Below are 72,089 nucleotides of genomic sequence, written 5' to 3' on the forward strand. Positions count from 1 at the left end.
AAAAGGCAATAAATATTTAGTAAATTGCTAAGACAGTTTTGATACCACAGTGTCATGACCGTATATTTGAATGCCTCACTAGCATGACTAGTGGGAGGAATTAGTTTTAAATTTTGATTCCCTCTCTGGCTGAAGTGTTGAGGTGTGTGCTAGTAGAGGAAGAAATTGAATGGGTACCCATAGTTTGAGCTAGCTAGCCTTGTGATTTCTCATAAGCCTTCGGCTATTGAGATGAATATTGTTCTGAATGGCATGATATAACTGTGTGTTTTTATGAAATCGTTTTGAGACTTCCTAAATGAGATTGTTTGGACTAAAAATTTATAAATCATGTTTTGTATCTGTTTTTCATGTTCAGTACCATATTTGAATAAATGTGATTTGAATTATACATAAAATGTTATTTTTAGTATGTTGTGCACCACTGAGTCATAGTACTCAGCGATGGGTGTTGTTGCTATCGCAGATAGAGAGACTAGAGGAGCAGCAGAGTGAGTTGCTGAGGATCTTGGAGCTACATCCTTGACATTTTGTCGGGTATAATTTTATATCCTGATTGTAATATTTATATTTGTGTTTGTAACCATATGTACATGTATAAACTAGTCTTGAGCAGTTGTATAGATTTTGTAATAATATTATTTTGGATTTTCTATTGTAAATTTTGGGATGATGAATGTAAATTGATTTTACTTTAATGATGAATGAAGTTATCTAGTATTATTTTTGAAGACAATTGAGTTGTGAAATATTGTTTTGAATTATGGAATTGGGAGAAATGATGTTGATTTTGTTGTGATAGTAGTTGATTTTGATGAAAAAAATTATTGGAAGTTTTTTTATAGGTATTTGAAGAACTATTTTTCCCAAATATAGACGGCACTCTGTCGAAATTTTTCCAAAATTTGCGTAAAAATAAAATGGAAAAAATTTTGAACTAGTTTTTAAACTTCAAGTAAATGTTTTTATCACCTGCTATAAAAGCTCACCACTTTCAAAAAGTAAGATAATTGTTTTAAAATCATTTGTAGTGTATTTAATGGGTTATCGATAGACGGAGTAGGTAATTCATTAGGTATACTATGAGATCATATTATGCCTTACAGAGGAGTAAGGTGTGACAATTAGTGTCACCTCGACTCCTAAATAAGGGCTCATGCATGTTATGCACACTATATCTTTCTGTCTACCTATGCCGAGGAACGCCTAAGCCTTTGCTCTTATACCAATAAATGTAACACCCTTCTCTCATTTATAGTGTAGCCGAGTAAGGTGTGCTACATTTGGTGCCGGAGCACCCTATCCTGTCTTATCGTTTACAATATTAATTTAATATCCATTTAATTTTATTATCTCACTTGTAGAAATTTTTTTTTATCCCATTTCATTTTTATGGAGACCCAGACAGAGTCCCCTCTGTTCTATTAGTGCATGGTGCGTTTCATGTTACCTGTTAAAATAATTTATATCCATTTCATCTATTCATTCATCATATCACTTCTCATGCTCATATCAATTTCAAGAAAATAAATTACATTTCATTCATATAAAGTTTACATATACAATAATTTATAATTTATATACAATCCAAAATTATTTATATAATTTAATTACATACAATACTAAAATGCAAAATTTAAGATCTACATGAGCCCTACCAAAATGACTGATGAGGTGACAACCTACACTGTAGCAGATCTGGTCCAAGTCCAGTCTAACTGTCATTGCTCTCTAGTACCTATGCGTAGTTAGAACCAACGCGCTAAGCATAACGCTTAGTGGTGCATAAATAAGGAAAAATAACTAAAAAATTTAAAATAATTATTTCACGTATAACCTTATAAATAAATATCAATTTTCATCTATTTAAAATCTTTTACATGTTTTCTAGAACTTTGGAAGTAAATAAGCTAATAGGGATCTTTTCTGTGCATATACCTTATATTCAGTCATATAAAATTCATATTAATGATTTTCTCATGTACTTATTTATATTTAAAGCTTATTGCTTTTATCTGCGCCCAAGTAACCTATGACAGACTATAAAGACTAGATACACGGGAGTATACTAGTTAGACATCTGTATGTCTACCCAGTATACAACAGTCATATCAGGCACAAGGCTAGCGGGCAGGCATAAGCCAGTAATAATAAAAATTGGCACTATGGCTATTGGGCATGCATAAAGCCAATATAACAATCATCTTAGACATGTTGTCTGTCAATAATTATCCCTGTGGGCAGTACTACAATATCTAGTCCCTAATTGGTATACTAATCGATCCAAGCTATATAAATGAGTTTAGGTATACTTTAGACAAAATAATGTTATTTCATACCTATAGTTTCATTAATTCATGTCATTTTTATGCTTAACAAAGTATTCTATTTTATTTCATATCATATGCTAAGTTATTTTATGAACATTTCTCAAGGTCCAGAATTTGGCAATTTCTAGAGTCTTTATTTGTCGAATTAATTGGTCATGTTATAGTCATTTTTAGGCCTAAGGTTCTTCATAGAAGTTGTTACCCTATGTCTTATAGTTACTTGAAAATTTTTATTGCAATTTTTCAAGTTTTGTAGAATTAATTATGGTCAAATCACTAGCCTGGACTCATGTACCCTATTCTACCAGGATTCATGTTCAGGTCAAAAACTTTGACTCCCATTTTAGGGGTTCTTATGTTCATAATTTGAGGACCAATCTAAAACAAAGTTGGAGCCCTATTTCTTAGGGTTCTAGATCAGTATGGCTTATCCTAATTAGAGGTTTCTAGAGGGAGATATGACTTAAAGTCTATTCTGGAGTCAAGTGTAGTTTGGTCAAACTCTAGGTTTTGATGTGCTAAATTTTTCTAACCATTTGACCTAGTTTCTTTGGGTTCTGGGTTTTGGTCAAAAGACCAATATTGTAGACTTATGTCTTATAAAATTTTTTCCATTGGTTTCATTGCATTTGGATTTTTATAAGCCAAGTTATGGCCATTTTGCCAAAATTGGTCGAGTGGTCTATGTCCAAGAAATTCTGGGCAGAATTGATTCTGGTCAATTTGGTGACCTAATTTGTGTCAGTAATTTTATTTGGTTAGATACATTTTTGGGCTTGGTGTTCTCAATGAAAGTTGTAGTCCTATGTGTGATCTTTCCAATGGTATAAATTTCAGGTCATTTGGACCTGTCTAGAGGGAGTTATAACCTGTTCATTTGGTCATTTTTTTGGGTTTAGTGTTTGGATACCCGGATTGGGACAGTAAATTGACTAAGATTTTGACAGTATTTGGGCAGGGTTTCTTCATGAAAAATGGGGTATTTGGAGTTTAGTTTCACCTCCAATTGGCCTCACACCAATTGGAGTCACACAACTTAAGTTATAACTCAAACAATTCACTGGACTCATAGGTATGAATTTCCTGCATAAGAGAAGCACTCCCAATATTCCATCCTCCTTACTCCCAACTACAATTTATCATTTACAACACTTTCAATGATCAACAAACAGTCTCAACAAGATAAATCTCAAACTATAACACTAAGGTACCAAAATTAATTTAAACCCTAACTCAAAATTTCTCAAATATTCAAATCCTACTTCACACACATCAATTTATGTTCAAAGTCTCATAATCACCATCAAAGCCACCCATAAACATTTTTAATTACATCAAAACTCATCAAACGCTTTCATAATTCATGACTGCCAAAAATGGAAGTGGCTCATACATGGATATTTTCTTTCAATTCTTTCAAATTCTAAGTCAATTCATGCTTCCAACATGAAATCTAAAGAGAAATTAAAGAATAGTAGCACTAACCTTTTTGAGCAGAATTTTCCTGATACACTTGAATTGTATAGATGTTTTTAAGCACTTTTGTGTACTATCTCATAGCATTTAGGTGAGTAATCTCATGCATGGTAGTTGATTTCATTAATTTTTTGTAATTTCTATTGTCAAGCCCTTAATTCCATGTTTTCTGCATCATTTCAGGTGTTTGGGTGAAGCCCCAGAGTGTAGGAGTGCAAAAAAAAGCTTGGAGAGGTCAAGAGTATGAGAATTGCTGCTGATACAAAGTACATGGGTTGTGTAAGCAAAGCTACAGACCCGTGTAACTCTCTACCAAAAGAAAGCCATGAGAATTAATGGAGAAATACAAGTACATGGGTTGTGTAATTGGACCCGTGTAATCTACAGGGACTCGTGTAAGTCTCTGCTAGGCACAAGCTTGAAGAACTTTCTGTGAACAAAAGTACACGGCCCATGTAACTAGGCTTGTGTAGCTAGCACAGACCCGTGTAAGTCTTTGTGCCAATGCAAGACTCCGCAATTCCACTCCAGTAAGTTACACGGCCCGGGTTCGTGTAGTTACACACGGGCCGTGTACCATGCGGTATCCAGTTTTTAAACTCAAGTTTCTGTTCTTGTTTACACATTCAAATCAGACTCCTATGGCTTTTTGGACTCAAAATGACCTAACCCTAGAACAGCTATTATAAATAAAAGCAGAAAACATCAAATCGAAGGAGGGATCCTTTGACAGCACTTTTTAGGAGTTTTAAAGAAACTCACATTCTGCACTCTCTCCAACCGTCTTGAGGAGAAGAATATTAGTATCAAGAGGAGTTTTCCAGCTGAAGTTCCACAAGATCAAAGCTGCAAACTCTCTTTGGTTCCTTCATTCCATCTCCTTAAACAGATTTTTATTGTTTTATTTCTTCTATATGATTTCTTTTTATTGTCTTTACCTTTTTATCATGATGTTTGTTGAACTCATGCGTGAGTAGTTTTCATATTCTGGAATTGGGAGAGTAATGCTTGTAATCATTGTTATGGATAAACATTAAGTTTATTTATTGGATTTGAGATTTGTTCCTTGATTTAATTTCTTGTGAACTTAATGCATGCTATGTGCTGGTACCCACTTAGTATTGATTGTAGATATTAATTGAAGGACTGAAAGGTGAAGATTACTCTTAGAAAATCAAGATCTTGAACCTAGGAATTTTGACCTAGACATAGGCTGATACCCTTGTGGAATTTCAAAACTGGTCAAAGACCTTAAAGGATTTTAATTAATTTGATTGCCACGAAAGTCGGGTTTAAGTTAATTAGAATACACCCTAGGTGCCTTGAGAGAGGACTTAGGATACGTTAGGATCGATTTCCATCAAGGTAAACGATTCTTAATCCAGTAAATAAATAAGATAACATCCATAGTAAGATTCAAGTGTGAAATCTTAATTCCAGAATTGTTCCAAAATAGATTACTTCATTTTAAGTTTATCATTTTAGTGTTTAAAATAGATAACTTTCATTCCCTCATTGTTTGATAGCTTAAATAGTCAAAATTACTGTGTAGTTGGTACTTACTTGTAATACCCCTATTTGCATAGCCTGGTATATTTCACTATTCCGGTGACCGATGTCAGTCTGAAGAATTAAGGGAATTAGAATCACACTTAAGACAACTAGATAAGCCCTGAACAAAAATAATTAGTAATTGTCAATTAGTTAAGTATAAATAAGAAAAACAGAACATAAGAAGTTAAACGAGCCGAGAGTCACAGCGATGGGTGACTTTCTCGGGAAGGGCTGTGAAGTCGATTTAAACTCAAATTTCGAACAGTAAAATGTAACGCTGGGGTCCTTAGGACTATTGCGAACATAGTGGAAAAGAGAAAATCACAAAAAAAGAATTGTTAAGCCAGTCAAATAATTAGGTCAAAGATCCAAAAGAAATATTGAATTATTTGCAACCGGGTCGAACCGGCGAGGGGCAATTTGGTCAATTGAACCCTAGAGCTGACTCCTAACCTAACTGTCAAATAAAATCGGAGAAAAGAAAATTTCAGAATTGGGAATTGAGTTTAAATTCAGATTGGTTAGGGGCATTCTGTAGGCAGTATGACCAAGGTCTTTTTTAGGGACTAAAACTGAAAATTTACAAGGGTAATTGGTGTGAGGCCAATTGGGAATAAAACTAGACACAAAATGACACATTTTTCATTTAGGAATCATGCCCAAAAAGTGACTAAAACCTAGTGAACAAATTGACCAAATCCGGATTAGGCAATCTGACCTGTACAAAAATGACCAAATGAATTCATTTGGCCATAACTTGGGCTAGGCAGGTCTAAATGACCTGAAATTTTACCAGTAGAAATCTGAGATATAGACCTAAAACTTTCATGGAGAACACAAACCCAAATTATTCTCTTAACTAAGTCATTTAGTCACCCAAAGTTGGTGACCTAAAACTGCCTGAACCCAGAATTTGCCCAGAAATCTGGGTAAGTCCAATCCGGCAGCTATGATTCAAATGGATATAACTTGAGCTACAAAACTCCAAATGGAGTGATCCAAAAAGGAGAATAAAGTTAAGACAATAAGAAACAATTTCTATGAAGAAAACTTAGCCAAATTCTAGCAGCAAAATGACTAATGGAACAGTGCAACATAAGACACAAAAACTGAAAATTTGCAAAATTGCCTAAAAGACTTAAAATTTGAGTAAACAACCAAAACCAACAAATTTAGTAACCAAAATGTGGTATGTGAGTGAAATTGGAATTCCCATACTTATTAAGCATTAGAAAGTCAACAAATTGACTTGAATAGTGTAGTGAATAGTAACCCCGAAACATAAATTTTAAAGAACGCCAAGTTTAGCGTATTAAAGCTAGGTAAAAATAAATTCGAAATTGTTTTTGGATTTATGATAAGTTATGATACTGAAACACTGTAAAATTGTGTGTTTTAGTGGAAAAGAATACAGGGAAAGAACCCGAGGGATCGAGTCAAGGACAAGAGGCGACTTGTATAAGGTTTGTGCACAATATAGAATTTCTGTAAATTTTCTTCTGCACATCGTTTTGAATGAATTGAAATATTGAATTGTGATATCATTGTCTTGAAATATTTATTATGCTTTTAATTTAAATTGTTGAAAATTTAATTGTATATATTTGAAATGGCATCAAATGTTTAGTAAATTATTAAGATAGTTTTGAAACCACAGTGTCATGACCATATATTTGAATACCTCACTAGCATGACTAGTGGGGGAAATCAGTTTCGAATTTTGATTCCTTCTCTGTCTGAAGTGTTGAGGTGTGTGCTAGTAGAAGAAGAAAAAGAATGGGTTCCCATATATTTGAGCTAGCTAGCCTTGTGTTGTGACTTCTCCTTAGCCTCTGGCTATTAAGATGATATTTGTTTCAAATGGCATGATATAACTGTGTGTTTTTATGAAATTTGTTTTGAGGCTTTCGAAATGAAATTGTTGGATTAAAATCTTGTAAATCATGTTTGAAATTTATATCTCATGTTCAGTTTAATTTTTGAATAAATATAATTTAAATTCTGCATAAAGATTATTTTAGTATGTTGTGCACCACTGAGTCCTAATACTCAGCGATGGCTGTTATTGCTGTTGCAGATATAGAGACTAGAGGAGTAGCAGAGTGTGTTCCTAAGGATTGAGGAGCTACCTACCCTGAAGTTCATCGGGTATATTTTATACCTTAATTGTAAAAATTATTTTGATGTATGTAATATATGTAAATGTAGGAAAATGGTCATGAACAGTTGTATAGAGTTGTATAAAACTTGTAATAAATTTTAGTTTGGATTTTTCTTAATGTAAATTTTTGTAATGATGTATATAAATTACTTTATCTTTATTGAGATATGAATGGAAATATTTTGTTTTAATTTGAATGAAATTGAATTATATTATTTGTTGATGTTGAATTTTGGAAATTAAGAAATGATGTTGAAATTGGTTGGGATGGATGTTGAATTGATGAAGTTGTTGAGATAAATCTTTGAAAGTGCTTTTTACAGATATTTGAAGAACTTTTTTCTCTAAATACAGATGGCACTCTGCCGAAATTTTTATAAAATTTACGAAAAAATAAAATGGGAGAAAAATTTTAACTAGTTTTCAAACTCTAATTAAATGTTTTAATACCTATTAGAAAATGCTCACCACTTATAAAAGTAAGAAAATTGTTTTAAAATCCCTTGTAGGGTACTTAATGAGTTATCGGTAGGTGAAGTTCGGTAGTTCATTAGGTATTCTACGGGATCATGTTATGCATTACAGAGGGGTAAGGTGTGACATATTTTAGTAGTATCAGAGCAAATTTTTAAAGTATATTTTAACTTGTGAATTTGTGTCTTTCCTTGTTAAGTACAACTGCTTAATGTCCTTATTTGTTACATACAGTGCATTACATCATAAATATGAACTAACAGAGAGAAATCTTCTTGTGTTATTTGTTCAAGAGATATCCTACTCCAGACTGTTATGGAAGAAGGGGATCGCTCTGTTGAGCAATCTATTGAATCTGAGGCACAAGGGGAAGCCCCAGCTCTATAGAATGTTAGTGGGTTAGTAGCACTAGCCCCACAAATGCCGCAGTTCCCTGCACAATTTGCTTAGCAGATGGCTGCGATGTTCCAACAAATGGCTGGGGCTATGCCTTCTCAAGCTCCACCCCAGACTACTGTGGTGCAACCATAGCCTCTAGTCAGATAGTATGATAACCTGTTGAAGTATGGGGCTACGGATTTTAAGGGTACAGTAGACCATTTAGAGGCAGAGCAGTGGCTAGAGAGGATGGATCGAGTATTTATGAAGCTACACTGCTCAAATGAGTTGAAATTTGAATACTCAGTATCGCTACTGCAAGGGGATGAGTATGATTGGTGGAAGACCATCTCCCACAGCTTGGCTGAACCACTAGTACTGACCTGGGATGACTTCATCAGAGAGTTCAGACAAAAATACGTCCTAGATGCATATGTTGACCAGAAACTACAAGAATTTCTGAGTTTGAAGCAAGGCAACAGAACAGTGGCAGAATATGAGAGGGAGTTCTCCCGCTTAAGCCACTTTGCTGGGAGTCTCCTTTCTACCAGCAAGGAAAGGTGCAAGAGATTTGAGATGGGTTTGAAGCCCAGCCTACGGATGCAAGTAGTGGGATTCAGACACAGTAATTTCTCAGAGCTCATTTCTCAAGCACTTGAGTTGGAAAGAATTGAATCAAAAGCGACCCCAGCAAAAGAAAAATCAGAGAAAGCTGAAAAATCAAAGAAAGACAAGGGGGAAAAGTCAGTAGAGCAAAGTCCTAGTGGTACCTCAGGAAAGAGGAAGAAATTTGGGGGACCTAGCAGAGGTTGAGGTGGAAGGTTTGGAAGGGGCAGATTCTCTGGACAGAGACCCCCTAGATCTGGTCAGCAGTCGAGCAGGGGTTCACAACCTCCCCGGCCCTGTGAGACTTATGGCAAGGTTTATAGAGGAGAATGCTATTGGGCAACAGGAGCCTATTTTAACTGTGAAGGCAAGGGCCATCTTGCTAAAGACTACACTAGTGCTCCTAGATTTGGTCCAGCTCCTACTACTGCAGAAGGATCTATTCAGAGTCCTGCTCCTAGAGGTTCACAACCGGTTGGCAGAGGAAGAGGCAGAGGTAGAGGCAATGCTTCGGGCAGTCAGGGTACTGTTGGTCAGTCAGCACAAGGAAGTGCTTCAGCTAGGGTTTATTCAATGAGACAGCAGAAGAGGCTGAGACTTCCGATGTTGTAGCTGGTACATTCTCTATCTCTATCAAGATGTATTTGTACTGTTTGATTCGGGTTCAACCACTCATATGTTAGTGCTAGCATCGTCAGTTCACTTGCTGTTCTATATGTCAAAATGGGTTTTGAAGAGCTAGTAACTAGTCCGTTAGGACAAGAGGTTCGGGTCAATAGAATCTATAGAGACTATCCTTTGGTGATCCAAGGACATGTTTTTCTGTCAGATTTAATTGAAATGCCCTTCAGAGATTATGATATTATTTTGGGCATGGATTGGTTAGCCATGCATCACACCATGATTGACTGTAGACTAAAGATAGTCACTTTTTGGTCTCCCTCTGTACGGTGATGTGGTAATACATGGGGAGAGGCAGTTACTGCCATCAAACATCATTTCGGCTACACTAGCCAGAAGGATGATCAGAAAGGGGTGTGAAGCATACTTGGCACATGTGACAGACACCCAAGTGGGGAGTCTAGCACTGATAGACATCCCTAATATATGTGACTTTCCAGATGTGTTTCCTAATGAATTGCCAGGATTACCTCCAGAAAGAGAGGTGTAGTTTGAGATTGATGTTATGCCTGGTATGGACCCAATCTCTATAACACCATATAGAATGGCACCTGCAGAATTGAAAGAGTTGAAAATGTAGTTACAAGAGCTGCTTGACAAAGGCTTTATCCGCCCTAATGTGTCACCTTAGGGAGCGCCAGTGTTGTTTGTCAAGAAGAAAGATAGCACTCTCCGCTTATGTATCGACTATCGGTAGTTGAATAAAGTGGCAATAAAGAACAGATACCCATTGCCCCGTATTGATGACTTATTTGATCAGCTGAGGGGTGCAGCTGTGTTCTCCAAGATTGACCTGAGATCAAGTTATTATCAGCTAAAAGTACAAGAGCAGAGTATTCCTAAAACTGCCTTTAGAACCCGTTATGGCCATTATGAGTTCTTAGTCATGCCATTCGGGTTAACCAATGCTTGGGCTACTTTTATGGATATGATGAACACTATCTTCAGACCATACCTCGATTAGTTTGTGGTGGTATTCATTTATGATATATTGGTTTATTCGAGGAGTGCAGAAGAGCATGATAGACATCTGCAAATTGTACTGCAGACTTTGAGGGAGAAACAGCTATACGCCAAATTGTCGAAGTGTGAATTTTGGCTGAAGGAAATATCCTTCTTAGGGCATGTAGTATCAGTAGAGGGCATCAAGGTAGATCCAAGTAAGATAGAAGCTGTCCTTAATTGGAGGCCACCCAGAAATATCACAGAGATTCACAGTTTTTTGGGTTTAGCTGGATACTACCGTCATTTGGTGAAGGGATTTTCTATGTTGGCATCTCCATTGACTAAGCTACTTCGAAAAGATGTGAAATTTCAGTGGACGGATAAATGTCAACAGAGTTTTGATGAATTGAAGAGGTGTTTGATTAAGGCTCCAGTCCTAACTTTACCTACTCCGGGTAAAGAATACACAGTTTACAGTGATGCTTCTCACAATGGGTTAGGCTGTGTATTAATGCAAGATCAAAATGTCATTGCCTATGCATCACGCCAGCTAAAACTGCATGAGAGGAATTATTCGACACATGATTTAGAACTAGCAGCTATAGTGTTCGCTCTTGAGATCTGGAGACACTATTTGTATGAGGAGAAGTGCTACATCTACACTAATCATAAGGTTTGAAGTATTTGGGCACCCAGAAAGAGTTGAATTTGAGACAGAGGAGATGGTTAGAGTTAATAAAAGACTATGATTGTCTGATAGACTATCAGCCAGGGAAAGCTAATGTGGTGGCTGACGGCTTAAGTCGCAAGACTATGGCAAGTCTATTGGTTACTCCTTTGTTTATGGTACATGAGTTGAGATCATTATATACCAGCTTAGAGATTAATGATGAGGGGCAGATAGCAGTTGCATGGCATGTACAGCCAGTGTTGATTGATAAGATAAGAATGGCTGCTCAGAATGATCAAAAGTATAAGAAGCTATTGGAAGAAGTCTGACAGGGTAAGAAACCAGAATTCTCAATAAGAGATGATGGTCTACTGCTACACCAGGGCAGAATGTGTTTTCCTAATGATGTTACTTTGAGGCAGATCATTTTAAAGGAAGCACATGAGTCTCCTTTTGCCATGCACCCTGGTGGCACAAAAATGTATAGAGGGCTAAAGGAGCATTACTAGTGGATGGGTATGAAAGAGATGTGGCAGAGTTTGTTTCCAAATGCCTAACTTGTCAGCAAGTGAAGGCAGAGCATCAAGTACCCGCTGGGTTGTTACATCCACTACCAGTACCAAAATAGAAATGGGAGAGAATAACAATGGATTTTGTGATGGGACTTCTAAGGACACAGAAGAGTCATGATGCAGTTTGGGTCATTATTGACAGACTAACCAAGTCTGATCATTTTCTGTCAGTTCAGATGGACTACAGTTTAGAAAGATTGGCCAAGTTATACATTGATGAGATAGTAAGACTGCATGGAGTGCCAGTATCCATTGTATTTGACCGAGATCCTAGGTTCACTTCTAGATTCTGGGATAGTCTTCAGAGAGCCCTAGGAACTAGATTGAACTTTAGTATGGCATTCCACCCACAGACAGATGGATAGTCTGATAGGGTAATTCAGATCTTGGAGGACATGCTACGGGCTTGTGTGATTGAATTTGAGGGCAGTTGGACATACACTTGCCTTTGATTGAGTTTGCTTACAACAATAGCTACCAATCAAGCATTGGGATGCCTCCATATGAAGCTTTGTATGGCAGAAAGTGCAAAACTCCCCTATGTTGGGATGAAGTAGGCGAAAGAAAGATGATTGGGCCCAAAATTCTTCAGCAGACCGAGGAGAAGATCAGGGTGATCAGAGATTGACTTAAGACTGCATCAGACCGTCAGAAGTCCTATATTGATTTAAAGAGAAGGGATATTGAGTATGCAGTGGGTGAGAAAGTATTCCTCAAGGTTTCCCCTTGGAAGAGGATTATGAGATTCGGCAGAAAGGGGAAACTAAGTCCTCGTTTTATTGGGCCATATGAGGTTCTGGAAAGAGTGGGTCCTTTGTCATATAGTTTGGCACTACCTCCAGAGTTAGAGAAGATACATAATGTCTTCCATGTGTCTATGTTGAGGAGGTATCGATTATACCCATCTCATGTCCTACCAATAGAAGAGATTGAGGTGAATCGAAACCTCACATATGAGGAAGAACCCATAGAGATTCTGGCTTATGAGGTGAAGTAGCTATGGAACAAGCAGATACCGTTAGTGAAAGTGCTGTGGAACTATCATTCAAGCCAAGAAGCTACTTGGAAACGAGAGGAGGACATGAGGAGACAACACCCACAGCTATTTAGAGACTGATACCAGTTAAAATTTCGAGACGAAATTTATTTTAAGGGGGGTAGAATTGTAATACCCCTATTTGCATAGCCTGATATATTTCACTATTCCAGTGATCGGTGTCGGTCCAGATAATTAAGGGGATTAGAATCACACTTAAGACAAATAGATAAGCCCTGAACACAAATAATTAGTAATTTTCAATTAGTTGAGTATAAATAAGAAAAATAGAACATAAGAAGATAAACGAGTTGAGAGTCACAGCAATGGGTGACCTTCTTGGGAAGGACTGCAAAGTTAATTTAAACTCAAATTTCAAACCGTAAAATGTGACACTACAGTCCTTAGGACTATTGCGAACACAGTGGAAAAGAGAAAATCACAAAAAAGAATTGTTAAGCCAGTTAAGTAATTAGGTCAATGATCCAAAAGAAATATTAAATTATTTGTAAATTAGGTCGAACCGGAGAGGGGCAATTTAGTCAATTGACCCCTAGAGCTGACTCCTGACCTAACTGTCAAATAAAATCGGAGAAAAGAAAATTTCAGAATCGGGAATTGAGTTTAAATTCGGATTGGTTATGGGCATTCTGCAGGCAGCATGACCAAGGTCCCTTTTAGGGACCAAAAATAAAAATTTATAAGCCCAATTAGTGTGAGGCCAATTGGCAATGAAACTAGACACAAAATGACACATTTTTTGTATAGAAGTCATGCCCATAAAGTGACTTAAACCTAGTGAACAAATTGACCAAATCCAGATTAGGCAATCTGACCTGTACAAAAATGACCAAATGAACAGTGTTTGTTCATTTGGTCATAACTTGGGATAGGCAGGTCTAAATGACCTGAAATTTTACCAGTAGAAAGCTGAGATATAGACCTAAAACTTTCATGAAGAACACAAACCCAAATTATTCCCTTAACCAAGTCATTTAGTCACCCAAATTTGGTGACCTAAAACTGCCTGAACCCAGATTTTGCCCAAAAATCTGGGTAAATCCAATCCGGCAACCATGATTCAAATGGCTATAACTTGAGCTAAAAAACTCCAAATGGAGTGATCCAAAAAGGAGAATAAATTTAAGGCAATAAGAAACAATTTCTATGAAGAAAACTTAGCCAAATTGTAGCAGCAAAATGACCAATAGAATAGTGCAACATAAAACACAAAAACTGAAAATTTGCAAAATTGTCTAAAAGATTTAAAACTTGAGTAAACAACCAAAACTAACAAATTTATTAACCAAAATGTGGTATGTAGGTGAATTTAGAATTCCCATACCTATTAAGCATTAGAAAGTCAACAAATTGACTTGAATAGTATAGTGAATAGTAACCCCGAAACACAAATTTTAAAGAACGCCAAGTTTAGCGTATTAAAGCTAGGTAAAAGTAAATTTGAAATTATTTTTGGGTTTATGATAAGTTATGCTACTGAAACATTGTGAAATTGTGTGTTTCAGTGGAAAAGAATACCGGGAAAGGACCCGAGGGATCGAGTCAAGGCCAAGAGGTGACTCATATAAGGTTTGTGTACAACATAGAATTTCTATAAATTTTCTTCTGCACATCGTTTTGAATGAATTGAAATATTGAATTGTGATATCATTGTCTTGAAATGTTTATTATGCTTTTAATTTAAATTGTTGAAAGTTTAATTGTATATATTTGAAATGGCATCAAATGTTTAGTAAATTATTAAGATAGTTTTGAAACCACAGTGTCATGACCATATTTTTGAATACCTCACTAGCATGACTAGTAGGGGAAATCAGTTTCGAATTTTGATTCCTTCTCTGGCTGAAGTGTTGAGGTGTGTGCCAGTAGAAGAAGAAAAAGAATGGGTTCTCATATATTTGAGCTAGCTAGCCTTGTGTTGTGACTTCTCCTTAGCCTCTGGCTATTGAGATGATATTTGTTTCGAATGCTATGATATAATTGTGTGTTTTTATGAAATTTATTTTGAGGCTTTCGAAATGAAATTGTTGGATTAAAATCTTATAAATCATGTTTGAAATTTATATCTCATGTTCAGTTTAATTTTTGAATAAATATGATTTAAATTCTGCATAAAGATTATTTTAGTATGTTGTGCACCACTGAGTCCTAGTACCCAGTGATGGCTGTTATTGCTGTCACAGATATAGAGACTAGAGAAGCAGCAGAGTGAGCTGCTGAGGATTGAGGAGCTACCTACCCTAAAGTTTATCGGGTATATTCTATACCTTGATTGTAAAAATTATTTTGATGTATGTAATGTATGTAAATGTAGGAAAATGGTCATGAGCAGTTGTATAGAGTTGTATAACACTTGTAATAAATTTTAATTTGGATGGATTTTTCTTAATGTGAATTTTTGTAATGATGTATATAAATTGCTTTATCTTTATTGAAATATGAATGGAAATATTTTGTTTTAATTTGAATGAAATTGAATTATATTTTTTGATGATGTTGAATTTTGGAAATTGAGAAATGATGTTGAAATTGATTAGGATGGATGTTAAATTGATGAAGTTGTTAAGATTAATCTTTGAAAGTGATTTTTACAGGTATTTAATGAACTATTTGTTAGTAGTATGCCCTAGAGCATATCATTTAGTAAGTATCTTGTACATATTTTTATTAATAAAAGGCATTTCCACTTTTCCGTTTACATAATATATTTATGTGTAATAGAAAATGTCCATTGATATTTTGTTAGAAATATTATACTTAAGTTGTTAAGAATATGAGTGACAGTATTTCTAGTACAAAGTATCATAAATAGGTTCACAATCGAGGATACTTCATAATAAGGACATGACTTTTCCAGAAAGATTTTATTCATGTTTGTTACCAAGTTATTTATATGAGATATAAATAAGATGGAATGTTGAGTCTCATGCCATATAGCAAACATGACAGGCACTTATAAATGATAAGTAGGCCGAACCAGTGACACTTATAACAAGCACATGGAGTTTACTCTTGTCAATGTTTTGTCATAAATCATATTAGTGCATATAATCTTTAGACCTGAGATAGCACAGTTATCTTGTATATAGGTAGTTTGAGTTTGATACTGCTTTCATACTTGTACTGTGTATGGGTATATGGGCATGTGTTGGCTCCTACTAGTTATATATGGAGGTAGGTGTTGATCAAGATGGAATCTGTTCCTCTAAGTAAATAGAGATAAAATCCTATGTTCATTTAATTGTTCTTGATGTTTCAAGTTCTTGGCCAGGACAGATAGATTTAATCAGAAAAGAGTTTCTGATGAGAAAATCTTTTTAATCAAGAACTGGAATTAAAAGAGAACATAATATTCATAGCAAATGGAGTTTGACATAAACCATGACTCCAGCTTGAGTTGGGATTTTGTAACGGAGAGATTCCAGTGCATGGTAACATATGATTATAGGTTCATTTAAGGTAAACCTTATTACTAATTGGGTGGCCATGGCATGCTATGCTAGGTGTTAACCATGGTCTATGAGGTGCATAAAATGATTTAAAGAAATCATTTATGGTAAGAAAGAGTTCTGATGATATTAAGAGTTGATATCATATCTCATTGCCAATTAGTGATGAGCCTAGTAAGTCACACACATACACAAGTTATCACCTAATTAAATATGATTTAATTAATTAATTAAAGAGTTTAATTGATTAATTAAATAGGTTTGGTTTGCAATTAGATTGCAAAGTCCCTGGCATGACTTGAAACCAAATCTAGATTATTGGATGTATAGTATGAGTTAAATTTATATTTAAAGTGTTTAAATATGAATTTAATTAATGAGAAATTAATTAATAGAGATTAATTAATTAATTTATATTTGATATAAATTGATTAGAAGAAGAGAAATAATTATTTTGGGTTAAGAACTCAAAATTAAGACACAGTGGCATTTTGGTCATTTCGCAGTGTGACACGTGGCACCATGAGATGGTGACACATGGCATTACACATAAGCTTGCCAAATGTCTTTTAATCATGTAAGATGATTAAAATTAAGATTAAATATAGGTTTGACACTGGGCACAATGTGATTGGTTCACTTAAATCTAGAGCTAATCAAAGGGTGACATGTGGCAAGGGTTTAATGTGTTAACCTAGCTATATAAGTGTTGTTATGAGAAAAATAAAATACAACCAGCAGCCACACTCCTTTGTCATGCCATTTTGAAGCTCTCCCTCTCTTCCTCTTTATCTCTCATCAATTCAAAGAGATTAGCCATCAATCTCTTGAATTAAAAATACTAGAAATTGTTTATAGTGTCCTGTTTACATCTCTAATCTCTTAAAAGGAAGAACTTGAATTTCTAATTAATAGAAAAAGCTTTAGAAGTTGTTCAAGGGCTGTCATAGGTGTTCTTAGTGTGGACAAGCTAGAGGGACAACATTTGGTGTCCTGAAGACGAATCTCAAAGGCGCAAATATGCTGCAGCGCATCAAGAGGTTAGTGTAATCGTTCTTGATTTAATCTAGGGTTCTAAAATTAATCTGATTAATTTTAAAATCTTAAATGGCAAATACAGATCCAAAAAACATATTAAAAGAGTTTTAATATGTTGTTTATCATTGAAATCAAATAGATAAAAATAAATCTTGCATGATGCATGTGACCCTAGGTGAAAATTTTTGAATTCAATGGTATAAACTTGTGCTTTTCATGCTTCTGTTCCTTCACTATTTTCTCAAAATACAAAAGGCACTCTGTTGAAATTTTTATAAAATTTGCAGAAAAATAAAATGGGATAAAAATTTTAATTAGTTTTCAAACTCTAATTAAATGTTTTAATACCTATTAGAAAATGCTCACCACTTATAAAAGTAAGAAAATTGTTTTAAAATCCCTTGTAGGGTACTTAATGAGTTATCGGTAGGTGAAGTTCGGTAGTTCATTAGGTATCCTACGGGATCATGTTATGCCTTACAAAGGGGTAAGGTGTGACATTACTAATCAAATTCCTCGTGGGAACGATACTTTACTCATCACTTTATTATTTGTTAACGATCCGTGCACTTGCAGTGGTTGTAAAACTAGCATAACAAGTTTTTGGCGCCGTTGCTGGGGATTTTGGATTTAGTAATATCGAGCGATAGGCAATTTAGCTGATTTAGACAATTATATTTATTATTTAATTTTATTTGATTTGTTTTATTTCTTTTCTCTCAGGTGCCCGATCTGGTATATGACCAGAACAAGGCCAGAAGAAGAAATTTTGAACTGTGATCCGAAGATAGATAGAACTCTGAGAGCCATTAGGAGGGAAAGGAAACATCAAGAGCAAGATCAAGAAGATCCTGAAATTCCAACCATGGCCGATAATAATGACAGACTAATACTCTTAAGAGACTATAGAGCTCCATCTATCCAAGGATTTCAGCCCAGTGTCACTAGATCCACAGTAGAAGCCAACAACTTTGAGTTAAAACCAGTGTGGCTTCAAATGATTCAATAAATCCAGTTTGGAGGTTCACCAACAGAAGATTAAACACTATCACCTCCAGTGCTTTCTCGCCCTATGTGACACATTCAAGATGAATGGAGTTTTTGATTAAGCCATAAGACTCAAGGCATTCCCATTCTCCCTTCGAGACAGAGCAAGGAAGTGGTTACTCTCTCAACTAGTTGGAACATTCACCACATGGGAAAACCTCTCGCAAGCTTTTCTAGCAAGATACTTCCCACCTACAAAGACTGTAAGACTGAGACTTGAGCTCAACACCTTCAGACAAAAGGAAGGTGAATCACTCTATGATGCATGAGAAAGATATAAAGACCTACAGAGGGAATGTCCAAACCATGGCATAGAGGATTGGCTACTAGTGCAAAACTTCTATAATGGGTTACTACCCTCTATAAGAAGCATAGTTGATTCAGCTGCAGAAGGTGACCTAATGGAGAAAACAGCGACACAAGCACTTAAACTTTTAGAGAGGGTTGCATACCATAATTATGAGTGGTCAAATGAAAGAGGAAATGCAAGGAGAACAACAGGGGTCCTAGAAGTAGACGCCCTAAGCATGATAAATGCCCAATTTGATCAGCTCACAAGGAGGCTTGATAAAATGCAAGCCAATGCAATAGGAATAAATAGTCAACAAGAGGAAACTACGAGGACAATGTCTGGTTTGAGTTTGAGGGGGGGGGGGGTACAAGTGCATTTTATTTCTTGCATATCAAATATCATTACATGCATAATCATTACACTGTTTAAATTCAGCTATGTTATTCTTGTGTATCAAAATTTCAGAAAATTTTTGAAAATTTTAAACTTTGAACTGTGAAACTTAGCATTATAACCAATTTCTAGTAAGCTAATAATTGGACTCCATGGGATAGAGGAATGAATGTATCTGGATAGGCAAAAAGGGATTCTAACATGTTATCTGTGAAAAACCTAATCTCTTTAGTGGAACTAGACTAGTTAAACCTCTTCATAGCCATTAATCTATCACATTGAACTTGTAAAATTAGGAGAAAATTTTTTGAAATACAAGCAAACCTAAAAATTTCTTAGCAGCTCTAGAACATATCTCTTAGACCTATCAAGGTGAAATCCTAGCATATGCTTGATGAAGAAATGATTAAGGCATTTTTTCCTATAGCCTCACTAAGTCTTAGCCACCCCTAATTAAAATGTATATCCCTTGTAGCTAACTTGAAGCCTATATTTATCCCTTAGATTTTCCTTGCTTACCCATATTATTTACCTAGCCCCTAGCCTAAACACATACCTACCCTTTTGAGGAAGCTAAATGCATAAGTAAAAAGTGTATTAAAGTGCAAAAAGAAAATGGAGAGAGGATGAAGAACTTGAGAAAGAGTGCAAGTGTGAAATTAAAACCAAAGAAAAGTTTGCCTTCCTAACCCAACAAAAGCAATGAGTTTGGGAGAGAAGACAAAAGGGACTTAAATAAATTAAAAAAAAAAAAAAGAAAAGAGAAAAAGGAAGTCTCAAGAATCATGGAAGCATGCTTGGCCCTATAAAAACTAAAAGCCCCTCCTCTCCAGACAAAATCAATAGAATAAACTTAGTATACTTGGTATTTTATGCATAAAATGCTATCCTCATATTTGCATTCCCTATAAACCTTTCATTGGCAACCAAGTCATTATCCCTTTAGCCCTATTACAACCATTTTAAAGACCTTTTGATCATTTGAAAAGTGTATGCTACATTAGTGGAGATAGAAAATTGAGATATACCTATGGAGTTGAAATTGAGTCACTTCATCATAATTATCCAAAATAGAGGCAAAGTTGGGGGAGTAAGTGTTTCTCAAGTCTATCCTAATAAAATAGGCTATTTGTGACTTATTAATGGCCTTATATAGAGAAATAATTAGTTGAAACACCATGAAAGGAGGTGAAGTTCCAAATAGGCAGCTATTAGAACCCTTATGCCTTGAAAGAGGGTAATCCGTATGAAGGTTAGAGGAGTTTAATTTTGTGCTTATTAAATTGTTGGTTATATTCTTAAGTTATCCCCTGAAATGTGTTTTAAAATAGAGTTTTGTTTTGCTTGAGGGCAAGTAAAAGTTTAAGTTTGGGGGGTATTTGATACTCTTGAATTGTATAGATTTTTTTAAGCACATTTATGTACTATCTCATAGCATTTAGGTGAGTAATCTCATGCATAGTAGTTGATTTCATTAGTTTTTTATAATTTCTATTGTTAAGCCCTTAATTCCACATTTTCTGCATCATTTCAGGTGTTTGGGTGAAGCCCTAGAGTATAGGAATGCAAAGGAAAGCTTAGAGAGGTCAAGAGATTGAGAATTACTGCTGATACAAAGTACAAGGGTCATGTAAGCAAAGCCACAGACCCGTATAACTCTCTGCCAGAAGAAAGCCAAGAGAATCAATGGAGAAAAACAAGTACATGGGTCATGTAATTGGACCCGTGTAATCTGCAGGGACCCGTGTAAGTCTCTATCAGGCACAAGCTTGAAGAACTTTATGAGAACAAAAGTACACGGCCTTTGTAACCAGGCCCGTGTAGCCAACGCAGACCCGTGTAAGTCTCTGTGCCAATGCAAGACTCCGCAATTCCACTCTAGTAAGTTACATGGCCCGGGTCCGTGTAGTGACACACGGGCTGTGTACCATGTGGCAGCCAGTTTTTAAACCCAAGTTCCCACTCTTGTTTACACATTCAAATCAGACTCCTAAGGCTTTTTGGACTCAAATTGACCAAACCCTAGAACAGCTATTATAAATAGAAGCAGAAAACATCAAATCGAAGGGGGGGATCCTTTGACAGCACTTTTTAGGAGTTTTAAAGAAACTCGCATTTTGCACTCTCTCCAACCGTCTTAAGGAGAAGAATATTAGTATCAAGACAAGTTTTCTAGCTGAAGTTTCACAAGATCAAAGCTACAAACTCTCTTCGGTTCCTTCATTCCATCTCCTTAAATGGATTTTTATTGTATTATTTCTTCCATATGATTTCTTTTTACTGTCTTTACCTTTCTATCATGATGTTTGTTGAACTCATGAGTGAGCAGTTTTCATATTCTAGAATTGGGAGAGTAATGCTTGTAATCATTGTTATGGATAAACATTAAGTTTTATTTATTGGATTTGAGATTTGTTCCTTGTTTTATTTTCTTGTGATCTTAATGCATAGCAATTTCTTGTGATCTTAATGCATGCTATGTGCCGGTACCCACTTAGTATTGATTGTAGATATTAATTGAAGGACTGAAAGGTGAAGATTAATTTAAAAAATCAAGATCTTGTACCTAGGAATTTTGACCTTAAAGGATTTCAAAATTGGTCAAAGACCTTAAAGGATTTTAATTAATTTGATCACCACGAAAGTCGGGTTTAAGTTAATTAGAATACACGCTAGGTGCCTTGAGAGAGGACTTAGGATACATTAGGATCGATTTCCATCAAGGCACACGATTCTCAATCCAGTAAATAAACAAGATAACATCCATAGTAAGATTCAAGTGTGAAATCTTAATTCTGAAATTATTCCAAAATAGATTACTTCATTTTAAGTTTATTATTTTAGTGTTTAATATAGACAACTTTCATTCCCTCATTATTCGATAGCCCAAACAGTCAAAATTACTGTGTAGATTGGTACTTACTAATCAAATTCCTCGTGGGAATGATACTTTGCTCATCACTTTATTACCTGTTAGCGATCCGTGCATTTGCGGTGGTTGTAAAACCAACATAATATTTCCCAAGCTTAAACTTCACTTTCTTTCTTTTTCTAGGCTGCCAAACACTTTTCCAAGAGGAATTGACAAGGTTTAATGAAGGAAACTTAGGGTTTAGTGGTAAGAATTCAAGGTTATGGAGAGAGAAATGAAAGAAATTGTAATAGAGGTAGAGAGAGGGAAGAAGTCAGCTAGAATTTGGGGAAGAAGAAGAGAGATTAGCTTTTCATTTTTAACCTATTTTATCTCTTTTTAATTTGGTTATAAAGGGTGTGTTGTAATATGATTGGTGGAGGGCATTATAATGACATCATTATGACATCATAATTAAGGATTTAAGTTATTTTCTTTTTCTTTCTTTTCTATTCATTTTCAATTAAATTTTTAGCAATATTTATTCATATTTTATGTCATAATAATTATTTATTTAACTGGAAAAGTTGGTCAAAAATCATCTTTGAAGATGAAATGACCAAAATACCATTTGTTTTACTTAACAGACTAAAATTGTCTGTACTGATCTAAAAATTTTTATTTAATTTTTTTTGGCATTATAATGCCATTGAAACCTCAATGACTCTTTTTTGGAGTCTCAAAAATTATTTCACTGGGTTTTCATCTGGTTTAGGGCTACTAGCTATCTTTACAGCAACTTCCCGTTAGGTTATCTATTACCAGGGCACCGACTCATTTAACTCATTTGTAATTCACTTCTTTTATTTTTTTTCTTAATTTTACTTAGTCTTTATTCAATCAATTTATGCCTCCTCACTCTAATTGGAGTATAGTTCCAGTTATCCTGACTGTCCGGACAGACATTAGTAGTCGGAACAGTAGAATGTGCGGACTACCTAAAGTGAAGGCGTTACAAAATAATTTTATCACAATTGAAAGCAATGGACTAATTATAAAAAAATAGATTTGTAAAATATTTTTTCACAAAAACTGTTATCGCTTCACATAAATTTATTATATAAAATATAAAAATTTCATAAAAAATAAAATATAAAATAAATATATAATATATGTATATCATTATTTCTATTAATCTAATAAATTATATATATATATCCATTATGTATCCATTGTATATAGCTAAATAAAGAAATTATATTTTTCTTTGAATCTATATAATTAAAACTTTTAATCAACAAATTGTTATTAATCATTGAGCTAACAAGTGTTATTAATTTCTTAGGAAAAAAACTCAAAAATTTGTAAAAACACTTTTACTATTAAACTACAAATATTTTTATGACTTGAATTTATTAATTACATAAATTAATATATTTATTTTTTAATTATTATTTTTAATTAAATTTGTACTTAAAAAATACAAGTACTATAATAAATACAATAAAATTTGATTATATAATATAATAAGTTTTTAATTCTTTATTATAGTAAAATATTTATATGATGAATTAAAAATTTAAATTCTGAACTATAGTAAAATAATTTTTGATCCACAAGATATGTCTATAAAATGGCAAGTGAAGAGCATAAGCCTTAAATAAAACTTTTGATAATTTTATTGAAATAATTGTCTGATACAAATAGTAAACTTATAACGGCGAGAAAGCTTTTTGGATTATAAAGAGAATTCTCAAAATAGCTCCTGCCTTACACTCAAAACTAAAAGTTATTTACAGATTAGTGACGTTCAAACTTAACAAGCAATGGAGTCTGCATAGTACGAACTTAATAATATAGATTCAATGGTTATAAATGATGAAGACAGCTGCCTGATTAAAGCATATGACTGACAGCTTTGGAAAAGTGAAATTAGAAGACAAACTTTAATAAAGACACTTTTGACTTTAATATTAATAATACAGATGCCGACACAAAATGAGAAAAGTCTTTTGAACTAGCTGAAGATATTGATTATAATGAGAAAAATAATGATACTGGAGCTGTAAAAAGATGAGACAAATGCTTTAAGTTCAGCTTCTAAAGAAACCGTAGCAATCATCCTTATTTTGCTATATAAATCCACTAGGTTTGTAATGTCCTAGACTTCTGCGCTCTGAATAGTGCCACATTCAGTTAGTGAACAGTATTATTCAAAGCCAATTTGAGGACCAAAATTAAAATGAAAATAAAATGAAATAAGCAGTATAAAAAAATCAAAGTGACCATTGGGTTATGGACTTAATCGGTATTATAAAAAAAGATTGACTATGACCCGATGAGGGGCATTTTGGTCATTTGACATCTAGAGTTGACTTTTGACCTAAATTTTTATTAAAATGTGAGTGATTAAAATTTTGAAAATGGATTAAAAATATGAAGAAGTATGGAAATTTGTAAAGGGACATAGAAGGAATTAATGTAAAAGTTAAAAAAATTAAATAATTATAATTAATAATTAAAAATTAACACATGGATAAATACTTAGTATAAGACAAAAACATTTAAAGAAAAACATTATCTTCTTCCTATTTCTTCTCCTTGGCCGAATCTTATCTTCCATGGCCATCCACCATTGATTCTTCTTCTAGCTTCAAATTTCCTATGATTTCTACCATAAAACCCCATAGCCCCTTCACTAAAACTTAATCTTTCATCTTGGTAAAGAGACTAGTTGCAACAAGAAGGGAAGAAATTGAAGCTTAGGCAAGGTCAAACTTGGGTCAAACAAGGTTAGCGCAAGATTCTAACTACCTTTCTTCCTTAATCATTTATAGCATGTAGAAATGAGTTGAAATTGTATGAAATTGAAAGAATATGATGAGTATATGGAGAACCTATACTTCAGTAACCATGGGGAAAGTTAGAGTTTGATGGTTTTAATTATCTTAAAGTTGCTTAGTGATGGTATGTGATGAGTATATATGAACTATAACTTGAATTACATGTTTAGTGTGAATTTAAGAAATTGAAAGTTGGGGTTTTGAACCAAATTTGGAGATTTTGTGTTGTGGTATGAAATTTACATTGCTGAAGTTAATTATGGACCATTTGAAGTGTATTGAATGTAATTTGAAGTTTGTAGTTGGGAGGAATTAAAGATTTGGAAGTGAAATTTTTGTGTAGGAAATTCTAGACCTATGAGTCTAGTGTATTTAAATGAGCATAAGTAGAGCCACATTACTCCAATTGGTGTGAGACTAATTGAAGATGAAACTTAGGACATAATACCACATTTTTAATGAAGAGACCCTGCCCAAAAACTGTTATTAGAATGCCCTAAAATTGGCTTGAATTCGAATACCAAATGCTGGACCTGGAAAAATGACCATGTAAACAGTAAATGTTCATATGGCATAACTTATTGTAGGAAGCTCCAAATGAGTTGATTCTTGAACCAATGGAAAGATAAGACATAGGAGAACATTTCTTAGGAAGAACTCAGAGCCTAGTTTTAAAGGAGTGGAAGCGTGAATAAAGGGCATTAGAACCTTGAATTTTAAAAATTATTTCTAAGGTTACATGCACCATACCAAGTGTCTTATGATCCTAATCAATTTCCAATGCTCAATTGCATACCAAAATATATTTTAGCATGCATTAAAATTTCATTTGTCATTAAAGATTATGAATTAACATTTAATTTAATTAAACCCTAACTAAAAGAGGGATTGTTAGGTACTAACCTCTTGATGCACAATTGAAGCCTCTTAGGATGTACTTAGGACCTCAAATGTTGTCCCTCTAGTTTGTCCACCACAAACACACACCAAAGTTGCAATGGCAGTCCCTAGATTGGCTTCTCAAGCCTTGTCAACTAATTTTGAGATGGAGTTTATGCTTTGTGAAGGTTGTATGAATGTATTGGGTGTTAGAAATACTTTCTAATAATTTAATTCAAGAGGAAATCTAAGTTTTTCCCTTTAAATCAATTGAGAAATTGAAGAGGAGAGGGAGGCACCATGTTGCCATCCCATTTGAGAGAAAAAGAGAGAGTGGCTGATTTTTCTTTATAATCGTTCTTTATATACTTAGGTTAAATCCTAACTCCCTTGCCACATGTCATCACAAGATCTCATCTTATTATTATTTGATTTAATCCTATGAAGCCAAGTGTCAAGCTCCATTTAAATTATGACATGTGGTGTTCCATCAGAGGAAGACAAGTGGCAAGATCATATGGGGCCATGTGTCACCATCTCATGGTGCCACATGTCTCCATGTGAAAAGACCAATTTGCCCTTACTTTTTAATTTGAGTTCTCAACCCAAAATTATAATTTCCCCTCTTTAAATCAATTTATATCAAATATAAATAAATAAATAAATTAATTTATATTAATTAATTTCTCATAATTAAATTCATATTTAATCAAATTAAATATAAATTTAATTTATACTATACATCCAATAACCTAGATTTGGTTTCAAGTCATGCTAGGGACTTTGCAATCTTATTGCAAACCAAACCTCTTTAATTAATTAATTAAACTCTTTAATTAATCAATTTAATCACATTTTAAATGGTGATTAGCTTGCGTAGATGTCTGACTTATTAGGCTCATTACTTACTGGCAATGAGAAATGATATTAACTTTTAATATCATTAGAACTCTTTCTTACCATAAATGATTTCTCTAAATCATTTCAGGCATCTCATAGACCATGGTTAACACCTAGCATAGTATGCCATAGCCACCCAATCAATTATAAGGAATACCTTAAATGAACCTTTAATCATATGTTACCATGCATTAAAATCTCTCCGTTACAAAATCCCAATTCGAGTTGGATTCATGGTTAATGTCAAACCCCATTTGCTAAGAACATTATGTTCTCTTTTAATTCCAGTTATTGATTAATTAGATTTTCTTGTCAGAAACTCTTTTCTGACTAAATCTATCTATCTTGGCTAGGAACTTGAAACATCAAAAACAATTAAATGAACATAGGATTTTGTCCCTATTTACTTAGGGTAACAGATTCTATCTTGATCAATACCTATCTCCATATATAACTAGGGGGAGCCAACACATGCCTATATACCCATACACAGTACAAGTATGAAAGCAGTATCAGACTCAAACCACCTATATACAAGATAACTATGTTATCACTAGTATAAAGATTTTATACACTGATGTGATATATGACAATGCATTGACAAGAGTAAACTCCATGTGCTTGTCATATGTGTCACTGATTCGGCCTACTTATCATGTATAAGTGCCTATCATGTTTGTTATGTCGCATGCGACTCACCACTCTATTTTATTTATATCTCATATAAATACCTTGGGAATAAACATGATTACAATCTTTCTGGATAAGTCATGTCCTTTGTGAAGTATCCTCGATTATGAACCAATTTATGATATTTTGTGCTAGAAATACTGTCACTCATATTCTTAACAACTTAAGAATAGAATTTGTAACAAAATATCAATGGACCTTTGCTATTACACATAAATATATTATGTAAATGAAAAAGTAAAATTGTCTTTTATTAATAAAATATGTACAAGATACATACAAAATGATATGCTCTAGGACATACTACTAACAATCTCCCACTAGCACTAGAGCCATTCATTACAATATCTTAGACCCATCTTCTCAAGATATCGGTCTAACTGAGTTTGTGACATAGGCTTTGTGAATAGATCAATTGGATTTTCGACTGATGCTATTTTCTGCATGGCTACATCGTCTCGCCCAACTATCTCTCTGATAATGTGCTAGCGCCTTTCTGTGTTTAGATTTTTAGTGAGACCAGGGTTCCTTAGCCTGTATGACCGCTCCATTGTTGTCATAGTAGAGAGGAACTGCTAACTCAATGTAAGGAACTACTGCAAGTTCTATCACGAACTTCTTTATCCAAACAGCCTCTTTTACAGCATCTGATGCAGCAATGTACTCGTCCTCTGTAGTGGAATTAGCAGTTGTACTCTGTTTGGAACTCTTCTAACTAATTGCAACTCCATTACAAATGAACACCCAGAGGTAGACTTTCTATCATCGATGTCTGATTGAAAATCAGAATCAGTATAACCATCCAACTGCAAGTCACCACCTCCATAAATCAAGAATAAATCCTTAGTTTTCCTCAAGTACTTAAGGATATTCTTGACAGCTATCCAGTGTTCCAAATCTGGATTGGATTGAAACCTATTAGTCAAACTAAAAGCATATGCAATATCCGGCCTAGTACACAATATTACATACATTAAACTTCTAATAGCCAAAGCATATGGAATCCTGGCCATTTTATCTCTTTCTTCTAGTATCTTTGGAGACATCTCTTTAGAAAAATGGATACCATGTCTCACTGGTAACAATCCTCTCTTGGAATCAAGCATGTTAAACCTCTTTAACACCTTTTCCAAGTATAGACTTTGGGATAAACCAATTTTTTTTTTCGCTCTATCTCTATAGATGCGAATTCTAAGAATATGGGTTGCCTCCCCTAAGTCTTTTATGGAGAATGTATTTGACAACCATACCTTGATAGTTGTCAATATACCTATGTCATTACCTTTCAACAGAATGTCATCCATATATAAGACAAGGAAAGTGATAGTACTATAACTAACCTTCTTATATACACATGGTTCATCCTCATTTTTTATAAAACCAAATGACTTAATGGCTTCATCAAAACGGATGTTCCAACTCCTCGAAGCTTGTTTTAACCCATAAATGGATCACTTTAGCTTGCACACCTTGGAACTATCTTGGGATTCAAAACCCCTAGGTTGTTCCATGAAAATGTTTTCATCAATGTATCCATTGAGAAAAGCTATTTTGACATCCATCTGCCAAATCTCATAATCATAGTATGCAGCTATTGCTAATAGAATCCTAATTGATTTAATCATAGCAACAGGCGAGAAAGTCTCCTCATAGTCGATTCCTTGCCTTTGATTAAACCCTTTCACTACTAGCTTTACTTTATAGGTCTCTACCTTTCCATTAGAACTAGTTTTCTTCTTGAAAACCCATTTATTCCCTATAGGTACAATACCTTCAGGTGGGTCAATAAGGTCCCAAACTTGGTTCTTATGCATGGAATCATTTTCGGATTTCATAGCTTCAATCCATTTTGAAGAATCTATATCTGATATAGCTTCTTCATAGATAAGAGGATCATCTCCATGATCTATTTCTTCATGAGTAAACAACTCTTATTAATGTTCATGAAGAAAACCATATCTCATAGGTGGGTGAGATATCCTAGTCGATCTGCAGGAATTACTGTAGCTGTTTCTTCAATAGGTGTAGGTTAACTAGATGGATCTATATCCATTTGATCTATTGGTTGGTCAAAATTTTCCAATTCTAACTCTATTTTCCTTCCTTTGCCACCTTCTTGAATAAACTGTTGTTCAAGAAATATAGCATCTCTACTTACCATAACTTTTTGTGATGTAGGCAAATAAAAATAATATCCAAAACTCTCTTTTAGATATCCAACAAATCGACCTTTTTTCTGATCTGGTTTTCAATTTATCAGTGTTCAGCTTTTTAATTGTGACACCCCGTACCCGTGTACAGTATACCCGAGTAAGTAATGTCACACGGTGTACCGGCACACTCTAATATACCCTAATTAATTTTCATCATAATTTTGAATATAACTTGTAAAATATAACTCATTTAAGTCATTTATTGAAATCATAATTTATTTGAGGTTCTGTAAAGTTTAAAGAAAATCCGGCAGAGTACCGGCTAAAAATGGAGAGAACAGTTCTTCGGAACCTGTGAAAAACACTTCCAATAAACAAATTCATTCATTCTCAACTCCAATATCATCACAAAACTCAATATCAAGATCTCACATTTCAATTTCAATTCTCAACCATCCACCACATGTGATGATCACATATAATTCATAAATAACCATTTACTTTTCCATTCACAAATACAATTTTCATAATTTACATAAACCTCAATATACATTACATAAGTTTAATTACATATGAGAAAATCAAAATTAAGTTACAAAATGTCAAAATGACACCTAGTGTCCTACCAATGCACTGCAAAAGTTGAGGTGACACGGACACTGTGCAGAGCTGCAGGATGGACTCACCCAGTCTGTGGTCTACTGGACACACGATCTGTATCTCCAGTACCTACGCGTGGCAAAAGCAACGCGCTAAGCAATAATGCTTAGTGGTGCAATAATATAATAAAAGAAAATAGCAAGAAATTAAATGTGTAGTGAATGTGTACGTTTTATTTATTTGGTATTTGTATATCATTTACTTTGTTCACTTTTATTCATTGGGTTGCCCCAAGTAACCTACACTAGACGACTGGACTGAATAACGGGTAAACTGGCACTGGGTATCTAGTACCTCGGGCCGTCACACCATCGGTCACATATGCATCTCCCGATGTGCAACAGAACAGCTACCAAGCTGTAAATAATCTCAGGCACAAGGCCAATTCTCAATGCAAAGTCAGAATGGCTAAAAGCCATGAAATCACAGAATTGCATATTGCCATGTGCAGTACTGCTAACCGAACCCTATTGGCATGCCAAACTATTCAAACCAATCATGTTAGGTATACTAGGGCATTTGAAACTTTTAAATTCTTCAATTTGTGCATTTCAAGTTTTGGTGTCACTATTCACCTCATTGGTCAACAAAAATGTTGACTTTTGGATAGAAAATATGTACATTGACTTTGGCACTCTCAACATACCACATTTTACATTTAAAACTTGTTAGAATTGGTCACCATTACCATTTCTAACTTAAGACCAAGAGGGTAGAAAATTTCAGTTTTTGAGTCTAAGTTCACTGTTCCATTAAACACTGTTACAGTGGAAATTTGAAGAAATGGAAAACATGAAAGTTGTTCCTTATTTTGTCTAGTTAAATTTCCTTTTTTGAATCACTCCATTTGGAGTTTTGTAGCTCCAGATATGGTCCAAAACCCACAGCTGGCCGGATTTCCATTCTGCAGAAATTACCATATCTACAGTAACATGAACAGTGACTGCCACTGCCATTTGGGTTAGGTTCTGGCCATAATTTGGGGGAGATTCCTTCATGAAAGTTGTTTGTCTATGTCTTAACTTGTTGCTGTAAAAATTTCAGGTCAATTGACCATATCTACAGTGAGTTATGGCCAAATGAACAGTTATTGTTCATTTGGTCAATTCTGCAGAATCAGTTGCAGGGTATCCGGATTGGGGCCAAGTTTTGGTCCTCTTGATTTGGTCTTTTGGGCATAGTTTCTTCAGAAAAAATGTGCCATTGTAAGCCTAGTTTCATGTCCAATTGGCCAAACACCAATTGGACTAACACAACCAAAGTTATGGCTGTGTAATTGGACTGAAATTTCAGTCCATTGCTGCTGTCCTAGGGCAGATTACACCTTTACTTTGCCATACTATTTTTCAGTCAAATTTATGGTCAACATACCTCAAATGGTCACTTATTGACCATTAGAGTGTTCTTTAACAGTTTGATAAGCCAATTCAATTTTTTACTTCTCAAAACCCTAATGTCCAATTCAATTTACCCATAAACCTCAATTAGCACACTAGTTCAACATCCATGCATATTCATACCTTAAACATCATTTCTATCCACTCTAAATTCATTTAAACAATCAAACTCATCCTTCCTTAGGGCTGCCGAAAATTTGAAGATGCCCTAACATATATAATTTACTTCATTTTCTTACAATTTCTTAACTTAAAATGATGCTCTAACAAGGATTAAAGGAGTGAGAGTGAAAGTATAGCACTAACCTCTTGGCTCAACTTATTGAGCTTGTGAAAACTCTAGAATTCCTCTTCTTTGTGGCTGCCTAGAGCTTGCTTAGGGTGTGTAGATTAATTTTTGTGAAGATAACTTAGGGTTTTGGGGTGAGGCTTGAGAGATCTTAAAGCTTGAGTGAGGAAGAAAAATGGAGGTTTGCTTCTTGGCTATGGTGTGGCTGAAATGGAGAAGGAGATGGCTGCCCACATTTTTTTATTTTCCTTTGGTCTTTATTTACCTCTTTTATTAGTTAGATAAATGATAGTTTAAATGTGATTTGTGGCCAATTTTAAATGACATCACATTGATGTCATAATTTGCATATATTGTATTTTTCTTTTCTTTTCATCACTACTAACTTTCAATTCATTTTTCATCAATATTAATTCATATTTTAGTTCATAATAATTATTTACTTAACTGGACAAGTCGGTCAAAAATCACCTCCAAAGGCGAAATGACCAAAATGCCCTCCATTTGGCTTAACGGGTCAAAATTGGCTGTACCGATTGAAAAAATTTTCTAGGTATTTTCTTGGCATTCTAATGCCATGGGAACCTCAATAACCCTTTTCTGGAGTCCCAAAAATTATTTTATAATTTTTCCCCCGGGTCTAAGGCTCCTCGTTGCGAGAACCGCAACTTCCCTCTGATTACCCTTCGCTTGGGCACCGGCTCATTTAACTTGGTTGTATTTTATTTCTAAAATTTTTAGTAAATTTTTATTATTAATATTTGAGTTAATTATGGTTCCTGAATTTAGTTTAAATATTTTTCCGGACGTTCTAGCTGTCCGGACCGACACCGGTCACCGAAACAGTAGAATGTACGGAGTTGCTACCGGGAGGGTGTTACATTAATATAAGCTGGACAACCCCAAATCTTAACATGCTTAAGACTCGATTTTCTTCCATGCCATATCTCATAAGGTGTGGAAGAGACTGATTTTGATGAAATCCTATTCAGAATATGCAAAGCTAATTCTAATGCAAATCCCCAAAAGGGGGCATATCAGTATAGCTCATCATACTATGTACCATATCTAATAGGGTACGATTTCTCCTTTCAGATACACCATTCAGTTGTGGCATTCCTGAAGGAGTCAGTTGGGAGACAATGCCATGCTCTTTCAAATATTCATCAAATTCAGTACTTAAGTATTCACCTCCACGATTTGATCGAAGAGTTTTAATACTTTTTCTTATTTGATTTTCTACTTCACATTTAAATTCTTTGAACTTTTTAAAGGATTCATGTTTGTATTTCATTAAATACAAATACCCAAACCTTGATTTATCATCAGCAAAGGTAATAAAGTAATGAAAACCGCCTCTAGCCATTTCCTAAAATGGACCACATACATCACTATCTATCAATTCCAAAATATTTTCAGCTCTTAACCCTTGTCCAACAAAAGGTGATCTAGTCATTTTACCTTGAAAGCAGGATTCACAAGTTGGAGTAGGTTCAGAACCCAATGAAGATAAAATCCCCATTTTTTCTAGCTTTGCAATCCTATCTTCTGCAACATGACCTAATCTTAAGTGCCAAATATATTTTGACCTTGAGTTGATTTTCATCATGGCATTACATTCATTTAGATTGCTTGCATTAGATTTGTATTTAACATTATTATCTAAATAATAAATCCCATCATGCATATAACCCGAGCCAACATATTTATTTCCAAAATAAATATTGCAAACATCATTTGTGAATTGAAATTCATAGTCATTTCTAGTTAAACTAGATATAGAAATGATGTGCTTAAAAGCATCAGGTACATGCAAAACATTATTTAAATACAAAACATGTCCATTTATGTATAAAGATTTAAATCCCATGGCTAAAGCTTCAACAGTTGAGCCATTGCCAACCCGGAGTCTAATATCTCGTGACTGCAAGTTGCTACTACTTACTAGTTCCTACGTATCAAAAGTAATATGAAAACTAGCACCAGTATCTAAAACCCAAGCTGTAGACGAACTATGAGTATCATCAAAATCTAAATAACAAGACACAAACATACTTTCTGAAGGTCTATCCTTCTTGTCCTTTAGAGAAGTAAGATACTCTGGGCAGTTCCTTTTCCAGTGCTCATCCTTCTGGCAGTGGAAACAATGTCCCTTACCTTTGTCAGCTTCGGTTTTGCCCTTCTGTTTAGCTATCTTCTTGGAAGGTCTAGGAATTTGAGGTTTCTTATTCTTATTACCCTTATTCTTTTTGGACTTTTCAGCAGAAGAAGAAGATAAAATCAAAGCCACCTCTTTTCCTTTATTGTCCAGCATATTCTTTTAGGCAATAATTAGTATGTTAAGTAACCCAACCAAAGTATACTCTTGCTTTGTCATATGGAAACTTGTCACAAAATTCCCAAATGACTCGGGCAGGGACTGAAGGATTAGATCCGTCTACAGTTGGAAATTCATGTGAAAATCAAGATGTTCTAGCTGCTCAATAAGCCGAATCATCTTGTGGACATGATCTCCTACATTTTGTCCCTCAGACATCCTCATGTAGAATAGTTGTCTAGATATCTTATACCTAGCATTCCTACTGTGCTCACCATACAACTCTTGTAAGTGAAGAAGGATCTCACTTGCATTCTGCATATTTTCATGCTGCTTTTGTAACTCATTAGTCATAGAAGCAAGCATGTAATATTTGGCTCTCATATCATGCTCCTTCCACTTGTCCAAAGCGTCTAGTTCCTCTTAAGTGGCCTCTAGAGGTAAGGGACCAGGAACCTTTGAGTCTAAAACATATCTAATACATTCTAGGTTCAGGACAAGTTTTAAATTTCTGAGCCAATCAGAAAGATTATGTCCTGTCAACCTATTGTGATCAAGTATGCTCGCAAGGATATTGGATGGTGGTGGTTGTTGTGTGCTCTTTATTATCAGAAAATTAACTGCAGAAAATAACTAGATTAATTAGTAAATGTATCAAGTAATTAACAAAAATGATTATGATCTTTTAATCAAATTGGTCCTCCCACTAACTTGGCGAATCTTACACTTCCAAAGTAGGAAACGAAAATCCTAATTGGATGGATTTCTAGTGAGTGATTGAATTCATATTGTCTTATTGATCATCCTTAGGCACATCCATTATTGGAATTACAATAAACTATATGTGAGCAACTCCTTGCCCATCACATCTCATGTGAGGTTCAATAATTTATTTAGCCCCTAATGCTCAAAATCTCGGGCACATCTGTTATTGATTTATCTTGCATTAGTTAAGTTAATCCCATTGAGCCAATAAACATGCAAATAATTTTAATGTCCTCATGCACATCCATTATTGGCCACCAACTATTTACATATTTATAACATCTTATGCTTAATGATTATTCTTAAGAAAATCTCTTAAATAAATGCATCACATGCAAGTATTTAAAATTTCTTAAAATAATTGCCTCAATGGAAGGCCATGATATAATTACTTTAATTATACCATTTCCAACTTAATCATTTGCTTGGAAGATTTTGTGGTCGACTAAATTACTATTATGGTCTCACTTTGCACATTATCCAATTAGCATGCATATATCATATACTTGCATACATTCACATACATCTCATGCGTACATGGATAAACAAATAATATGGTATGATTATGGACTTTTTAAGAGATTCAATTCTGAGCCACCAAGAATTGAATCAGGGCATTCCCAGGTATATTTCATTCATTCATTTTACAAGAGTTGCTGAAGGAGTACATAATCAATACTTGATCTTGATTTCCTTCCACTAGTCCCACCAATGCTCTTGACCTCCTTAATCTTCTTGCAATCCAATTACATTGTAATCCTTGGCATACCAAGGCAAGTTTAAAAGAATATGGACTTTAAAGTCCTCAAATAAATGAAATTACAACCCAAATTATTACAACATTTATAATACATGCCACTAAAATAAAATTAATTATTTTACATCCCAAAGAAGAATAAAAGAAATAAATCCAATCATATTGGTCTTTTATTGTCCATGATCATCCATCATGCATATTAAAATTTAATAATTAAATAAAATATAAAAATAAAAAAATTAAATTGAATATCACATATTCAACCAAAATTAAATTTGAATCTCATTCAAATAATTTTAAATTTAGAAACCTTTTTCCAAATTTAATACCTTGAAAACAACTTTCAAAAATTAGTTGTGTGATTAAAATTCCTAATTAAACAATTTAATTTGGTATGGGCTAAATTATAGGCCTCAAAATACACAATAATTACATAATGGGCCCAAAAACCAAGCCCAAACTTCAAACACACCTTTGGGGCGTGTTTCTCATTCAAGCCGCCCCTCTTGAGCACCCAACCAGATTTTGATCAATCCAAATTTGATTCAATCACACAATTAAATCTCATAAACAATCTTAATGGAAAATATAATGGCTCTGATACCAATTGAAAGAGTGGAAGTGTGAATACAGGGCATTAGAACCTTGAATTTCAAAAATTATTTCTAAGGTTACATGTACCATACCAAGTGTCCTGTGATCCTAATCAATTTCTAATGCCCAATTGCATATCAAAACATATTTTAGCATGCATTAAAATTTCATTTGCCATTAAAGATTATGAATTAACATTTAATTCAATTAGACCCTAACTAAAAGAGGGATTTTTAGGTACTAACCTCTTGATGCACAATTGAAGCCTCTTAGGATGTACTGAGGACCTCAAATGTTGTCCCTCTAGTTTGTCCACCACTAGCACACACCAAAGTTGCAATGGCAGCCCCTAGATTGGCTTCTCAAGCCTTGTCAACTAATTTTGAGATGGGGTTTATGCTTTGTGAAGGTTGTATGAATATATTGGGTGTTAGAAACACTTTCTAATAATTTAATTCAAGAGGAAATTTAAGTTTTTCCCTTTGAATCAATTGAGAAATTGAAGAGGAGAGGGAGACACCATGTTGCCGTCCCACTTGAGAGAAAAAGAGAGAGTGGCTAATTTTTCTTTATAACTGTTCTTTATATACTTAGGTTAAACCCTAACTCCCTTGCCATGTCATCACAAGATCCCATCTTGTTATTATTTGATTTAATCCTATGAAGCCAAGTGTCAAGCTCCATTTAAATCATGACATGTGGTCTTCCATCATAGGAAGACAAGTGGCAAGATCATATGGTGCCCTGTGTCACCATCTCATGATGCCATATGTCACAATGTGAAAAGACCAATTTGCCCTTACTTTTTAATTTGAGTTCTCAACCCAAAATTATAATTTCTTCTCTTTAAATTAATTTATATCAAATATAAATTAATTAATTAATTAATCTCCATTAATTAATTTCTCATAATTAAATTCATATTTAATCAAATTAAATATAAATTTAATTTATACTATACATCCAATAACCTAGATTTGTTTTCAAGTCATGCGAGGGACTTTGCAATCTTATTTAAAATCAAACATCTTTAATTAATTAATTAAACTCTTTAATTAATCAATTAAATCACATTTTAAATGGTGATTAGCTTGTGTAGATGTCTGACTTACTAGGCTCATTACTTATTGGCAATGAGAAATGATATTAACTCTTAATATCATTAGAACTCTTTCTTACCGTAAATGATTTCTCTAAATCATTTCAGTCATCTCATAGACCGCAGTTTTTATTACTTTATTACCTTTACTGATGATAAATCAAGGTTTGGGTATTTGTGTTTGATGAAATACAAATATGAATCCTTTAAAAAGTTCAAAGAATTTAAATCTGAAGTAGAAAATCAAATAGGAAAGAGTATTAAAGCTCTTCGATCAGATTGTGGAGGTGAATATTTGAGTACTGAATTTGATGAATACTTGAGAGAGCATGGCATTGTTTCCCAGCTGACTCCTCTAGGGATACCACAGCTGAATGGTATATCTGAAAGGAGAAATCATACCCTATTGAATACAGTACGTAGTATGATGAGCTATACTGATATGCCAATCTCCTTTTGTGAATTTGCATTAGAATCAGCTTTGTATATTCTAAATAGGATTCCATCAAAATCAGTTTCTTCCTCACCTTATGAGATATGGCATGGAAGAAAACCAAGTCTTAAGCATGTTAAGATTTGGGGTTGTCCAACTTATATCAAAAAGTTGAACACTGATAAATTGGAAACCAGATCAGAAAAGGGTCGATTTGTTAGATATCCAAAAGATAGTTTTAGATATTATTTTTATTTGCCTACTTTATAAAAGGTTGTGATAAGTAGAGATGCCACATTTCTTGAACAACAGTTTGTTCAAGAAGGAGGCAACGGAAGGCAAATAGAGTTAGAATTGGAGAATTCTAACCAATCAACAGATCAAATGGATATAGATCCATCTAGTAAACCTACACCCGTTGATGAAACATCTACAGCTATTTCTCGTAGAACAACCAGGGTATCTCACCCACCAGTGAGATATGGTTTCCTTCATGAAGAAGAACAAGAGTTGTCTACTCATGAAGAAGTAGATCATGGAGATGATCCACTTACCTATGAAGAAGCTATATCAGATATAGACTCTTCAAAATGGATTGATGCTATGACATTTGAGATTGATTTCATGTATAAGAATCAAGTTTGGGATCTTGTTGACCCACCTGAAGGTATTGTACCTATAGGGAACAAATGGGTTTTCAAGAAGAAGATTGGTTCTGATGTAAAGGTAGAGACCTATAAGGCAAGGCTAGTAGCGAAAGGGTTTCGCCAAAGGCAAGGAATTGACTATGAGGAGACTTTCTCGCCTGATTCCATGCTTAAATCAATTAGGATTCTATAAGCAATAGCTGCATACTATGATTATGAGATTTGATAGATGGATATCAAAACAACTTTTCTCAATGGATACATTAAAGAAAACATTTTCATAGAACGACCTAGGAGTTTTAAATCCCAAGATGGTTCCAAGGTATGCAAGCTGAAGCGATCCATTTATGGGTTGAAGCAAGCTTCGAGGAGTTGGAACATCTGTTTTGATGGAGCCATTAAATCATTTGGTTTTATCAAAAATGAGGATGAGCCATGTGTATATAAGAAGATTAGTAACAGTGCTATCACTTTTCTTGTCTTATATGTGGATGATATACTGTTGATGGGTAATGACACAGGTATGTTGACAACTATAAAGGTATGGTTATCAAATACATTCTCCATGAAAGACTTAGGGGAGGCAACCTATATTCTTGGGATTAGCATCTATAGAGATATAGCGAAAAGAATAATTGGTTTATCCCAAAGTCTATACTTGGAAGAGGTGTTAAAGAGGTTTAACATGCTTGATTCCAAGAGAGGATTGTTACCAGTGAGACATGGTATCCACCTTTCTAAAGAGATGTCTCCAAAGACACCTGAAGAAAGAGATAAGATGGCTAGGATTCCATATGCTTCGGCTATTGAAAGTTTAATGTATGCAATGTTGTGTACTAGGCCGGATATCACATATGCTGTTAGTTTGACTAGCAAGTATCAATCCAATCCAGGTTTGGAACACTGGATAGCTATCAAGAATATTCTTAAGTACTTGAGAAGAACTAAGGATTTATTCTTAATTTATGGAGGTGGAGACTTGCAATTAGATGGTTATACTGATTCTGATTTCCAATCAGATATCGATGATAGAAAGTCTACCTCTGGGTATGTGTTCATTTGTAATGGAGGTGCAGTCAGTTGGAAGAGTTCCAAACAGAGTACGACTGTAGATTCCACTGCTAAGGCTGAGTATATTGCTGCATCAGATGCTACAAAGGAAGCTGTTTGGATAAAGAAGTTCATGACAGAACTTGCAGTAGTTCCTTCCATTGAGTCAGCAGTTCCACTACACTGTGACAACAATGGAGCAGTCATACAGGCTAAGGAACCAAGGTCTCACCAGAAATCCAAACACATAGAAAGGCACTACAACATTATCAGAGAAATAGTTGGGCGAGGCGATGTAGCCATACAGAAAATAACATCAGTTGAAAATCTAGCTGATCCATTCACTAAGCCTATGTCACAGACTCGGCTAGACCGACATCTTGAGAAGATGGGTCTAAGATATTATAATGAATGGCTCTAGTGCTAGTGAGAGATTGTTAGTAGTATGCCCTAGAGCATATCATTTAGTATGTATCTTGTACATATTTTTATTAATATAAGGCATTTTTACTTTTTTTGTTACATAATATATTTATATGTAATAGAAAAGGTCCATTGATATTTTGTTAGAAATTCTATTCTTAAGTTGTTAAGAAAATGAGTGACAGTATTTCTAGTACAAAGTATCATAAATAGGTTCACAATCAAGGATACTTCATAATAAGGACATGACTTATCCAGAAAGATTGTATTCATGTTTGTTCCCAAGCTATTTATATGAGATATAAATAAGATGGAATGGTGAGTCTCATGCCATATAACAAACATGATAGGCACTTATACATGAAAAGTAGGCCGAACCAGTAACACTTATGACAAGCACATGGAGTTTACTCTTGTCAATGCATTGTCATAAATCATATCAGTGCATATAATCTTTAGACTTGAGATAGCACAGTTATCTTGTATATAGGTGGTTTGAGTTTGATACTGCTTTCATACTTGTACTGTGTATGGGTATATGGGTATGTGTTGGCTCCTACTAGTTATATCTGGAGGTAGGTGTTGATCAAGATGGAATCTGTTCCTCTAAGTAAATAAGGATAAAATCCTACATTCATTTAATTGTTCTTGATGTTTCAAGTTCCTGGCCAGAACAGATAGATTTATTCAGAAAGAGTTTCTGATGAGAAAAATCTTTTTAATTAAGAACTGAAATTAAAAGAGAACATAATATTCATAGCAAATGGAGTTTGACATAAACCATGACTCCAACTTGAGTTGGGATTTTATAACAGAGGGATTCTAGTGCATGGTAACATATGATTATAGGTTCATTTAAGGTAAACCTTATTACTAATTGGGTAGCCATGGCATGCTATGCTAAGTGTTAACCATGGTCTATGAGGTGCATAAAATGATTTAGTGAAATCATTTATGGTAAGAAAGAGTTCTGATGATATTAAGAGTTGATATCATATCTCATTGCCAATTAGTGATGAGCCTAGTAAGTCACACATATACACAAGTTATCACCTAATTAAATATCATTTAATTAATTAATTAAAGAGTTTAATTGATTAATTAAATAGGTTTGGTTTGCAATTAGATTGTAAAGTCCCTAGCATGACTTGAAACCAAATCTAGATTATTAGATGTATAGTATAAGTTAAATTTATATTTAAAGTGTTTAAATATGAATTTAATTAATGAGAAATTAATTAATAAAGATTAATTAATTGATTTATATTTGATATAAATTGATTAGAAGAAGAGAAATAATTATTTTGGGTTAAGAACTCAAAATTAACACACAGGGGCATTTTGGTCATTTCACAGGGTGACATGTGGCACCATGAGATGGTGATACATGGCACTACACATAAGCTTGCCAAATGTTTTTAATCACATAAGATGATTAAAATTAAGATTAAATATAGGTTTGACACTTGGCACAATGTGATTGGGTCAATTAAACCTAGAACCAATCAGAGGGTGACATGTGGCAAGGGTTTAATGTGTTGACCTAGCTATATAAGTGTTCTTATGAAAAGAAAACAACACAACCAGCGGCTAACCTCCTTTGTGCCTCCACCTTGAAGCTCCCATTCTCTCTTTTTCTTCATCTCTCACCTATTCCAAGAGATTAGCAAACAATCTCTTGAATTAAAAATACTAGAAATTATTTCTAGTGTCCTGTTTACATCTTTAATCTCTTAAAAGGCAAAACTTGATTTTCTAATTAATAGAAAAAGCTTTAGAAGCTATTCAAGGGATGCCATAGGTGTTCTTAGTGTGGACAAGTTAGAGGGACAACATCTGGTGTCCTGAAGACACATCTGAAAGGCGCAAATATACTGTAGTACATCAAGAGGTTAATGTATTTGTTCTTGATTTAATCTAGGCTTCTAAAATTAATCTGATTAATTTTAAAATCTTAAATGGCAAATACATATCCAAAAACATATTAAAAGAGTTTTAATATGTTGTTTATCATTGAAATAAAATAGATAAAAATAAATCTTGCATGATGCATGTGACCCTAGGTGAAAATTTTTGAATTCAATGGTATAAACTTATGTTTTTCATGCTTTCGCTCCTTCAATATGTATAAGATACATACAAAATGATATGGTTTGGGGCATACTACTAACAAGTTTTGTCTCCAACTCAACCAATTTGCTAGACTAAGTTGGGTCAGCAAATCTGACAGAACCAAACCTGACTTGAAATTCTGAATTTCAGGGTACCTGACCAGTTGTGGCAAAAATGTCATAACTCAGTCTCCAAAACTGCAAATGTAGTGATTCAAAAGCCAAAATCTCCATAAAACCTAAAATCCGTCAGTTTCTCCCTTTAAGATTTGTGTATTAAAAATACAATGGAATGGGAATTAATAATGAATAAAGTAACATAAGATAAGGTGCTCTGGCACAGAATGCAACATTCCTTGTCCAGCTACATTATAGATCAGGTAAGGGGTGTTATAAGGTTCTTTTACCTATCTTGCTTCATTAAGAATTCTTTGTTCAAAGTTAATTTCATCATCTAAATCATCATCCTTTTTTAAAGATCCAGAGACTTTCGAATAAGCTTGCTTTAACAATTGTTTAAAATCTTACGGGCTTTTTAGCACCTGTTAAAAGTGATTGAATCTTACTCTTTGATGTTAAAAAATCTGCTTGATCTAAAGTAGAAGCTAATTGAGCTTTGACTCTATGATGTTGTAACCATTTCATAACACTGTCTTGGCAACCTTGATTAATGTCAAATTGAGGACACCATTTAACTCTGAAAGTTCTTTGTAAAATAAAATTATAAGAGCTGGAAACTTCCTTAACATCAAAGGCCCATAAGAGAATCCATAGAATTCCAAAGGTAAAAGAAAATGAGAGTAAAGGATCCATTCTAAGACTCTTCATTTCCTTCTTGTAAAGTTTAAATCCCTACTAAATCTGTAATAGTAAAATTTCTCGAACAAGGCCGAAATAGTTCCACCCATTAAAAAACCATGCTAAGAACTTAGTTGGACAAGTCTTTGTCATGTAAAAAACCAAGAATATGTCTAATTTCTAAGGAAAAACACATTATACTAGGCCACTTATAATCAAAATAGTTGTAACTGGCTAGCTAAAAATTAATAGAAAAGGCTTTTCCTATGTATAAACATTGTTTCTAATCTGAGATAGTTAAAACTTTGTTAAACTTTACTATAAGAGATGTGACACCCCTTACCCGTGTACAGTATACCCGAGTAAGCAATGTCCCACGGTGTACCGGCACACTCTATTTTAACTTAATTAAATTTTTTTTTCATGCTTTTGAATATAATTTGTGAAATATAATATATTTGAGCCATTTATCGAAATTGTAAATTATTTGAGGTTCCGAAAATTTTAAAGAAAATCCGGCAGAGTACCAGCTAAAAATGGAGAAAACAATTCTTCAGAACCTGTTAAAAACACTTCCAATATTCATATCTCATCACAAACTCAATATTTTTTTCAATTTCAGTTCTCAATCATCATTTCTTAGGGTACTCATATATGAACAACAAATAAATACTCAAATTACTTCCATACATAACCATAAATCTTCATTATTTACATGAACGTCAAAATACATTACATAAGTTCATTTACATATGAGAAAATAGAAATTTAGTTACAAAATACCAAAATGACACCTAGTGTCCTACCAATGCACTGCAGAAGTTGAGGTGACACGGACACTGTGCAGAACTGCAGGATGGACTCACCCAGTCTGCGGTCTACTGGGCTCACGATCTATATCTCCAGAACCTACGCGTGGCAAAAGCAATGCGCTAAGCAATAATGCTTAGTGGTGCAATAATAAAATAAAAGAAAATAGCATAAAATAAATATGCATTGAATGTATAAGTCTTATTTGTTTTGTATTTGTATATCCATTTATTTCGTTAACTTTGTCCACTTTCATTCATTTGGTTGCCCAAGTAACCTATACTAAATGACTGGACTGGATAAATGGGTAAACTGGCACTGGGTATCAAGTACCTCGGGCCGTCACACCATCGGTCACATATGTATCTCCGGCAAATGTAATAACTAACAAGTCAGAATAATATTAGGCACGAGGCCACATCTCAATACAAGGTCAGAATGGCTAAAAGCCATGAAATCACAGAATGGCATATTGCCATATGCAGTACTGCTAACTGAACCCTATTGGCATGCCAAACTATCCAAACCAATCTTGTTAGGTATACTAGGGCATTTGATACTTTTGAATTCTTTAATTTTTGAATTTCAAGTTTTTGTGTCACTATTCACCTCATTGGTCAACAAAAATGTTGACTTTTTGATAGAAAATAGGTACATTGGTTTTGACACTCCCAACATACCACATTTTGCATTTAAAACTTGTTGGCATTAAGCATTAATACCATTTCTAAGCTTAAACCAAGGGAAGCAGAATTTTCAGTTTTTGTAGCCCAACTTTACTGTTCCATTGGGCACTGTTGTAGTGGGAATTTGAGGAAATGGTAAACATTAAAGTTGTTCCTTATTTTGTCTAGTTGAATTTCATTTTTTGAATCACTCCATTTGGAGTTTTGTAACTCTAGATATGGTCCAAAACCCACAGCTGGCCGGATTGGAAAATCAGCACTACCAAATCTACAAAGATCATGAACAAAGGATCGTGACTGCCATTTGGGTTAGGTTCTGGTCATAATTTGTGGTAGGTTTCTTCATGAAAGTTGTTTTTCTATGTCTTAACTTATTTCTGTAAAAATTTCAGGTCAGTTGACCATTTCTACAGTGAGTTATGGAAAAATGAACAGTTACATTTGGTCATTCTGCAGAATTAGCTTGCAGGGTACCCGGATTGGGGCCAACTTTTGGTCCTCTTGCTTTGGTCTTTTGGGCATGGTTTCTTCAGCAAAAATGTGCCATTATAAGTCTAGTTTCATGTCCAATTGGCCTAACACCAATTGAACCTACACAGCCAAAGCTATGGCTGTCTAAGTGGGCTGGAATCACAGCCTCATTACTGCTATCTCTAGGCAGCCTGCACATTTCACTTTGCCATGCATTAGCTCATTTCAAATTATGATTAACTTGCCTCAAATGGTCACTAATTGACCATTAGAATGTCCTTTAATCATTTCATAAGCCAAGTTCACATTTTACTCCCAAAACCCTAGCTCAAATTCATGGTTTACACAATTCACCTTAGTTAGCTACTAATTCATTATTCTTACATTCATATACTTTAAACATGATTTCTAGTTCACTCTAAGTTCATCAAAAACACTCATTCCTATTTCTTCATTAGGGCAGCCGAAATTCATGGTGGACATACACACAATTTTTATTCATTTAAGCTACAATTTCTTACTTAATTCATGTCTCTTATCATGGAAATAAAGAGTTTAAGGTATGTATATGCACTAACCTTAATTTACCAAGTCTCTTTCTTGCCAACTTCAAGATTCTTACTTCCTTTTACTTCCAATCACTCTAGCTAGGGTAGATATTCAGTTTTTATGAAGATGATTATGGGAAATATGGTGAGATTTTAAGGAAATTTAAGCTTAAAGGGGAGTAACAATGGTGGAAAGCTTTGGAAAAGGAAGAGCTACGTCTGAAATGAGGAAGAAGCTGCTGGAATTGGTTTTATTTTTGTCCCATTTTATGTCATTTTTGTCCCTTTAATTTATTTGTCAAATGATGATTGGGTGGAGCTTTTTAAATGACATCATGTGATGTCAAAATTTCAATTTTCTTCATTTTTCTTTTCTTTTCTTTTCTACTAACTTTAAATTAATTTTTCATCAATATTAATTCATATTTTATGTCATAATAATTATTTACTCAACTGGATAAGTCGGCCAAAAATCACCTCTGAAGGCGAAATGACCAAAATGCCCTCCGTTTGGCTTAACGGGTCAAAATTGTCTGTACCGATTGAAAAAATTTTCTAAATATTTTCTTGGAATTCTAATGCCATAGGAACCTCAATGACCCTTCTCTGGAGTCCCAAAAATTATTTTATGAATTTTTCCCCGGGGTCTAGGGCTCCTAGTTGCGAGAACCGCAACTTCCCTCTGGGTTACCCATCGCTTGGGCACCGGCTCATTTAACTTGGTTGTATTTTATTTCTAAAATTTTTACTAAATTTTTCTTATTAATATTTGAGTTAATTATGGTCCCTAACTTTAATTTAAATATTTTTCTGAACGTTCTAACTGTCCGGACCTACACCGGTCACCGGAACAGTAGAATGTACGGAGTTGCTACCGGGAGGGTGTTACAAGAGATCTTATGAGTTTCTTTCTCATCAAAGATATGTTCTAACTCAAGCTAGAATTAATAAAAATTAACTCATAAAATCTTTAGTTTTTATAAGAATGTTCTTGAATAAAGTAATGATTTGGTGGAAATAAAGCTTGGAACATTTTGGAATAATTTGGATTGGTAATATTTACATTAAACATTTCTAGTTCAAGGATGGTAACATGTTTTGTAATGGATTTGGTAAACTAATGGTTTAGATCAAAAGTTGGACTTTTTAAAAGAGCTTCAATATGATTAGAGGCAAATTTGGTTTGGGCATAAGAAGAGGAGGAAGATCCAATAGGTTTAGAACTAGACCTTTTGTGTTTAACTGCCGTAAATAGGATTAAGGTTTCTTAAGGAGAAAGTGAAGAATGTATAATTAATCTAGAAGGAGTTGGCAGAGTAGACTGTGAAGGAGCAAATTGATAAACATAATCTTCAGTTGTAACTTTCTTTTTAATAGGAATGCTCATTTTACTTACTTTGAGATTTTCCTAGTAAAAATTCAGTAGTAAAAAAATTAGGTAAAGAATTTAAAGAACCTTTAATTTATTTTACATCAAATTCAAAAATTCCAAAAAAAGCTTGCCATTTGGCAAAAATCTTTTTAGAAATAAGATTTTTAACATCTTTTTATAAAATATCTTTTGCTGTAAAATAATCAGTTCTTAATAAAAACTTTTTATCAATTAAATCATATTGAAATTTTGTAATACATAAAACTATTAATAAAACTTCTTTAATAGTAAAGTAATTCTTTTGAGCTACATTCCAAATACCATAATGAAATCTCACTAATGACTCTTTTTTCTTACCAAGAAGATATTATTTAAGAATACCACCATAACTTAAATTAGATGTATCAGTTTCAACAATTAAAGAAGCATCAGGATGAGGCATGACTAAATAGGGAAGATAATGAACCTTTTGTTTAATAAGATGAACATTTTCCATGTATTGTTCGGTCCAAGTAGTATTTTTTCTAAGTCTATCATAAAAAAGTTTTCATAAGATTCTAATATATTTAAAGAAATTGGAAACATAATTAAAACATTGCAAGAGTTTTTGTAATTGATTTTTATCTTTTAATTCATTAGGAAATTTGAATGTAAATTTTAGAACTCTAGAAATTGGTGAAATTTTATTTTTAACAATTTTATATTCACAAAATCTAATTTTTGTTGAAATAATGTCATCTTAGGAGTAGAAACTATTAATCCATTATGGTTAATAATATTATAAAATTTTTGCAAATGCATAAAATGTTTATCTAATGATTTTGAAAAAATTAACACATCATCTATATAAACTATTGTAAAAAGTTCATTATCTTTTAAAACATCATTCATAACATTTTGAAATTCACTCGGAGTATTTTTTAAACCAAAAGGCATAATTTTCATTCGTAATGACCAAAAAGAACATTAAAGCCAGTTTTGTATTTATTTACTTTAGCTATTTGAATATGCCATGATTCACTTTTAATATCAAATTTACTAAAGATTTTGACATTATGTAATATTTTTAGTCGATCTCTCTTATTAGGTATTGGATACCTAATCCATTGTAAAACTTTATTTAAAGGATTATAATTAATTACTAATCTAGGAGCACCTCTTTCTATTTTTGCTGTATTTTGAACATAAAAAAGTTGAACAACTCTAAGGACTCTTAGATTCTCTGATTAATCATTTTTCTAATAAATATTTAATTTCTTTTATGTAATAACTTTCTAATTTTTTGTTCAAGTGAATTGCATGACTTCTAGTTAGAATCTTTCATTAAAATCTTTTTCATATGGTAAATATGCTATATGTTTTTTTTCTTTTCCAAAAACCATTAGAAACAGGTGCACAAACATCTTTCTAAAATAATTGGATTTTTAAAGATTTTATTTCATAATTTAAATTTTCAATATGTTTTTTTCTTTTTATTAATTATATTGACTAAGGATATTAAAATTTCTTTTAATATGTTTAAATGTTTTTCTTGAATAGTTAAAGTAAATTTAAAACAAATCTCTTTTCCTAGAATAGTTGTATTAATACCATTTTTATCTACATTAAAAGGATATATCATGTTTAAGAAAGGGTTTCCTAAAATAACACCTTGACTTGTATTCTTAATTAATATAAAAGGTAAATTAAAACAAATACCTTGATTACAAATTCTAGCTTTACTTAATTTATATTTAATTTGTAATCTATTACCATTAGTAACATATAATCTTTCCATGTAATATTTCTTTGGTTTTTTCAAAAAAGGCGTAGGAATTAAACCTTCTTGGATACAATTTTGATATGCACCAGAATCTACTAATGCAATTGAAGAAAAACTAAAATCACTAATAGAAATAGTAAAATACATTGTAATATCCATCATTTCCTGACGTTAGAATTTCTGTCGTAGATAAAATATTCTAGCAAATTTGAAAATTCCGCGGATAAGGGAATGGGGGTGGAAGTGTATGGGTATATGTTTATATATGTGTGTGTTTGAAATGTTCAAAATGTATTTAAGAATGAAAATGATTTAAAGGTTTTATTTCTTAAAAGTTTTTAAGTGAGTGTTTTTGGTAGAAGAACTTCAGCAGCTGAAGGATAGACTTTCAACAGTCAAAGTTCCTTTTCCTGTTTAAATACCCATTTGGACAAAACAGACTCTGACAGCAGAAAGCATGGCTTATAGCAACTGAAAGTCCCTTGACTGTAATGGGCATAAAAGGGACCAAGGCCTATTTTTTCTGCCAAAACATTTGGGTTTTCTCTCCCTCTCTGCCTCTTAATTGCTGAAGCATACAAGGAGATTTTTGAAGATATTTCCTTGGGTTTTTCAAGATCTGGAGGTAGATACTTCCATTTAAAAGTTTGGGAGAGTAGATTCAAGCTTTGGGATTTTGATTCTCTCACCTCTAAGCTACAAGAAAAGAGGCGACTTCCTTTTTTTCTTGATCTAATAGATAAATTTAAGAAAGTTGAAGAGGCATTAGGTTTCTATAACTTCAATTACATGAAATGTTGTTTTTAAGATGAGTTTTGGGAATCTGTGCATGTTGGGGTAAGAGTTTTGTGATTTTATTTTAAAATTGCATATTTTGTTGTTAGATTAGTTATTTAAGTGTTATGGACCTTAAATGGCTAGTTTCCCTAGATGGATTTGAAAAAATCCATAAATATGTTATGTTGGGTTTAGACAAAACCTATGATTTTAGTTTTCGGTTAATGTATATGGGTATTAAGTATGCTTTCAAGTTATTTTATGCTTGAAAGATGTGTATATGTGTTTGGATTGAGTTTTGAAACTTTGGAGGGAGTTTGGGTGTTGATGGGAGAAGGATTCTATAGGTTTTCAACTTAGAAATTCTAAAAATTCCCAGGTTCAATTACCAAAAACCAAAGGTTCGACAGCTGAAGCATGTAGTTTCTTGGAAAATCTAGATTCTTAGAAAATCAAGAAATTTTCTAGGTTCACTACCCAAAGTCCTAGATTTTGGCAGCCATAGTGGCTACTACCCAAAATGAGCACCCGATGTTCCAAGGTTCAGCAACCAAAGCCCAAGACTCCTGCAACCGAACTTAGTTCTACCCGTTTTATTTCTCCTTCGATTCCAAGGTTCCAAAACCTAATTTCATAGTTCTTAAAGGCCTAGAATAAGATGTTTAATAAGTGTATAGAGTTTTAGAACCTTATATAACTCTCTAGAGTCTGATTTTATAGGATCAAGCTTGAGGGATTCGGAAGGTTAAGGATCTGAGGATAGCTACCATTCGAGTTAGGTGGTTGATAGGCTATAAGAGGTAAGTAATTCTAATCTTAATAAATCTAAACTTGTAAATTTAATTTATGATCATCCTCATGAATCATGTCATATTTATTTAGGATGTGTGTATCTAGAACACGAAGATATCGCATAATTGCATAATTTTTGATGGTGCATTGATGGATGATGGATGACCTACTGACTCCCCCCATGTAACACCCCGAACCTCTGAGCTCTAAATAGTACCATTTTTAGTTTGTGAATAGTACTATTCAAAGCCACCTTGGGTACCAAAAATAAAGGGAAATTTAATTAAGATAGACACAATAAAAATTCAAGTGAACCAAAGACCTAAGGACTCATCGAGGATTTTGAAAAAGATGGATTATAACCCGATGAGGGGCATTTTGGTCAATTCACTTCAAGAGTTGATTTTTGACCAAAATATTAATTAAATTAAATGAGAAATAATGCATCAAATTATGAAGAAATTTTGAGGACAATTCAAGTAAAAACGTGTACGGGAAAATAAATGAAATAAAAACCTAGAATTTAATTCTATTATAACCTAATTAAAAATTAACGACCAATGGGCTTTGGACAACTCAATTTAATGAATTAAAGAAATTTAAAATTAGGGATAAATATAAAAAGAAGACACTTCTCCTTCTCTTTCCCATTGTTGCCACCACACTTCCTCTCTCCCTCTCTCTTTCTCTCTTCTTCTTCTTCCTTCTTCCACCATTGATCCCCTTTCCAAGCTTTTGATTCCCTTGAATTTCCTCCATAAATTCCATAACCCACTATAAGAAAACTTGATATTTAGTTTTGGGTAAGAGATTGAAACAAGAAAAAAAAAAGAAATTGGATGAGAATTGAAGATTGGAGAAGTCACTATTGCGGTAAGTCATTATCCTAGCTAAATTCATTGTGTATGCATGGGATTAGGGTTATTTATGAGGTAATTAACTTAAGAAATTGAAGAATCATGCATGAATCTTGAAAGGGATTTTCGGCTAGCCATTTAAACCTAGGGTTTGATGTGTTTTAATTCAATTGATGATGAATTCATGTTTAATTGAAGTAGTATACATGATTGGGGTAGTGAAATTTCATGGGATTTGCATAAATTGGAAAATGGAAGATTAAGCTTCATGAGAAATTAGTGCTTTTGTGTTATGTTATGCAATTGAGGGTTATAAGACCTAATTATGGTAATTTGACATACTTTAGTTGAGAATTTTTGTTGAATTGGTGGGTTATACATGATTGGTGAAGTGAATGTTATGGAATTGCATGAATTATGAAGTTAGGAATTTAGGGTTTGAGGAAAATTAGGGATTTTGTGCCATATTGTGAAATTGATGTTCTTATGTCCAAATATTGACCAATTGATGTACATTGAGTGTGAATTGAAGTTGGTTATTGAAATGAATTGATGGATGGGTAGTGTGTTGAGTTACTGAAATTCTGGACATTGAGTCTAGTGTACTTGGCAGCTTATAAGTTGAGCTACACAACTCCAATTGGTGTGAAACTAATTGAAAATGAAACTTAAGACATAGGACTAGAACTTTCATGAAGATATCCTACCCAAAAAATGACTATAAGTTGTCCTAAAGGAGCCTTGAATCTGGAAGTGGCAATTCCGGACCCTATAGAATGACCATGTGAATAGTAATCTTAGAATTGTCATAACTCACTCTAAGAAACTCTAATTGACCTGATTCTTGAACCTATGGAAACCTGAGACATAGTAGAACATTTAATATGAAGAATGTGAGGCCAAATTATGAACTTAGATCAACCAAATTGCTAGAAAAATTTGGATTAACAAATCTGCCCTATACCAGAACCAAACCTAGAAATTATGAATTTTTGCATACCTGACTAGTTTTGGTAAAAATGTCATAACTTGGTCTACAAAACTGAAAATGCAATAATTCCAAAGCCAAAATTCTCATAACATATAGAACTACAATTTTTGTGTTTTAACCAGAACCCAGATCCTAGAGCAACTTAGAGAAATTGTTAGGAAAATTTAGGATGACAAAACTGGAATTCCTGAAATCCAGTAGATTGGCCTTATGACCCCAGCATGGTTAATAGGTCATAACTTTCTCTAAAAAACTCCAATTAGAATGATTCAAACTGATTTGGAAACTTAAGATAGAGACCTAAAATATTGGTTTAAGGATCTAGATCAAATTATGAACAGAAGAGGCCCGGATGTTAGATACAAAATTGGGCAGAATTCTGAAAACCTGGAATCTGCAGGGTTGTCCATGTGAATAGTAATAAGTAATTTGATCATAACTTGAGCTAAAAAACTTCAAATGAGATGATTCAAAAAGGAAAATAAAGCTTAGACCAAGAGGAACAAATTTCATGAAGAGTACCTCACCAAATTATGTTTGGAACTAGGTAAAAATTTAGGTTCAAAGATTAGAGCACTAAGCTGTCCAGAAAATCAAAACTCATTGAAATTGTAAAACTAAATTAGAGATGCATTAGATATTCATGTAATAAGTAATTGGCAATAGTTGAGGTGAGTATTAAGACATTCTATTTGTGTGTTTTCAGTAGAAAAAGAGATTGGGACGGACAAGGAGAAGTAAATAAAGAGAAAGGAGATCATTGAAGGTTTGTGCACAACTAACTTCCTTCTTTTTTTTTTAACTTAAAATTGTTTTGAATGAGCTTATTATGAATGAGATAAGGTTTTTCCCTTGCATTTGAGATAATTGTGTGTTGCCAACCCCTTTATGGGTTTTATGATAATTTGAATGTTATTATTGTTTTACAAATGTGATTATTGATTAGGAAACTCTTGAAAATTTATTTTAAAACCACAGTTAGCATGACAGTCCCTTTGAGAATTTCTCAGTAGTAATGACTATTTGGGGTTTGGTAATTGATTTTTATTATGTCCCCCATTAATAACGGTTAGTGAGGTGAGATGATATGAGTACTCATTAGCTAGCTAGCCTCTCCCTCATTAATAATGGTTAGTGAGTTTGATTTGATTTGCTTTGCCGTGGTGTACAACATGGCATTTATTGTCAAATTTTGTATTATGGTCTAAACTGTGTGTTGATGTTGGCAACACTTATGCTTTATGATTTGTGATTTGTGAATTATGATTTCTTCATTGAAAGGTGATTTCAATAAATGGTTCTTATGGAGTTAGAATTTATGGTGATGTTTTCATGATTATGGAAAATGTGATTTGTTATGTTTTGACAAGTTGTGTTTTATTTTAAGTTTTAAAATTATTAGCTGTGCACTACTGAGTGATATACTCAGTGATAGCTTCTTTATGCTATCGCAGGTAAGGGAAAGGAGAAAGCTGCTGAGTGAGATACTTGGTAGCAGCTTTTGTATTAACTTTGGGTATTTACATTAGGTATACCCCTGTAATTCCTTTGATGCATTTTTTAGTTATATGTATGATATACGAACATTGAGCAATTTGTATTAAAAAGCATTATATTGCTAAAGCATTTTGAGTTTGTAAATATTTGCACTTCATTTTGAGACTTATGTAAATGTAACTTTTGTAATATTAAGTTTATTTCCTCTAATTAATGTCTACTTGAAATATAATTGAATTTATTATGCTTGTGAAATGGATTGAAGGAAATATTTTACTTGATTTATTTTATGTTTTTAACAGGTTATAAATTTTGAGTTTTGCTAAAGTTTTAACCACCACCATGCATTTTTCCACAATATAAAAGTAAAATAAAATGTTATGTTTTGTTTAAAATCGCTTGTAGCATATTTAATGGGTTATCAGTAGGGTGGTTTGGTAATTCATTAGATATGCTACGAGAATATGTCATGCCTTACAAGGGATAAGGTGTGACACCCCATGTTTATGATTATGTTATGTTATGTATGTTATGGATCCATAAGTAAATCCTATAGAGAGATCTTTACGATGCCCCATTAGGAGAGATCTCTAAGTTGCCCAGAGTGCATGACACATGTCATATTTTAAGCGAAAGTCCTGAGGAGCCTCTGTATGAGCTAAGCACATTGGATTTAAGGAGTCATTGGTGACTAGTCCATCTCACGTCAAATGTTTATGATGTGGAAACCCATTTGGATGATGCATTGCATATGTATAAAATGAATGATAAAATTAATGTTGGTTAGTTTACCCACTGAGCTTGTGTAAGCTTACCCTTTTCCTCTAACCCCTAAATCAGGTTTGTAGGATTAAAAGAGTTCTATGGAGAGAGTGCATCAGGGTAGCTTTATAGCTTTTCTTCATGTATGATATATGGGTAGATGGACATGTAATATGTGTATGGATAGTACTATGCTGATAATAATAGAAAATTGGAGTTATGTAATTTTTTAAGTATGAATGATAATGTTTATATTTATTTTAACTCTTTTGAGAGTATACAAGCTAAACCATTACGCTTTAGAGTTTTATGTATGTTAAGGTTCAAATTCTAAATAAAATTTATGTTATAAATGTCTAAGTATATGTGAAAACACTAAAGTGTAATAGTTTGAAATATACTTAGATAGTGAGATACAAGAATATGTGTATGTTTTATAGGTTTTAAGCTTGGTACAGGTTTTGGTAGCCTTAAGTTGACCCAATCCATAACGCCGGTAATAGCCCCTAGTTATGGTTGTTATATAAATAATCAATTTATGATAATTAATTCTTGGTAAAGTATTAATAAATTCATCTACACTTTAATGACTTTTACTTTCTTCTACTTTTTCCTCATTAGTCTTAAGTATTTCTTTTGACTTTGAATTAGTGAATTCTAACTCTACTAATTTTCTTTCAAATTTATTTTTTTCTTCTTTTAATTCTCTTATCTCTTATTTAATGTTTTTAATTTCTTCTTGCAAATCATTTATGTTAGTAGCAATATTCATTTTAATTTCAAATCTTTGAAAAATATCTGTTAACTTATAAGGTTCTGAATTACTAACAACCTTTTCTTTAATTATAAAATTTTTTAATTTTAAGAAAATATTCTTTCTTAAGTTTTAGATCATCTATTTTATTTATAATATCTAATAAAAACTTTTATTCGCTAGAAATCATATTAATTGCCTTGTTACAACAAGGATCAGTGCAAATACCGAGACCTTCATAAGTATCTAATTCTTCAGAACTGGTAAAACTAGAAGAATCACCTAAAATATTTAAATCATTATCTTCAAAATTACTAATTTCTTCATTTCTTTCTGAATCAGTATTAAAAAGTAACAAATTCATCATTTGTTCTTTTAACTTATCTGACACATCTAAACTATTAATTTTTCCTTTTCATTTTACATTGACTTTTGTAATAACCTACTTTTCCACATTTAAAACAAATAGGAGGCTTTTTATTCTTCTTATAAGAACTTAGCTTAGCAAACTTACTTTTCTTGTAAGATTTTTTTATAATATTTTGAAGATTTTTTCTTATAAATTTTTCTTTCTCTTTTTTGGAAGCAGAAGGGGTAATAATTTTCTCATAGCTATACTGAAAACAAAATTCTCCTAATTCTTTCCTAGATTCTTTTAATTCTTTTTTCATTTTAGCTTTTAATTTTAAATCTGTACGTAAAGCTAAACATTCATTATTAATGAAATTAATTAGTTCATCGTATGTTAAAATATCATAGGGTATTTTTGAGTTATAACTATTCCTAGTTCTTTGTCTAACCTTTTTTGAAAATAGCTTTGGTAATCCAGCTATAAATCTTTCTTTTCAATAAGCATTATTACAATTTGTTCTACTAAATATTTTAGTAAGAAGCACATATTTATACCATCTAAAATCTTATAATTTTGGACAAGTTAAATTACTTAAAACTTCTAAAGACCTTTGTTGATAATTATTAGGTTCTCTTATAAATGCTTTAGTACTTGCAAATATTAAAGTAGCAACAATATCTTCCTCTTTAGTTTAAGTAATTTGATTATTTTCCATTTTAATTAGTACTTTTCTAGCATTTAAAATTCTATATTTATCTTTTAAACTAATATAATTATTCTACCATCCTTTAAGATTTTCTGTAAATATTGATATGAAAATATGTGCAATTTGAGCATTAGAATTACCTTTGGCCGGCAGCACTAGCTATAGTCATTTCTTTTAAAGTATTTAAAATGTGGTATTCACTTAAACCATCTAAATTCCACTCATAAATTGATTCACCATCATACTTAGCTTGTGTGAGCTGATTATGTTCTTCATATTGAACATCAGGTGGTGTAGGTCTATGATACCAATTCCTAGTCCTAGGATAATTATTTCCACCATGAAAAATTTTACTAATTTCTAAGTCTTCTTTAAACTGATCACTTAGGTCTTCTATATCAAAATTATCTTTATTTATAATTGACACTAAAGATTGATTAATATTTAACTGTTCTAATCTTTTTTGTATTTTTTCGAATATATCTTCTGTAGTATCTAATTTAATCATTTGTTTCTTAGGAACTTCATAAGGTTTAAAAACAGGTTGAAAAGAAAATCTAACACTATCCAGTAACTCCTGTAACTGGGGCGTATGAATCCCTTATCTAGTAACTCCTGTAATTGGATTTTCAGTTCCTTCAATTCTATGGGTGCCATCCTATAAGGAGCAATAGAGATTGGTGCTGTACCCGGCAGTGTCTTAATAGCAAATTCAACTTCCCTTTCTGTTGGCAAACCAGGCAATTCTTCAGGGAACACATCTGGGAAGTCTTTTACTGTGGGTATGTCACACAGATCTGGCTTAGCCTGCCTAGTATCCACCACATGTGCTAGGTAGGCTTCACAGCCTTTTCTCATTAGTTTTCTTCCAACTGTGGCTGAGATGACATTGGACAAGAAATCTGTCCTTTCCCCTATAACTGTAATCTCATTACCCTCAGGAGTTTTCAAAGAAATCCTCTTCAGTTTACAATCAACCATTGCCTGATGACGTGACAACCAGTCCATTCCTAAAATCACGTCAAACTCATAGAAAGGCAACTCAATCAAGTCTGTCAAGAATTCATATCCCTGAATCCTTAACGGGCAACCCTTGTATACTTTGTTCACCACTACACTGTGGCCCAATGGATTAGTGACCAGAATGTCTTGGTCACTCTCCCCTACTAGTATCCCCCTTTCCACGGGTAGGTTGATACAGATGTATGAATGAGTGGATCCTGGATCCACCAATGCATGCACAGATGTATTGTAGAGGGAGAACGTACCCCTGATGACGTCCGGGGCATCTTGCTCCTCCTGAGCTCTCATGGCATGGGCTCTGGCAGGTGGTCTGCCCTCAGGCTTCTCTGCTGGCTCAGATGCAGGCCTCTGAATGGTCCCACTGTCTCAGATTTGCCAGATTTCCTACCTCTTTGTGGTGCAAAAGCAGGTCTATCTGCTTGTGTCGGAGCAGCTGTAATAGTTCTATGTGGACAGTTCCTCAACTGATGCTCTGTTGACCCACACCTTAAGCAGGCACCAGTCACTCTCTAACACTCCCCCTTATGCCACTTCAGGCATTGTGGACATGCAGAAGATGCTGGGGCTGGTCCCCTGAACCCCATCCCTGGAGAGCTACCCACTTATGGTGTGGACTGACCTCTCCTAAGGGTAACTGTGGCTTGGGCCCCTGAGACTGACCCTGACCTTGTGGTTGACCTAAACTCTGTGTAGGTGGACCTTTGAACTTCTTCCCAGGTATAGGAGATGAACTAGACTGACCCGGGCTCCTCTTCTGTTGTCTCTCTCTCTCTTCTGGTCTGTTCACTTATTCTTACTCTTTCAACTTTTATTGTAGCTTCCACTAAATTGGTGAAGTCTGTGATTCCCAAGGCAGTGATCATGATCTTTATATTGTCATTTAATCCTTCTTCAAATCTCTTACACCTTTCAGCTTCATTAGGGACTATCTCCCTTCCGTAGCGGCTCAATCTGACAAATTCCTTTTCATATTCGGCCACTGTCAACTGTCTCTGCCTTAGGTTAATGAATTCCCTTCTTTTCTCTTCTAGGCATACACTACCCACATATTTCTTCTTAAATTCGGAGAGGAAGAAGTCCCAAGTTATTACTTCTGGCTGTACTTCACTGGACACCGTATCCCACCATTCATATGCATCATCTTGCAATAGAGATACAGCAGCTTCTAGATTTTCTTCAGGAGTGCAGTGGAGTTGTTTTAAAACTCTGCCTGTTCTGTTCAACTAATTTTCGGCTGCAACAGAAGCATCTTCTCTCTTGCCAAAGAAGTCCACTGCTCCAAATTTTCTCAATCTTTCCAAGTGTGATTTCAGTTGTGGAGGTAGTGGTGGTGGTGGTGGCATTACCCCAGCCATTTGTTTGAAGAATTCGGCCATTTGCTGGAACACGGCCTGTGGAGGTTGAGCAGGCTCTGATGGAGCTAGTGGAGCAGGTTCTCCCCTACCCCCCTAGTCTCAGCTGGTGCAGGTGGAGCATGACTCTCCACTTCCTCCTCAACTGCTCTCTGTGATGTAGGGTCCATATCCTATTTAAAATAACAAAGACAAACAGATCTGCATTAGTGTCACCTCGACTCTTACAAATGCAATGCATGGTATGGACTCAATCTAGGCCCGAACGCCTAAACCGTGCTCGATACCACTAAATGTGACACCCTTACCGTCTACAGATATCGAGTAAGATATGTCACACACGATTATCTTAACACTCTATTTTATCTCAATCATTTTTATTCTTCCTTAATTTATTTTTATCATAGTTTTGAATATAATTTGTGAAATATAATTCATTTAAGTCATTTATTGAAATTATAATTTATTTGAGGTTCCGAAAATTTTATAGAAAATCCTAAGTGATCTGGCTAAAAATGGAGAAAAGCAGTTCTTGAACTGTGAAAAACACTTCCAATAATCATTTCCAATCATTCTCAAACTCCAATAATCATCAAAATCTCAATATTTTTCAACAACATTTCCATTTCTCAATCATTCATTTCTCATGGTATTCATATATAAGCAATAAATAAATACTCAATTTTTCCATTCATAAACACAATTTTCACTATTTACATTAATACCAAAATACATTACATAAGTTTCAATTACATATGAGAAAATAAAAGTTAATTACAAAATATCAAAATAAAACCTAGTGTCCTACCAATGCACTGACGTCGGTGAGGTGACACGGACACTATGCAGAGCTGCAGAAGGTCTCACACAGTCTGTGGTCTACTGGGCTCTCGGTCGATCTCTCCAAAACCTACGCGTGGCAAAAGCAACGCGCTAAGCAATAATGCTTAGTGGTGCCAATAATAAAATAAAAAGAAATAACATAAAATAAATATGCAGTGAATATATTGATTTCTTATTGCAAATAAATTTTCGATTAGTATTTGTAGTCTTACTTATTTTGTACTTGTTATATTCATTATTTCATTAAATTTGTCCACTTTCATTTTTGGTTGCCCAAGTAACCTATAATGGACGACTGGACTGGATAAACAGGTAAACTGGCACTGGGTATCAAGTACCTCGGGCTGTCACACTATCGGTCACATATGTGTCTCCCAGTGTGCAACAGAACAGCTAATAAGCTGTAATAACAATAGGCACAAGGCCAAGTATCAACATAATGTCAGAATGGCTAAAAGCCATGAAATCACAGAATGGCATAATGCCATGTGCAGTACTGCTAACTGAACCCTATGTGTCACACCCTACCCCTCTGTAAGGCATAACATGATCCCGTAGTATACCTAATGAATTACCAACTCCGTCTACTGATAACCCATTAAATACACTACAAGGGATTTTAAAAACTTTTCTTCTTTTACAGTGGTGAGCACTATTTACAGGTGTTACAAACCTTTTTGAACTGAAGTGATAGAACTAACACATTTGAATTATTTAGAATTTCTGTAAAAATTTTAGCAGAGTGCCATCTGTATTTTGGATAAAACAGTTCTTCAGAAAACCTGAAAAAAGCACTTCAATATTTTTCCAAATCTCAACTCCAACATATTTCTCAACACAACATGTTTCTCAACTCAAATCCACAGTGATTTTTCAAAGACTGCGATACAAGAAATATAATACAATTTTTACCAGCCAAAATAACTTATAATTATTTTACAACTTCAAAGTACAATTTGAATTTACAACTGCTCAAAATCGAAAACAATATGTACATACAATGAACATACATTACAGTACAAAATGCAAAATGTGGTATACTCGTTATACCCGAAAATCTCTCATTTGGAGGTACTAGCGACCTAGTCTGCCACATGTCTGTTTACCTGCGATAGCAATAAAAAGCTATCGCTGAGACAATGTCTCAGTGGTGCACAACATTAACCAAATACATCTTTAAATCACAATTCATAAATCATAAAAATAGTGGATACTTAAAACCATAGTAAATTTCAAGACAATAATTGTCCACAAGAATTTAAACTCCATTTCTCAATATCACAATAAATTTCAATAAGTCGGATCATGGTTGAATTCAAAAAACAGTATATGTCAATAAGAGTTTAAATTCATTTCACAATCTCACAATACAAATCAATAAATCACACACAGCTTAACCATGTTCAAAAGTTCAATTCGTCCCAAAAGCCGATGGCTAATGAGGTATTCAATTCGTCCCAAAAGTCGATGACTAATGAGGAATAACATAGCTAGCTAGCAAAAATATGAGTACTCATTCGATTCGTCCTCAACAGGTACACACCTCAATACTTCAGCCAGAGAGGGAATTCAATTCGTCCCACTAGACAAGCTAGCGAGGAATACAATCAATATACATGATAGCTGTGGTTTCAAATCATTTCCAGTGCTTTTCAATCAACAAGTATCCATCAATATCATTCAAACAATTTTTCACAGTTTCAAACCATTTACAATGCTTTTCAAGCAATAAATATTCATTCAAACACATTTCCACAATTTAAAACAATAATGTACAAATAGTCATAATTCATTTCAATTGAAAAATTCAAAAGAAATAGTTGTTGTGCACAAACCTCGATAATCGTCTCTGTCGGACTCAGTGTTTCCTTCCCTTTTCCTGAGTCTTTGGTAACTGAGAAACACAATTTGAAGTGTTTCAGTACTAAATTAAACTGTCTCTATCGATAATGCTTGATAAGTAATTCACTGAAAGCTATTATTTGCTTAATCACCTAATATATTGACCCTCGATGCGTTCTAGGTAAATTAGGTTTTAGTGTCACTAATATGTCACATTCAATAGTCTTTTAGGGTTGGTACATGTTACCAATTTCATTTCCTTGTTTAGTGCATTTTATTGCAACTTGCTGGATTCCGGGATACTAGTTTGACCTAGTCGGACGACCTAGTTCCCTTGGTTTTCGGGTTTCGGTCAAAACTACAAACTTGTAGATCTATGTCTTATGGAACGCGGGGCAAAATTTTAGGTCATTATGAGTTATGTAGACCAAGTTATGGTCATTTTACTATTGCTGGTCAAATGGCATCAAATTTGGTCATTTTAGGTCAATTTTGGTCAACTTTGGTTCGGCCAGTTTTTGGACCCGAATTTGTGCAAGCTGTTTGACTTGCTTATGGTCATTTCTGGGCTTTGGTGTCTTCATAAGACTTGTAGGTATGGGTCTTATCTATTCATGGTTAAAATTTTAGGTCAATTGGACCTGTTTTCAGTGAGTTATGGGCTAAACACTAACTGCTGCCCAATTGGTCAATTTTCAGGTCTCAATTGTACTTAATCCGAATTGGTCATTTTTCATGCTACCTTGCAAGCAGAATTTTGGTATGCTTTCTCAATGAAAGTTGGCACATTTTGTGCCTAGTTTGACATCCAATTGGTCTCATACTAATTGGAGTTACACATTTAAAGTTATGGGCTAAAATGTAGGCTGTCCTTAATTACATTGCTTATACATGTATCAATTACACATTTACCTTGCTACAAATCCACCTCTCAACCCCATTCTGTTTTGGTACATTACCAAACCATTTACCACTTCACATTAAAATCATTTTGGGTAGAATACAAACATCCTCAATGCACCAAATGAAGCTCTAATTCATAAAGTCCAAATAAAACAATACATACACATGAACATTTCTAATTCTTACATACACTTTACACAACCAATTTACATACATATTCATCAATCCTCAATATCACAATTTATCCAATATCTCCATGAATTCAAACATTCATTAAGGAGTCCCAAAGCTGCCGAATTGCTCCACAATGCCAAATTGTCCATAATTTCATCAACTTCATTTCAAGTGCACAATCACCATATACATGTGGGATTAACTTACTAGGACATTAAATCACCCTACTCAACATGAATCTACATCAAATATATGTAAGAATACTTCATCAAATATAGAACTCCATGGCTGTCCAAAATTGGACATATCAAGAACACCTCAAAACTTAAAAATTCCTTCACAAAGCAAACACCCATAACATGTATACAAACTTTATCAAAGAAATATTCAAAAACTCAAACTTACCTATTGTTGAGACTTGCTTAATCTTCACTAAAACTTCTTAATATTGGTATCCACTTCTTCCTTGTGATGTGGAGGTAATCTTTAATGAAGAAAAGTAATGAAAATCTAGCTTGAAAATGGGTGAAATGAAGCCATGCAAATAGGGTGGCCATGGAAGGGCTTTAGGAGTTCTTCCTTACGGCAATGGATGAATAAATGAGGAAGATGAAGTTTGAGTAGGAGTAATCTGCCCACTTATGATTATATTTAATCCATATTATAATTCTTAGTGGTCCACTTACTCAAATTAATCATATAATGAGCTTAAAGTGCTAATTATACAATTTTCACTCCACTTTTGGCTATTTGCATTAGGTACCACTAAACTAATTTTTCATTTTATTTTCTAAGTGTAATATAATTTATTTTTAATGGATATTTAGGTCAAAAGACAATTCGGGATGTCAAATGACCATAATGCCCCTGTTTGGATTACATTCTCGATTTTTCGGTAACACCGGGTGCTGTGGGTGTTAGTCTCTAAACAGCTGTGGGTGTTGTCTCCTCATATTCTCTTCACGTTCCCAAGTAGCTTCCTGGTCTGAATGATGGTTCCACAACACTTTAACCAGGTGTATCTGTTTGTTCCTCAGCTGCTTCACCTCATAAGCCAGAATTTTTATGGGTTCTTCCTCATATGAGAGGTCTGGATTTACCTCAATCTCTTCAATTGATAGTACATGAGATGGGTCAGATCTGTACCTCCTTAACATGGACACATGAAAGACACTGTGTATCCTTGCTAGCTCTAGAGGTAATGCCAATCGATACGCCAAAGGACCCACTCTTTCCAGAACCTCATATGGTCTGATGAAACGAGGACTCAGTTTCCCCTTTCTGTCAAATCTCATAATCCTCTTCCAAGGAGAAACTTTGAGGAATACCTTATCACCCACTGCATATTCAATATCTCTTCTTTTCAGATCAACATAGGACTTTTGACGGTCTGATGTAGCCTTGAGTCTATCTCTAATTAATCTGATCTTTTCCTCTGTCTGCTGAACAATTTCTGGCCCAATCATCTTCCTTTCACCTACTTCATCCCAACATAAGGGAGTTCTGCACTTCCTGCCATACAATGCTTCATATGGAGGCATCCCAATGCTTGATTGGTAGCTGTTGTTATAAGCAAACTCAATCAAAGGCAAGTGTGTATCCCAACTACCTTCAAACTCAATCACACAAGCCCGTAGCATATCCTTCAATATCTGAATAACCCTCTCAGACTGGCCATGCATGCATGGGTGGAATGCTATGCTGAAGTTCAATCTAGTTCCTAGGGCTCTCTGTAGACTACCCCAGAATCTAGAAGTGAACCTAGGATCTCTGTCAGATACAATTGATACTGGCACTCCATGCAATTTTACAATCTCATATATGTACAATCTGGCCAATCTTTCCAGGCTATAGTCCATCCGAACTGGCAAAAAGTGAGCAGACTTGGTCAATCTGTCAACTATAACCCATACTCCATCATGACTACTCTGTGTCCTTGGAAGTCCTGTAACAAAATCCATAGTTATTCGTTCCCATTTACACTCTGGTACTGACAAAGGATGTAACAAACCAGCTAGAACTTGATGTTCTGCCTTTACTTGCTGACAAGTTAGGCATTTGGAAACAAACTCAACTATATCCCTCTTCATGCCCATCCACCAGTAATGCTCTTTCAGTCCTCTGTACATTTTAGTTCCACCAGGGTGCATAGCAAATGGAGACTCATGTGCTTCCTTCATAATGATCTGTCTCAATTCAGCATCATTAGGAACGCACATTCTGCCTTGATGTAGTAATAAACCATCATCTCTCATAGAGAATTCAGGTTTCTTGCCCTGCTGGACTTCTTTCAGTAGCTTCTGATATTTTTCATCACTCTGAGCAGCCATTCTGATCTGATCAATCAACACTGGCTATACATGCCAAGCAACTACTGTCTGTCCCTCATCATCAATCTCTAAACTGGCATGCTGTGCTTTCAATTCATATACCATGGACAAAGGAGAAACTCTGAGACTTGCCATAGTCTTGCGACTTAAGGTGTCAGCCACCACATTTGCTTTCCCTGGCTGATAGTCTATTAAGCAATCATAATCTTTGATGAGTTCTAACCATCTCCTCTGCCTCAAATTCAATTCCTTCTGGGTGCCTAAGTACTTCAAGCTCTTGTGATCTGTGTAAATGTAGCATTTCTCCCCATACAAATAGTGTCTCCAGATCTTCAGAGCAAAAACTATAGGCTGCTAGCTCGATCATGTGTTGGGTAGTTCCTCTCATGCGGTTTCAGTGGCGTGATGCATAAGCAATGACATTCGATCTTGCATCGATTACACGCCTAGCCCATTGTGAGAAGCATCACTATAAATCGTGTATTCTTTACCCAGTAGGTAAAGTGAGGACTGAGCTTCATCAAACACCTCTTCAACTCATTAAAACTTTGCGACATTTATCATCACTGAAATTTTACATCTTTCCGGCGGTTTGGTCGGTGGAGAAGATAACATAGAAAACCCCTTCACAAACCGCGGTAATATCCGGCTAGACCCGAGCTGCGAACTTCGTGATATTCTGGCGGCTTCCAATTAAGGATAGCTTCTACCTTCTTTGGAATCTACCTTGATCCCTTCAGTGACACAACATGTCCCAAAAAGGAGATTTCTTTCAGCCAAAATTCACACTTCGACAATTTGGCGTATAGTTGTTTCTCCCTTAAAGTCTGCAGTACAATCCGCAGATGTCTGTCATGCTCCTCTGCATTCCTTGAATATATCAAAATGTCATCAATAAACACCACCACAAATTGATCAAGATATGGTCTGAAGATAGTGTTCATCAGATCCATAAAAGCAGCTGGAGCATTTGTTAACCCGAATGGCATTACTAGAAACTCATAGTGGCCATACCGAGTTCTGAAAGCAGTTTTTGGAATACTCTGCTCTTGCACCTTCAACTGATAATAACCAGATTGCAAATCAATTTTGGAGAATATAGCTGCACCCTTCAACTGATCAAATAGATCATCAATGCGAGGCAATGGATATCTGTTCTTATTCAACTGTCGGTAGTCAATGCATAAACAGAGAGTACGATCCTTCTTCTTAACAAACAACACTGGTGCTCCCCAAGGTGACACACTAGGGCGGATGAAGCCCTTTTCAAGTAGTTCTTGCAATTGTATCTTTAACTCCTTCAAGTCTGCTGGTGCTATTCTGTATGGCATTATGGAGATTGGTTCCACACCAGGCATAACATTAATTTCAAACTGCACTTCTCTTTCCGGAGGTAATCCTGGCAATTCATCAGGAAACACATCTGGAAAGTCATGTACTATAGGGATGTCCTTCAATGCTGGACTCCCCACTTGGGTGTCTACCACATGGGCCAAGTAGGCTTCACACCCCTTTCTGATCATTTTTCTGGCTAGTGCAGTCGAAATGATGTTTGATGGCAATAACTGCCTTTCCCCATGTATAACCACATCACTGTACCGAGGAAGGCCAAAAGTGACTGTCTTCAGCCTACAGTCAATCATGGCATGATGCCTAGCTAACCAATCCATGCCCAAGATGATATCATAATCTCTGAAGGGCATTTCAATGAAATCAGACAGAAAAGTGTGTCCTTAGATCACCAAAGGACAATCTCTATAAATTCTATTAACCCTGACTTCCTGTCCTAGTGGACTTGTTACTAGCACCTCAAAGTCCATTTTTGTACATGGAACAGCAATGCAATCAATGATGCTAGCACTCACATAAGAATGGGTAGAACCCGGGTCAAATAACACAAACACATCTTGGTTAAAAGTTGAGAAGGTACCAGCCACAACATCAGATGTCTCGGCCTCTTCCCTCTGTCTCATTGCATACATTCTGACTGGAGCACTGTCTTGCTCTGATTGTTTCACTGTGCCTTGGCTGCCTGCTGGGCTACCTCTACCCCTGCCTCTACCTCTGTTGGGTGGTTGTGAACTTCTGGTGACAGGGCTCTGAACTGACCCTTCTGCAGTAGTAGGAGGTGGTCTGCTGACCAGATAGGGGAGGCTTCTGTCCTGAATATCTTCCCCTACCAGATTTCTTGCCACCTCTGCCATGTCCCCCATAGTTCTTCCTCTTTCCAGTAGGACCACTGGAACTCTGTTCTACAGATTTTCCCTCTTTCTCTGTCTTCTCTGATTTCTTTTTCTCAGGAGGCGACTTGGACTCAATTCTTTCTAACTCTAGAGCTTGAGAAATAAGTTCAGAGAAGTTAGTGTGTTTGAAGTCGACTACTTGTAATCTGATACTGGGCTTCAAGCCGGTTTCAAACCTCTTGCATCTCTCCCTGCTGGTAGAAAGTAAACTCACTGCATAGTGGCTCAAGCGGGAAAATTCTCTTTCATACTCAGCCACTGATCTGTTCCCCTGTTTCAGACTTAGAAATTCTTGTAACTTCTGGTCTACATAAGCATCAGGGACATATTTCATGCAATTCCACAGAAAGTCATTCCATGTTAGCACTGCAGTTCTACTGGTGTGGGAATGGTTTTCCACCAGTCATAAGCATCCCCCTGTAGCAAAGATACTGAGTATTCGAATCTGAGCTCCTCTGTGCAATGCAGATTCTTGAATACCCTATCCATCCTTTCTAACCATTGTTCAGCCTCTAGAGGATCTACTGTCCCCTTGAACTCTGTAGCCCCATACTTCATCAATTTGTCATACTGCCTAGTAGGAGATTGTGGTTGTACCGCTGGTGTCTGTATTGGGACTTGAGTAGGCACATTACCAGCCATTTGTTGGAATATTGCAGCTATCTGCTGAGTGAACTGAGTAGGAAACTGCGGTACTGCAGGGGCTGGTGCTGCTAAACCATTGACATTATGTAGGCCTGGGTCATCCCCTTGCACCTCAGCCTCAATAGATTGATCGATTGAACAATCACCCTCTTCCACAGTCAATGCGAGGATTTTAGATCTCCCGAACAAATAACACAAGGAGATTTCCTCTCGTTAGTGCATATTTATAATGTAATGCACTGTATGTATCAAACAATGATGTTGAACAGTTGTACTACGAAGAAAGAATATTCAAATAACAGGTGAAAACAGAATTTAAAAACTAGCTCTGATACCACTAAAACATGTCACACCCTACCCCTCTGTAAGGCATAACATGATCCCGTAGTATACCTAATGAATTACCAACTCCGTCTACTGATAACCCATTAAATACACTACAAGGGATTTTAAAAACTTTTCTTCTTTTACAGTGGTGAGCACTATTTACAGGTGTTACAAACCTTTTTGAACTGAAGTGATAGAACTAACACATTTGAATTATTTGGAATTTCTGTAAAAATTTTGGCAGAGTGCCATCTGTATTTTGGATAAAACAGTTCTTCAGAAAACCTATAAAAAGCACTTCAATATTTTTCCAAATCTCAACTCCAACATATTTCTCAACACAACATGTTTCTCAACTCAAATCCACAGTGATTTTTCAATGACTGCGATACAAGAAATATAATACAATTTTTACCAGCCAAAATAACTCATAATTATTTTACAACTTCAAGGTACAATTTGAATTTACAACTGTTCAAAATCAAAAACAATATGTACATACAATGAACATACATTACAGTACAAAATGCAAAATGTGGTATACTCGTTATACCCGAAAATCTCTCGCTGGAGGTACTAGCAGCCTAGTCTGCTACCCTGTCTGTCTGTCTACCTGTGACAGCAATAAAAAGCTATCGCTGAGACAATGTCTCAATGGTGCACAACATTAACCAAATACATCTTTAAATCACAATTCATAAATCATAAAAATAGTGGATACTTAAAACCATAGTAAATTTCAAGACAGTAATTGTCCACAAGAATTTAAACTCCATTTCTCAATATCACAATAAATTTCAATAAGTCGGATCATGGTTGAATTCAAAAGACAGTATATGTCAATAAGAGTTTAAATTCATTTCACAATCTCACAATACAAATCAATAAATCACACACAGCTTAATCATGTTCGAAAGTTCAATTCGTCCCAAAAGTCGATGGCTAATGAGGTATTCAATTCGTCCCAAAAGTCGATGACTAATGAGGAATAACATAGCTAGCTAGCAAAAATATGAGTACTCATTTGATTCGTCCTCAACAGGCACACACCTCAACACTTCAGCCAGAGAGGGAATTCAATTCGTCCCACTAGACAAGCTAGCGAGGAATAAAATCAATATACATGATAGTTGTGGTTTCAAATCATTTCCAGTGCTTTTCAATCAACAAGTATCCATCAATATCATTCAAATAATTCTTCACAGTTTCAAACCATTTACAATGCTTTTCACGCAATAAATATTCATTTAAACACATTTCCACAATTTAAAACAATAATGTACAAATAGTCATAATTCATTTCAATTGAAAAATTCAAAAGAAATAGTTATTGTGCACAAACCTCTGATAACTGTCTCCTGGTCTGGACTCAGTGTTTCCTTCCCTTTTCCTGAGTCTTTGGTAACTGAGAAACACAATTTGAAGTGTTTCAGTACTAAATTAAACTGTCTCTATCGATAATGCTTGATAAGTAATTCACTAAAAGCTATTATTTGCTTAATCACCTAATATATCGACCCTCGTTCTAGGTAAATTAGGTTTTAGTGTCACTAATATGTCACATTCGATAGTCTTTTAGGGTTGGTACATGTTACCAATTTCATTTCCTTGTTTAGTGCATTTTATTGCAACTTGCTGGATTCCGGGATACTAGATTGACCTAGCCGGACGACCTAGTTCCCTTGGTTTTCGGGTTTCGGTCAAAACTACAAACTTGTAGATATTTGTCTTATGGAACGCGGGGCAAAAATTTAGGTAATTCTGAGTTATGTAGACAAAGTTATGGTCATTTTACTATTGCTGGTCAAATGGCATCAAATTTGGTCATTTTAGGTCAATTTTGGTCAACTTTGGATTGGCCAGTTTTTGGACCCGAACTTGTACAAGCTGTTTGACTTGCTTATGGTCATTTCTGGGCTTTGGTGTCTTCATAAGACTTGTAGGTATGGGTCTTAGCTATTGATGGTTAAAATTTCAGGTCAATTGGACCTGTTTTCAGTGAGTTATGGCCTAAACACTAACTGCTGCCCAATTGGTCAATTTTCAGGTCTCAATTGTACTTAATCCGAATTGGTCATTTTTCATGCTACCTTGCAAGCAGAATTTTGGTATGCTTTCTCAATGAAAGTTGGCACATTTTGTGCCTAGTTTCACCTCCAATTGGTCTCATACCAATTGGAGTTACACATTTAAAGTTATGGGATAAAATGTAGGCTGTCCTTAATTACATTGCTTATACATGTATCAATTACACATTTACCTTGCTACAAATCCACCTCTCAACCCCATTCTGTTTTGGTACATTACCAAACCATTTACCACTTCACATTAAAATCATTTTGGGCAGAATACAAACATCCTCAATGCACCAAATGAAGCTCTAATTCACAAAGTCCAAATAAAACAATACATACACATGAACATTTCTAATTCTTACATACACTTTACACAACCAATTTGCATACATATTCATCAATCCTCAATATCACAATTTATCCAATATCTCCATGAATTCAAACATTCATTAAGGAGTCCCAAAGCTGCCGAATTGCTCCACAATGCCAAATTGTCCATAATTTCATCAACTTCATTTCAAGTGCACAATCACCATATACATGTGGGATTAACTTACTAGGACATTAAATCACCCTACTCAACATGAATCTACATCAAATATATGTAAGAATACTTCATCAAATATAGAACTCCATGGCTGTCCAAAATTGGACATATCAAGAACACCTCAAAACTTAAAAATTCCTTCACAAAGCAAACACCCATAACATGTATACAAACTTTATCAAAGAAATATTCAAAAACTCAAACTTACCTATTGTTGGGACTTGCTTAATCTTCACTAAAACTTCTTAATATTGGTATCTACTTCTTCCTTGTGATGTGGAGGTAATCTTTAATGAAGAAAAGTAATCAAAATCTAGCTTGAAAATGGGTGAAATGAAGCCATGCAAATGGGGTGGCCATGGAAGGGCTTTAGGAGTTGTTCCTTACAGCAATGGATGAATAAATGAGGAAGATGAAGTTTGAGTGGGAGTAATCTGCCCACTTATGATTATATTTAATCCATATTACAATTCTTAGTGGTCCACTTACTCAAATTAATCATATAATAAGCTTAAAGTGCTAATTACACAATTTTCACTCCACTTTTGGCTATTTGCATTAGGTACCACTAAACTAATTTTTCATTTTATTTTCTAAGTGTAATATTATTTATTTTTAATGGATATTTAGGTCAAAAGACAATTCGGGATGTCAAATGACCATAATGCTCCTGTTCGGGTTGCATTCCCGATTTTTCGGTAACACCGGGTTTTGTCCGTTTTTCGATTTCTCACTTTTTTTTGTACTAATACTTTAATTTTTCTTTGATATTTCTAATGATATTTATACTTCAATTGATGTCTCTTTAAGTCCTAAAAATATTTTCCAGGGTTCCCCGCGGTCCAGGGCTAGTCAACGGTCCACGCCGTGACTTCCCGGTGCGGTCACCCATCGCTAGGGTTCTCGGCTCGCTTAACTTGGTTACATTTCTTTGCTATTATTTTTCCTTTGTTTTTCTTGTATTTTCTCTTCTTGTATTTCATTATTTTATGTCTCCTCACTCATAACGAAGTGTAGTTCCAGGCATCCTAGCTGTCCGGATAACACTGGTCACCAGAACAGTAGAACGCACTATCGAACATAGGGGTGTTACACTATGGGCATGCCAAGCTATCCAAACCAATCTTGTTAGTTATACTAGGGCATTTTACACTTTTGAGTTTTACAATTTTTGAATTTCAAGTTTTGGTGTTACTATTCACTTCATTAGTCAACCAAAATGTTGACTTTTGCATAGAAAATAGGTACATTAGTTTTAATACTCCCAACATGCCACATTTTGCATTCAAAATTTGTTGGTATTGGTTGCCAATACCATTTCTAAGCTTAAAGTTAATGGAGCAGAATTTTCAGTTTTCATACCTTATGTTTACTGTTCCATTAGTCATTTTTGTAGTGGGAATTTGGCAAACTGATCAACATGAAAGTTGTTCCTTATTTTGTCTAGTTAAATTTCCTTTTTTGAATCACTCCATTTGGAGTTTTGTAGCTCAAGTTATGGTCCAAAAACCACAACTGGCCGGATTGGAATTTTTCTGGACTGACCATATCTACAGTGCAGTGAACAGTGACTGCAACTCACTTGTTGGATAGGTTCTGGTCATAATTTGGGTTAGGTTTCTTCATGAAAGTTGTTGGTCTATATCTCAACTTGTTTTTGTTAAAATTTCAGGTCAATTGGACCATTCTACACTGAGTTATGGCCAAATGAACAATCACTGTTCATTTCATCATTCTGCAGAAACAGACTGCAGGTCACCGGGATTGGGGCAAGCTTTTGGTCCACTTGGTATGGTCTTATGGGCATGGTTTCTTCACCAAAGTTGTGCCATTATGTGTCTAGTTTCATGTCCAATTGGCCTTGCACCA

The 72,089-nt window shown here is 34.4% G+C and overlaps 1 long non-coding RNA gene and 1 other non-coding gene across 2 annotated transcripts; one reads left to right on the forward strand and one right to left on the reverse strand.

Annotated features, from left to right (window-relative positions):
• Positions 1-18,644: 18,644 nt before the first annotated feature.
• On the reverse strand, positions 18,645-18,751 carry LOC131178938 (small nucleolar RNA R71). Its single transcript, XR_009147945.1, has one exon. It is a non-coding gene; the product is annotated as a small nucleolar RNA R71 (small nucleolar RNA).
• Positions 18,752-24,589: 5,838 nt separating this feature from the next.
• LOC131178522 (uncharacterized) lies at positions 24,590-53,473 on the forward strand. The gene is made up of 3 exons (XR_009147442.1): positions 24,590-24,766; positions 52,552-52,611; positions 53,300-53,473. It is a non-coding gene; the product is annotated as an uncharacterized LOC131178522 (long non-coding RNA).
• Positions 53,474-72,089: the final 18,616 nt, after the last annotated feature.

This window comes from Hevea brasiliensis, chromosome 3, assembly GCF_030052815.1.
Source record: "Hevea brasiliensis isolate MT/VB/25A 57/8 chromosome 3, ASM3005281v1, whole genome shotgun sequence".
Lineage (NCBI taxonomy): Eukaryota > Viridiplantae > Streptophyta > Magnoliopsida > Malpighiales > Euphorbiaceae > Hevea > Hevea brasiliensis.